The sequence below is a fragment of the Filicampus tigris genome, chromosome 13 (genome assembly GCF_054856515.1).
Source record: "Filicampus tigris isolate MCC_2025a chromosome 13, RoL_Ftig_1.0, whole genome shotgun sequence".
Taxonomy (NCBI): domain Eukaryota; kingdom Metazoa; phylum Chordata; class Actinopteri; order Syngnathiformes; family Syngnathidae; genus Filicampus; species Filicampus tigris.
This window is the reverse complement of record NC_141229.1, coordinates 21,782,189-21,854,277: the sequence shown is the minus strand read 5'-3', so window position 1 is coordinate 21,854,277 and position 72,089 is coordinate 21,782,189. Positions and strand designations below refer to the sequence as shown.

General features: G+C 42.7%; 4 protein-coding genes and 1 pseudogene across 5 annotated transcripts in view; 1 reads left to right on the top strand and 4 right to left on the bottom strand.

Annotated features, from left to right (window-relative positions):
* The first annotated feature begins 4,160 nt into the window (after positions 1–4,160).
* On the top strand, positions 4,161–4,817 carry LOC147137949 (uncharacterized; annotated as a pseudogene).
* A 257-nt stretch (positions 4,818–5,074) lies between these two features.
* LOC147137948 (uncharacterized) lies at positions 5,075–6,837 on the bottom strand (the record flags this gene model as incomplete). The annotated part of the gene is given in 3 exon segments (XM_086050060.1): positions 5,075–5,084; positions 6,008–6,339; positions 6,445–6,837. Coding segments are annotated over 3 exon segments (735 nt in total), but the record flags the coding sequence as incomplete, so codon positions are not given.
* LOC147137947 (uncharacterized) lies at positions 6,672–18,503 on the bottom strand. Its single transcript, XM_086049601.1, has 6 exons — positions 18,437–18,503; positions 17,254–17,469; positions 16,308–16,392; positions 14,624–14,695; positions 14,252–14,358; positions 6,672–6,964 (listed from the first exon to the last, which is right to left on the bottom strand). The coding sequence occupies exons 2-6, from the start codon at positions 17,376–17,378 to the stop codon at positions 6,847–6,849; spliced, it is 507 nt and encodes a 168-aa protein (XP_085905727.1). The 5' UTR covers positions 17,379–17,469; positions 18,437–18,503; the 3' UTR covers positions 6,672–6,846.
* Positions 18,504–22,455: 3,952 nt separating this feature from the next.
* On the bottom strand, positions 22,456–42,712 carry dapp1 (dual adaptor of phosphotyrosine and 3-phosphoinositides). The gene is made up of 9 exons (XM_086050269.1): positions 42,616–42,712; positions 39,353–39,475; positions 35,473–35,606; positions 30,320–30,450; positions 27,833–27,880; positions 27,669–27,731; positions 27,301–27,386; positions 24,449–24,536; positions 22,456–24,079 (listed from the first exon to the last, which is right to left on the bottom strand). The coding sequence occupies exons 1-9, from the start codon at positions 42,672–42,674 to the stop codon at positions 24,056–24,058; spliced, it is 756 nt and encodes a 251-aa protein (XP_085906395.1). The 5' UTR covers positions 42,675–42,712; the 3' UTR covers positions 22,456–24,055.
* A 25,888-nt stretch (positions 42,713–68,600) lies between these two features.
* Positions 68,601–72,089, bottom strand: part of atp10d (ATPase phospholipid transporting 10D) — a 52,161-nt gene continuing 48,672 nt past the window's right edge. The window contains exons 22-23 of one of the 2 annotated variants that reach the window (XM_086050267.1): positions 71,387–71,574; positions 68,601–69,203 (exon numbers count right to left, since the gene is read on the bottom strand). In XM_086050267.1, coding sequence (XP_085906393.1) covers positions 69,113–69,203; positions 71,387–71,574 — 279 coding nt within the window. In that variant the 3' untranslated portion in view covers positions 68,601–69,112. The remainder of the gene's footprint in view (positions 69,204–71,386; positions 71,575–72,089) is intronic. The other variant, XM_086050268.1, reaches the window with a different exon arrangement.

The window sequence follows — 72,089 nt, the reverse complement described above, 5'->3', positions numbered from 1 at the left end:
CTTTGAGGCGGTCATGTGCAAACACTCCATGTACTCGTCAGCGGTGAGCTCACATTTAGCCAGTAGCTGGGGCAAGGTGAGGCATGCTGTCTCAGGTTTATTCAGCAAACGCTGCACACGAACAAGCTTGGCGTTTGACAGTGCCTGCTTCTCCTTGTGATGATCTTGATTTTCTTCATCACAGACTTCAGGTCGAATGATCGTCGTCGTTTCGCACGGTTGTTTGGGAAAAACAAAACGGCAGTTTGCACCAAGTGTCTTGACACACGTTTTGGAGTGACTTTTCCTGTGCGTCTGAACTTCTGTGACCTTTTTGTACAGTTCGGGTTCGTTTTCCGGGTCAGGCAGCTCAGCCAAGATGTACAGAGACACAAAATCACAAATGTCTTGATCTGAGGTCTTCTCAAATACAGGGGCACCTTCGACCCATACCAGGCAGTGAATGTGAGGACTTCCTCTGTGCTGGAACTCCAATCGGTAGAAGTAGTCATCAACTTTACCAATTGGTTGTGCTGGAGACAGGATCAGATCTCTGAACAAAGCTTCCACACATATGTCAAACATGCGCATTGTTGTCACAGGATTGCTGCGTAGGATCTCACACTTGGTGGCCCAGTCGAGGTTAGCGATATTCACTTGCTCGCCTTGTTGTGCTTTAATGGCAGTGATGACCTCTTCCCAACGCATTTCTGCAACAGAAAATATGCAAAAGAATGTGGGTGTGCCCAGCTGTCGGATCATCGCATAAAGATCTTTGGTGGTTCTCTCCCAATAGGCAAGCGTGCCTCTCAACGGCGTCATGAAGCGGACTGCGTCTTTGCTGCGCACCAGTTTCTCAACTTCACGTTTTTCCTGCATTGTTAATTCTTCGCCATCTCTGGTAAAAAGGTTTACCTTTGCGCAGCTCTATTCTCATGCTTGATGTCGCCTGGTAGATTTTTGTCACAAACAAAGAACAAGTAGGTGGTCTCTCTGGCAAAACGTTCATCCACACAACACAGACGTGTTTTTAAATATTTGCTTGGTGTGAGTTTGATTTGTCTCTTTTCATCAAGGGTGTTTTTCCCAGTTGGAAACTGGACCGGAAAAGCCATAGCCTCGAGTTTGGGGGTCTTGAAAAAGCTTACTGGGTTATTTCTCTCAGCGGGAGCAACAGAGTAAATCCCCTCAGTAAAACTCATAATTTCCTCTGATACGTCATTTGGTTGGAGACATGATTCACGTATGATGCCACCGTTTGGTTCGATACCTTCTTCCACATTTTCAGCATGTTGTTGTTGCTGTCGTTTACCACGATCACCACTTTGCGAGTCACTGTTTTTTGCACAAAGCGCATCACTTTCAAATCTGTTTATCTCCATCAGATCTTCCTCATTATCAATCAATCAATCAATCAATCAATCAATCAATCAATCACATTTTATTTATATAGCACTTTTCATACATAAAAATGCAACTCAAAGTGCTTTAAAACATTCAAAGCAAAACATAGAATTATCTTCAATCAAAAGAAAAGATAAATTATTTAAAAGTTGTTGAAAGCCAAACTAAAAAGGTGTGTCTTGAGCTTCCTCTTAAAAATATCAACAGTCTCTGCAGACCTGACATCCTCTGGCAGGCTATTCCAAAGGTGAGGACCAAAACGGCTGAATGCAGCCTCGCCATGCAGTTTGGTCCTCACCCTTGGAATAAATAAAAGGCCCGCGCCAGAGGACCTCAGGATCCGCGAGGGCTGGTATGATAAAAGCAAATCAGATAAATAAGATGGCCCAAGACCATTAACACATTTATAAACTAATAAAAGTACTTTAAAATCGATCCTGAAACACACAGGGAGCCAATGCAGCAATTTCAAAACTGGCGTAATGTGCTCCCGCCCTCTGGTTCTCGTCAGCACCCGAGCGGCTGAATTCTGCAGTAGTTGCAGTGGTGAAATGCTCTTTTTCGGGAGGCCAGAGAGCAGGGCATTACAGTAATCTAAACGACAGGAAATAAAGGCATGCATCAGCACTTCCGTGTTAGCCTGAGAGAGAAACGGGCGGACTCTGGCGATATTCTTAAGGTGATAAAAACCAATCTTGGTTACATTTTTAATATGGGGAATAAAACTGAGCTCAGAGTCAAAAATGACGCCAAGGTTCTTCACACAGTGTGAGGGATTAAAAATGTGTAGTTTTGGTAAAAGCTTCTCTCTCTGACCTTCGGGACCGATAACTAAAACCTCAGTCTTGTCCTGATTGAGCTGTAGGAAATTATCTGCCATCCATGACTTGATATCTAAAATGCAATTTAAAAGGGTATCAATGGGTCCATTATAGTCACTTCCATTCATTTCGTCTTCATCAGAGCTGCTCTCATCATCGGTGAGTGTTGGGTCACAAAGGTCAGTGTTGTGGCGAATAGTTATGTCTCTGTACTGCGGATGAATTTGTTTCAATTTAGTCAGAGCACTCACAAGATTTGACCAAGTGACAGTTTGAAATACCTGAAGACCTTTGTAGCAAAGCCGTCTCTTTAGCTTCAATATAAACACTTGAGCCTTACTTCTCAGTCTCGGCAAGGCATTTCCTCTACTTCAAATGGCACGCACACAACATTTCCTCGAATGGCTCGTTGTTGACCCTTTGGAAGAGGGACAATTTTTGCAAACGAAATGCATTTTGAAATAAGGTGTCTTTCCAGAATGTTTAGACCACACAATTCAGTGGGAATATCTGCAAGTTGGAGATTGTTAGCCACAGCGAGTCCTGGCATTTTACCATCTTTGAGATGTTCATAGCACGTGTGACATATCCACTCTCTTTTTCTTTCCTCTGGTATTGTGAATGTTGGCTTACTTTCACGACTACAAACATGAACAAACTTTCCTGTGATGCAACTTGCTACAATCTGCTCGTTTTTCTTAAAAAAGCGATGCCGCAAAGGGCGTACTTGGTTCGGAAATAATGCTCCGTGGCAAACAGTGCAGACAAATGTCAGTCCCTGCTTGACTTGTGCTTTGAATAACTCAACAGCTTTCATGATTTCACAGTCATTTCTCTCTCTACATAGTCGGTAAATTTCTTTGTATTTTTCAGGTATTTTCATTGCAATGCACATTTAATTAGTCTTCTTAAACAAATCATATTTTTCTTTCATTGTCCGTCTCACGTTTTCCTTCCATTTTGATCGGAATGTATCATTTTCATAACGGTGTGTGACATATTTGCGCTGTCTCTAGCGAAGATGAACATCTTCACAATAGTGTCGGGTGATGTAGGATCGTTGTCTCCTACTAAAACTAATATCCTCACGATAGCATTGTGTAATGTAGGATCGTTGTCTCCTACTAAAACCAACATCCTCACGATAAGGTAGTGTACGACCGCTTTCTCGTCTTAACCCTTAGATGCATAAGTGGGTCAAAAATGACCCAGTGAGGTTGTTTTCTTTAAATATCTTTGTAATGAAAAATTGTTAGGATTTCATGTTCCAGGTATTCCTCGAAAAATATGTTTTTGATATAATGCCATTCACATTTTGAACTTACCTTTTATACACTTTAAGAAATTACAGTTTTTGTATTACTACCCCAAGCTTCCATAAGTGGGTCAAAAATGACCCGCATGCATTTTCTATGGAATCCAATGGGAACCATTGATTTTTATCAACTTTGGCTGTCAGAAATAAATTAACTGTGAACCACATAGACTATATCAAAAGTTTCACCCTTCAGGAGGATTGTTTCACACAGCAAGAGCTGAGATGTGAAAGTATTATCTTCATATAATATTGTGTGTTTCTTTCATGATTGTTATTATTTATCAAAATGACCCTACTTTATAACTAGATAACACTAACGAGCTAACTAAGATCTCTAACATTAGTATATGCATTGTGTTAACGTTTGTGTGTGTGCGTGTCATTCATGATTGTTGTATGAAAGAGTATGTTATGATTGTTTATCAAAATATTAGCCTACTTTATAACTAGTGTATATATAAAAACATTTTCTGGCGAGCTGAGAAAGCATGTGGTGCTGATGTATCATAACTAGCTAACACTAGAGTTAGCCAACATTAATATATGCAGTGTGTGATTGTGTGTGTGAGTATCTATTAATATAACCACATATTGATCTATTGGACACATTACTTTTATCTTTCCTTATCCAATGTGTCATGGCTGCTAGGTACAGAGCTGAAATTGTCTTACAGATGCTGGATGATGGAGGCCAGTAACGGGTTTGGACTCTTGAGTCTGAAATTTCTGATGATGAGGATCCAGACTATTGTCCAGGTGGAAGTGGAAATACAACTGAACAGAACCAATCTGATCCAGAAAATTTCTCTTGTGTCCTCTGAAGAATAAAGTGTCCAAATCATGTCCAACAGTATGAGTCGGAAGGGCTCTTACTAGAGCGAGTTACCTTCCACCCAGTGCAGACCACAGAGCCACAACACCCTCAGAAGTCAGTCAGAGCCTGCACAAGGGTTTAGCAGCACTGCCTCACCAAAAGATGCATGGGAGTTCTTTATCACTGATGATATAATACAAGTGGTGGTGAAGTGCACAAACTTGGACGGATGTAGATTAGCAACAGCTAGAGGAAAATAATGGAAAAATGACCTTGGAAAAAATGGAAGAAAGATGAATTCATGACCTTCAATGGATTGACCCTGCTTGCGGGAAGTGAGAAGAACTGGGATGTATCAGTCCGTGAGCTATTTGGGAGTTCTCTGCATATTCCCATGTCCATTGCCTTTATGTCTCTTGGAAGATTTGCAGACGTTCACCATACCTTGCGCTTGGATGATCAGAGGACCAGAGTCTTCTGACTGGAAACAGACCATATGGCAGCCTTCCTCAATGTATGGGACCTATTCCTGGTCAACTGGAAAAAGCGATTCATCCCCAGTGATTGTGTCAATGTGGATGACCAGCTTGTGCTATTCATGGTTTGGTGCAAGTTTCTACAGTACTTGCCAAGCAAGCCTGCCAAGTACGGCCTAAAGATCCTCTGGGTTTGTGATGCGCGCATCCCCTATGCAATAGATGGTATAGTTTACACGGGGAGAGAACCAGGGGAAGAAGTTCAGAAGAATCTGGGGGAAAACATCAGTTGAGTAGTAGATTTAGAAACGCAGGTCGCAACATCAAAAATGTTTAAAAGGTAAAAAAATCAAGATATTTCAAACATGAAATCATTCTTGTGTGGTCCTAAATATAATACTAAATACTATACAAGTCATTATCCTTAACCAAAATGACAAAAAATGGCATAAAAACACATTGATTCTAATATGGGTCATTTTTGACCCACTTATGGAAGAGTGTAGGGTCCAGTCACTCGTGCAGCTAAGGATTCAACTCATTGTCAGTCTGGTAGCGCTGCGTATCATATAATCACTGCCTTTCCTTTAACAGGTCATTATTAGTGTGGTAGCGACTTGCTGTCAACAACTTAGGTTTCGGCGGAAATTCACATCTTTTTGATAGCGACTCTTGGTATAAGACCTCTTATTTTGTCTAAACTCTTCATTTTGACAATATTTTTCCTTGTTTTTTCTGTTCTTACGTATTCGCTTAAATTCCTGTTTTGTAGTTCTCACTTCATTTTTAGCATTCATATTTTCTTGCGTTTTCATCCGTCTTAATAACTTTCTTCTCGATTTCTCAATTTTTGGCATGTCGCTGTTCAGTAGCACGTGGCGTCAACTCGCTCGCCTCGGAACATTCAAAGATCTAAGCAGCTTCTTTGCTTGAGTTACCTTCTTCGATGCTCGTCGTCACGGTAGGAAGCTCTGTCCGTGGCGCCATCTCATGGCCAACAGCAGGAACATCAACAGGTTGAAAACGAACAGGTATCAACTTGTATGGCTCATCACAATTGCTGCCCAGATTTGTGGAAGACTGAATCAACCTATCTATCAAGTCACCCAAACACGTGAAAAGCAACATGACAGCTGTGCCATTGGGAGCAGAAAGGCCATCGCATCCTCTGGAGTGGGGATCAAAAAAGCCGTACCTTCCTTGCTGGTCTCGGAAAACAGCAATGCACATTAAACGCATGATCAGAAGGGCAAAATTTACCTCTGATGTCAAACACTGAAGTCTGTCACGAAGGTTTAGAAATAGCATATCACCATGGAAGGAAGTAAACATCCCACACACTGATTGGCACTTTATTAATACATGCTGCTTTCTAAAACCACCCACAATTTCTGGAAGTTCATCAGTTGTCAAATAATCGTCCGCAAAGCGTCCTTCTGCTTTCAACGCAGCCACAGTACATGCATACAGTTAATTGCCATGGTTGAGAACAACATCCAGATGGGAGCTGGTCAGGTGATTTAACTCCTGCAGGAATGCCAGAAATGTAATAGAATTAGCCACACACTACCTGTTTCTGGAATCGCCATATCTTGGATGCTCTTGAGTGTGAGATGACAACACATACGTTACCGAAAGTTGCACAGGAGCCATTGGCTCCACAGGGTCATCAGTCACCAGCGAAGCACTCTGGCCCTTCATAGCTTCATGTGGATGCGTCCTCATGGAACGGATGTTTCCTGTATCATATTGCCCTGCAGGGCGTTCGTTTACATCATATAGCCACTCAGGGCGGGTTTTTTCATCATGTTGCCACTCTGGGCGAGTTTTTTCATCATCTTGCCACTCTGGGCGAGTTTTTTCATCAAGTTGCCCCTCTGGGCGAGAGTAATTGTTTGCATCAAAACGTGCAGCAGTGGCGCAGAAATTGTCAGAGCCGACAACAGCTGCCTGGGAGTGGCTGTTTTTAACACGCCGGTCCCATTGCAACTTTGCAGCCTGAGATCTCCTGCCGTTTTTTGGTATCGTCTATAATCAGGTAGGCGAAGGATAGAAGAAAGGAAGAGACAACAGGTAGAGCAGCAACAAGAGAGGGAATTGGGGCGTCAGCTGGTCTTCTCTGCAACCGAAGGGTTCGTCAGCCACTGGAGTTCTGCGCAAAAAGAATAACTATATTGGTATCTTATATTGGTAATTTTTCATGTTACAAGATGTCAGACATTAATGGTACATTTGATTTAATTTGATAGGGACATCACAAAAACATTGGACAAACTAAAAGCATCGTTTTAAGTGATTTAGCACAAGTCCTTATTCATGACACTTGTTCACAGAAGGCTTTACAAGGTAAATGAAATACAAGATGTATAAAACTCAAGAATATAAAATGCAGAAAAGAATATGGATAACTTAACTACGTAATCCTATCCATACATCAGCATCCACTGTAAAAACACATTGCAGTTTTTGCGTAAAGTGCTTCCACACATCCACTTAAAGGACTTTTGTTGTAAATGTAGTTGTGTTCTTGGAAAAAAATTAACTCAAAACCTGTACAGTAACCTTTGACACTTAAAACTGCATGGAACAGGCACTTTACAGTCACATGCACTTGTATAAAAACAAAATATAACATTAGATGTGGCCATAGTTTTCAAACTGGAAAACACTGGCTTGCAGGTCATTGTAGCTTTGCAATATGTATTGGCATAAAGGGATCTTGTCTGTAGGAATATGACAGGATTTCCTAAAAATGACAAAATCAAAATCCAAGGTCTGGTCCACTCTAACTTGAGAACACATCAACAATTTAAAATCTGATGGTGAAGTTTTAAGAAATACTTTGCCTTTACACAACTAGAGAATGGAATTCCTGGAGAAATTGCGTGTGAAGGCGAAGGAAGCTGTATGGAAACCTCAGAATGCGTTGAAATGAAGTTGAATGACCTTTGAAAAAAATCCGAAGGGAAACAAGAAAAGAGGAAGTAAGGAAAACAATGAAGGGAGGAAGTCAGGGAAAAAAATAAGGAAAACAAAGAATGATGGAATCAAAGGAAGGGAGGAAGCAAGGAACCAAGATAGCAAGGAAAACAAGCAACAAAGTAAGTATACAAAATGATAGGAAGGAAAGGATGAGGCAAAGAAATGAGGAAGAAAGGACACTAGGAAGCAAGGAAGGAAGGAAACAAGGAATTTCGGGAAGGACGGAACCTGAGAAATTGGGGTGTCCCAATATTTTTGAACAAAATGGCCACTTCATAAAGGACACTTGGGGATGAAAAATTGAGGTGTTCCAATACTTTTGAACAACATGGCCACTTCATTAGGGACACCTGGGAAAGAGAATTCTGGGTGTCCCAATACTTTTGAACAATATGGCTGATTCATTAGGGACACCTGGGGATGAAAAATCGGGGTGTCCCAATACTTTTGAACAACATGGCCGCTTCATTAGGCACACCTGGGGATGAAAATTCTGGGTGTCCCAATATTTTTGAACAAAATGGCTGCTTCATTAGGGACACCTGGGCATGAAAATTCTGAGTGTCCCAATACTTTTGAACAACATGACCGCTTCATTAGGGACACCTGGGGATGAGAAATAGGGGTGTCCCAATATTTTTGAACAACATGGAAGCTTTATTCGGGACACCTGGGGATGAAAACTTTGGGTGTTCCAAAACTTCAGGCCCAAGGTGACCGCCGCACTGGGGAGACCTCAGGGTGAGTATTTCTAGTCTAGCTAATGTCCCTGCCCAAGATGGCCACCGCACTGCACAAGGAGCAGCCATGGCATGAATTTTTGGAATAGTTTAAAGTTTGAACGGATTGAATCGGATGAAGTATATGGAAGTAGCGGCATGCCAAAGTTTTGGAGTGGCAAAAAAGGAGCAATATCATAGTAATACTAGAGAATGCAATTTCTGGAGGAATTGCATGTGAAGGCGAAGGAAGCTGAATGAAAACTACGGAATGTGTTGGAATGAAGTTGAATGTAGTTGAATGAAGTTGTATGAAAAGGAATGAATTGAAATGAAGTAGAAATAAGTGGGATGAAGTTGATCTGAATGAAGTTGAATGTAGTTGAATGAAGTTGAATGATACTGAATGAAGTTGAATGATACTTAATTAAGCTGAATGATGCTGAATTAAGTGGAATGAAATTGAATGAAAGGAGTGTATTGAAATGAAGTGGAATTAAGTGGAATGAAGTTGAATGATACTGAATGAAGTTGAATGATACCGAATAAAGTTGAATGGTACTGAATGAAGTTGAATGATGCTGAATGAAGTTCAATGACCTCTATGAAAAACTGTGGAATGCATTGAAACGATACTGAATGAAGTTGAATGAAGTTGAATGACCTTAAATCATAGAGAATAGCCTAGAATGAGGAGGACATCAATATTAAGAAGGGTAGAAAAGACTTCCTGTTCATTTTTTGGGTCATTTGGGTCACTTCCGGTCCATTTCCAGGTCATTTGGGTACCTTTTGGTCCTTTTGCGGGTCATTTGAACCACTTCCGGGTCATTTGGGTCACTTCAGGTCCATTTCCGGGTCATTTGGGCCACTTCCGGTCCATTTCCGGGTAAATTGGACTGTTTCAGGTCCATTTCTTCTGCTCCAATTCCTGGTCATTTCGACCAATAACGGTTCATTTTTTGGGTAATTTGGGTCACTTTCAGTCCATTTCCGGGTCATTTGGACCACTTCTGGTCCATTTCCTGGTCATTTGGACCACTTCCAGTTCATTTCCGGGTCATTTAGGTCACTTCTGGTCAATTTCCGGGTCATTTGGGCTACTTCTGGTTCATTTCCGGGTCATTTGGGTCACTTCGGGTCTATTTCCGGGTAATTTGGGTCACTTCCGGTCCATTTCCGGGGCATCTGGGTCACTTCCAGTCAATTTCCGGCTGATTTGGGTCACTTCCTGTTCATTTCCAGGTCGTTTGGGTTCACTTTGTGTTGAATATGGGTCACTTCCTGTTGATTTTGGATCCTCCCACAAGAAGGCCGCCACATTGGAGAGACCTCGGGGCGAGTATTCCCAGTCTACCTAATGTCCCTGACTAAGAGGGCCGGCGCACTGGGGAGACCTCGGGGTTAGTATCCCCAGTCTAGCTAATGTCCCTGATCAAGGTGGCCACCACACTCGGGAGACCTCGGGGTGAGTATCCCCAGTCTTGCTAATGTCCCTGATCAAGATGGCTGCCACACTTGGGAGACCTCGGGTTTAGTATCCCCAGTCTAGCTAATGTCCCTGCCCAAGATGGCCGCCGCACTGGGGAGACCTCTGGGTGAGTATCCCCAGTCTAGCTAATGTCCCTGCCCTAGATGGCTGCCGCACTGTGGAGACCTCGGGGTGAGTTTCCACAGTCCAGCTAATGTCCCTGTCTAAGATGGCCGCCGCATTGCGGAGACCTCGGGGTGAGTATCCCCAGTCTATCTAATGTCCCTGTCCAAGATGGCCGCCGCACTTTGGCGACCTCGGGGTGAGTATCCCCAGTCTTGCTAATGTCCCTGACCAAGATGGCCACCTGTCCAAGATGGCCGCCGCACTGGGGAGACCTTGGGGTTAGTATCCCCAGTCTAGCTAATGTCCCTGCCCAAGATGGCCGCCGCACTGGGGAGACCTCGGTTTAGTTGAATGAAGTTGAATGATACTGAATGAAGTTGAATGTTACTGAATTAAGTTGGATTATACTGAATTACGTGGAATGAAAATTTAATGAAAGGAATGTATTGAAATGAAGTAGAATTAAGTGGAATGAAGTTGAATGATACTGAATGAAGTTGAATGATACTGAATAAATTTGAATGATACTGAATGAAGTTGAATGATGCTGAATGAAGTTCAATGACCTCTATGAAAAACTGTGGAATGCATTGAAACAATACTGAATGAAGTTGGATGAAGTTGAATGACCTCAAATCTTAGAGAATAGCCTGGAATGAGGAGGACATCAATATTAAGAAGGGTAGAATAGACTTCCTGTTAATTTCTGGGTCATTTGGGTCACTTCCGGTCCATTTCCGGGTCATTTGGGTCACTTCCGGTCCATTTACGGGTAAATTGGACCATTTCTGGTCCATTTCCAGGTCATTTGGACCCCTTCTGCTCCAATTCATGGTCATTTGGACCACTTCTAGTTAATTTCCGGGTCATTTAGGTCACTTCCGGTCCATTTCCGTGTCATTTGGGTCACTTCCAGTCAATTTCAGAGTCATTTGGGCTACTTCTGGTTCATTTCCGGGTCACTTCGGGTCTATTTCCGGGTAATTTGGGTCACTTCATGTTCATTTCCGGGTCGTTTGGGTTCACTTCTTGTTGAATATGGGTCACTTCCTGTTGATTTTGGGTCCTCCCCCAAGAAGGCCGCCACATTGGAGAGACCTCGGGGTGAGTATCCCCAGTCTACCTAATGTCCCTGACCAAGAGGGCCGCCGCACTGGGGAGACCTCGGGGTGAGTATACCCAGTCTAGCTAATGTCAGTTCCCAAGATGGCCGCCGCACTGGGGAGACCTCAGGGTGAGTATCCCCAGTCTTGCTAATGTCCCTGACCAAGATGGCCGCCACACTGGGGAGACTTCGGGGTTAGTATCCCCAGTCTAGCCAATGTCCCTGCCCAAGATGGCCGCCTGCCCTAGATGGCTGCCGCACTGTGGAGACCTCGGGGTGAGTATTCCCAGTTTAGCTGAGTATCCCCAGTCTAGCTAATGTCCCTGCCCAAGATGGCTGCCGCGCTGGGGAGACCTCGGGGTGAGTATCCCCAGTCTAGCTAATGTCCCTGCCCAAGATGGCCGCCGCACTTTGGTGACCTCGGGGTGAGTATCCCCAGTGAAGCTAATGTCCCGGGCGGCACTGGTTAGCACGTCCGCCTCACAGTTCAGAGGTCGTGGGTTCGATCCCGGCTCCGGCCTCCCTGTGTGGAGTTTGCATGTTCTCCCCGTGCCTGCGTGGGTTTTCTCCGGGCACTCCGGTTTCCTCCCACATTCCAAAAACACGCATGGTAAGTTGATTGGATACTCTAAATTGCCCCTATGTGTGATTGTGAGTGCGGATGTTTGTCTCTGTCTCAACTGCGATTGGCTGGCAACCAATTCAGGGTGTCCCCCGCCTACTGCCCGAAGACAGCTGGGATAGGCTCCAGCACGCCCGCGACCCTTGTGAGGATAAGCAGTATGGATAATGAATGAATGAAGCTAATGTCCCTTCCCAAGATGGCCGCTGCACTGTGGAGACCTCGGGGTGAGTATCCCCAGTCTTGCTAATGTCCCTGACCAAGATGGCCGTCGCACTGCGGAGAGCTCGGGGTGAGTATCCCCAGTCTAGCTAATGTACCTACCCAAGATGGCCGCCTGTCCAAGATGGCCGCCGCACTGGGGAGACCTCGGGGTGAGTATCCCCAGTCTTGCTAATGTCCCTGACCAAGATGGCCGCCGCACTGGGGAGACCTCGGGGTGAGTATCCCCAGTCTTGCTAATGTCCCTGACCAAGATGGCCACGTGCCCAAGATGGCCGCCGCACTGTGGAGACCTCGGGGTGCGTTTCCACAGTCCAGCTAATGTCCCTGTCCAAGATGGCCGCCGCATTGCGGGGACCTCAGGGTGAGTATCCCCAGTCTATCTTATGTCCCTGTCCAAGATGGCCGCCGCACTTTGGCGACTTCGGGGTGAGTATCCCCAGTCAAGCTAATGTCCCTTCCCAAGATGGCCGCCGCACTGTGGAGACCTCGGGGTGAATATCCCCAGTCTTGCTAATGTCCCTGACCAAGATGGCCACCTGTCCAAGATGGCCGCCGCACTGCGGAGAGCTCGGGGTGAGTATCCCGAGTCTAGCTAATGTACCTGCCCAAAATGGCCGCCTGTCCAAGATGGCCGCCGCACTGCGGAGACCTCGGGGTGAGTATCCCCAGTCTTGCTAATGTCCCTGACCAAGAAGGTCGCATGTCCAAGATGGCCGCCGCACTGCGGAGACCACGGGGTGAGTATCCCCAGTCTAGCTAATGTTTCTGCCCAAGATGGCCGCTGCACTGGGGAGACCTCAGGGTGCGTATCCCCAGTCTATCTAATGTCCCTGCCCAAGATGGCCGGCGCACTGGGGAGACCTCGAGGTGAGCATCACGATCCAGCTAATGTCCCTGCCCAAGATGGCCGCGGCACAGGGGAGGCCTTGGGGTTACTATCCCCAGTCTAGCTAATGTCCCTGTCCAAGATGGCCGCCGCACTGGAGCTGGCTGAGGGGCGAGAATCATGGGTGTAGCTAATGTCCCTGCCCAAGATGGCCGCTGCACTGGGGAGACCTCGGGGTGAGTATCCCCATTCTAGCTAATATGCCTCCCCAAGATGCCTGCCGCACTGGGGAGACCTCGGGGTGAGTATCCCCAGTCTAGCTAATGTCCCTGCCCAAGATGTCCGCCGCACTTTTTGAGACCTAGGGGTGAGTATCCCAGTCTAGCTAATTTCCCTGCCCAAGTTGGTCGCCGCACTGGGGAGACCTCAGGGTGCGTATCGCCATTCTAGCTAATGTCGCTGCCCAAGATGGCCACTGCAATGGAGAGACCTCAGGGTGAGTATTCCCAGTCTAGTTTATGTCCTTGCCCAAGATGGCCGCTGCACTGGGGAGATCTTGGGGTGAGTATCCCCAGTCTAGCTAATGTCCCTGTCCAAGCTGGCCGCCGCCATGGGAAGACCTCGAGGTGAGTGTCCCCAGTCTATCTAATGTCCCTGCCCAAGATGGTCACTGCACTGGGGTGACCTCGGGGTGACTATCCCCATTCTAGCTCATGTCCCTGCCCAGGATGGCCGCCGCACTTTCTGAGACCTAGGGGTGAGTATCCCCAGTCTAGCTAATTCCCTGCCCAAGATGGTCGCCGCACTGGGGAGACCTCGGGGTGCGTATCGCCAGTCTAGCTAATGTCGCTGCCCAAGATGGCCGCCGCAATGGGGAGACCTCGGGGTGAGTGTCCCCATTCTAGCTAATGTGCCTGCCCAAGATGGCCGCCGCACTGGGGAGACCTCGGGGTTAGTATCCCTAGTCTAGCTTATGTCCCTGCCCAAGATGACCGCCGCACAGGGGAGACCTAAAATATGGAAGGAGATGCACGCCAAAAAAGTGGAGTAGAATAATAATAATAAACTGTAGTAATAACATGTGTGAAGGCCTTCACCTTCACACAATAAACTATAGAAATAACATATTTGTGAAGGCCTTTGCCTTCACACAATAATAAGTTTAAAGTGTAGGAATAACATATGTGTGAAGGCCGCATGTAACTGTCAACATTTAAATAAGTTTGACCCAATGATAAAATGATAAAATCGTGATCGTGCTTTTATTTTTAAAAAATTGTGAGCTGATATTTTTGCCAGATCGCCCACCCCTAGCCACACATACTTAACTTGGAATTCTAACATAAAGTTTTGCACTACTTACCCCATGGGATTCAACTTTCTGGAACCTGTCTTGTCAATTAATGATATATTGCCATCTTGAAGTTTCGTCTTCTCTTTTGTATGTCTCTGGACGTACATATGGTGTTCCTGGAAATAAACACATTGGGAAATCAATGTTGATTATCACCTGCTTTATCACTAATGACTTTGACATCATGAAGGTAAGACCCGTCTTCTTTACACCACTATCCTGAATGTAAACGTACTCTTCCTGGAAATAGAAATGTCCAATTAGGGGTTTGCCCAAACTCATTAAGCCCCACCCTTTAAAAACACCAAATAAAAAGAGAATTCACCTGCCCTGTCATATAGTGTCAAATTAGTGTCACTTTCCTCCTGCTTTTTCACTCACTGATGACGTTGACATCGTGAAAGTAAGAATTTTCGTCTTTCCGTCACTATCCTGGATGTAGATGTAATCTTCCTGTAAATAAACAAATCAGTGTCAATTTCCACCAGCTTTTTCCATTCACTGATGACTTTGACATCGTGAAGGTAAGAACTCTCGTCTTTCCTTCACTATCCAGAAATTTAATATTGCTATCGCTTTACTCTTTTGAGAAAAAGATACCGTGCCCACAGTGTGGAAAAATTTACTCCTCGCTTTCCCGCCACATGAAAGCTATCCATGCCTTAAAAATTAAAAGACCCAAAAACAAGGTGTCTCGTCATTAGCAAAAAAAGACTTCGGTATGGTCGGAAGTTGAGGTGCCCCATGGAGGGCTGCACATTGCAGAAGGAATATGTGATGCTGGATAAGCACCTCATCTGCACACGTAATAAAAACGATATGACACACTTTACACAATAACTTTGTGAAACAGTTTGTGTTCTTTCTTCCAATTTCATTCAATCATTTAATTTTCTTCCTACAGGGGCATTCTCTTTCCAAGCTCATTGGCCTACGCAAAGAAAAAGGCCATCAAGGAGCAATTACGAGACCTCTCCCAGGCCCCACGACCAGTTCCGGCTGGACAGACTGCTCAACGTTCTCCACCTCGTCCAACACCATCAACAGACGGCTCTACACCTGTCCCCCACTGCAGACCACCTCATCCAACAAAATCAACAGCCAGCTCTACCACTGCCCCCCACTTACCTGCATGTTGCTCCTCCAACTCCATCTGCCTTTCCAAACAGCTCAACCTCTTTCACCCACCTCAGACAACCGGCAGCTCTCATCAGTTCCTGCCACTTCCACCACGCCAGTGGCCCATAAGACGTCGGCTAAAGACAGCCTCACACACAGCTTAGGTGAGTATTACTGGTGTTTACAAGGAGAATATGAACATCCTTTTCTTGAGTTAAGATCGTACCACTATTTTTTATGTTTTTAGACTACCTGTTTGATTTGTGGCTGTGGCTGACTTACCTAAAACACGAATGACATTCAGATCAATCAAGTGCATTTTGGAGAAGTTGGCTGCGTGGAAGACAAGGTTAGGAGGACCAATTGTTTGACAAAGAATGGACTCCAAAAGACAAATGACAGGTGTGTGTCTATACAAACAGGTTAGAATGATTGTTTCACTTCAACTCTGAGATCAATGAGTAATTGATCCTATTTTTCTACAGCTAATCTGGTCAAACCTCAAAACATGTTAATGTTCATGAAGAGCGCAGAGAGAGAATTTGAGGGTGCCATCATGACCTCTCCAGACAACCCACGAATATGGACTACCTGGCCCGCATTGTTGGACTGCAGGTGGGTGTGATGGTCGTTATGTCAGGGCACAGGAAGTGCGTCTTCCAGGGCATCTATTTTACCAAAACATGGACGAGATTTAGTCTGCCAGGGGCCCCCACACGTCACAATATTCGCACGGCGGTAGCGACATGGGCGTGATACTTTCACCAATATTGCCATTTCCACACTAATAACATGAGTATAGAGATCCAATGATATGTGTGCCATTTGCCATTGTTGATAATGTTCACCTACTCGCTTATAGGCTGATCGCAGTCCCACCACTGACTTAACACGGGACATCAATAAAAGCATGCGTCATGACCCTAAAATGGCTCAAAGATCTTACATCATTGGTCCGGAGGCTACACTGGAGCAGGCACACAGAATACGGATGAAGATCCTGCAATCTTTCGTGGACTCTACCCTTCTGCCTGTGAGAAGATGAGGTAAATCTTTTAGATTGTGTAATGATAGCTCTTTATCCATTGCATATTCTTGACAGAGAGGAGAAAGAGGTGGAAAGACATAAGCAGGGGGAGGAGATGCAACGAAAGGAGGACAATCCGGTGGAGAGCCAAAAAGAGGGGGCCAACCGAGATGAAAACAATTTGGATGATCTTGCTGAAAGCAGGCTGCAGGTGTCCGGTGACACGCAAATAGAGATGTCTAGTGACACGCAAATAGAGATGTATGGTGACACAAATGGAGATGGGCCCCGGTGAAGGTGAAAAGATAGACCTGGGTGAACCATCCCAATACAATTTAGAAACATCTGACTCTGAAAAAACAACTAACTCAAGAACATTGTCTGAAAGCAGTTTGGTAGGGAGTGATAGTGATTCGGACTCTGTTTAACATTTTTTTTTACATCTATGTGTGTCCATACATTTATCATGTTGTTGTAGTTTATTTAAAAAAAAAACCACTTGTTTAAAAGTATTGTTCATTTTTCATCATGTTCTAGTTTGTTTAAAATAAAAAACTTATTTGAAAATAAAAACACAAACCTTTCCTCAAATGTCTTATTACCATGGATGGACAAAAGCAACATCCACTTCATGTTTTCAACTCGTTTGCATGTGTCTGTGGCATACGGATAGTATGCTAAAAGTTCAATTCCTGAAACGTGACCGTACTAGCCGAGCTACACTCAGTCGAGCTACACTCTGGGGTATGTGTTTGAGGGACTTAAAGCATGGAATTCTTATTCCTGGAATCTGATCAAACCTGGTCTTCACTGCTAGCCTTCCTCCCCTCAGCTAATGTCTCTGGCATGTTTTTGAGGGACTTACCGCTTGGACGATTTCTTCCTGGGAATTGATGTTACCAGCCCGTTTGCACTTAGCCGCGCTCCCCTCAGTTGAGCTACTCTTTGGGGCATGTGGACTTTGTGCTCGGTGCCCAATTCCTGGAACATGACCTTTATTTACATTTACTCCAATCCTTTGCCCTCTGTTAGACAACTGGGGTAGGTTTTTTTCAGGCATATGTCTTAGTCCCTGGAAGTTCTATAATTAATCATGTAAAGAAAATGAAAGAAGATACAGTCTCTGAGATTCCTAAATGACTTTTATTCTTTCATGTGTTCATCAAAATCGTTCACTTATTTTGCTTTTTTTTTTTTTTTTTCATCATGATGCGGATTCTATTCTATTATTCTTTTCTTCTTGATGTATTCTTCCTGTATCTCTTTATGGAAGAGTATTTTTACCATGGCAAGAAATTCTGGTGTAAATTTGAGTAATCTTTGTCTACCCTGAAAACATGAAAAGGTAAAAAGTTAAATGCTTTTATGTCTATTAAGTCATACTCTTGCCCTTCCCCTAATTCTACTTGCATGCGTGTTGATTCTTTCAGGAATTGGTGTTGCTTTGTAAGATGGTGTCTTTTTCTTCTTCCATGAAAGTTTCTTCACATACTTTACAGACTTGTTGACCTTTCTGCTCTCGATTTTTTCATTCAGTGTCTTCTTTATTTTCCTGGACTGAGGAGTTTCCTTGAAAGCTGTGTTTTTATCCAAAACCTCTATTATTCTTTTCTTCTTGATGTATTTTTCCTGTATCACTTTGTGGAAGAGTATTTTGACCATGGCAAGAAATTCTGGTGTAAATTTGAGTAATCTTTGTCGACCCTGAAAACATGAAAAGGTCAAAAGTTAAATGTTTTTATGTCTATTAAGTCATACTCTTGCCCTTCCCCTAATTCTACTTGCATGTGTGTTGATTCTTTCAGGAAATGGTGTTGCTTTGTAAGATGGTGTCTTTTCCTTCTTCCATGAAAGTTTCTTCACATACTTTACAGACTTGTTGACCTTTCTGCTCTGGATTTTTTCATTCAGTTTCCTCTTTATTTTCCTGGACTGAGGAGTGTGCTTGGTATCTCCAAAGTTACAGTATATTATATTTTTGGGGTACTAAGAAGTATTGCATGTCACAAAATGACACTTACTGAACTACTTCCAGGAATTCTACTCACCACGTTCAGGCGGCGGACCTTATGTGTTAGGGATAAGACACTGTCCAGGATCTGTTCCTCGGATCAGTGATGTCCATCTATACAACAACATACAAAAACACAAGACATTATTATGGATCATCATTTCCAAAATCGCAACATGGATTTCCTGGATATCACCTTGCTTTCTCCAGTGTTTCTTCTCCCTTTTACCGGACTGGGGACTGTGGGTGGTATTACCAGCCACTCTTGAAACTTTCTGTCCATCTCCCACACTAATGGCCCAGGGATATTTTGTTACCCTGGTAAATTCTTCGGGTGGAAACAAAAGGCGGAACCACTTTACCAGGGTAAAGTTAAAGGTTCCTCCAAAGGGTCTTGCGGTGGAAAAGGAGCTATTCTTCTCAGACCTATTGACCTTTTTGCGTTGGACTTTTTCCTTCATTTTCTTCTTCCTTTTCCCAGACTGGGGAGTGTGGGTGATATCACAGTAGGTTGTATTTTTGGATGGATTAAGAGGCTTTGCATTTCCACTTTTCCAGGAATTCTACTCACCACGTTCTGAAATATAAGACATGGCTATGGATCATAGAAACTTCCACAATAGCGACATGGACTTCCTGGATCTCACCCGGTTCCTCCAATGTGCTCACAACAGGAATTCTAATCCCCACATTCGGGCGGACCTCTTGTGTTAGGGAAAAGACAGATTGTTCCAGGATCTCTTCCTCATGATCTCTGTCAGTGAATTCCACCTATACAACAACAGTGGCTGTTGTCACGGCTCAGCTTCAGAAAACAGGTCAGCTATGGTTGGTCGTTACCTGAGCCCTGAGCAGTTGTGATGTAATTTTCTGTTGACTGAAGTGACAAAATGGTTGCGCCCAGAGATGGCTTAAAACGGGTGGATTAACTCTTATTCCACACCAATGCAATTTTTATCATAATGCCATGTTTCAACTAATGGGCTTGCATAGAACATATTGTTGAAAAAATATGTTTGGGTTGACTTCCTCTTTAAGACGTTTCTCACATATTTGTAGACAGGCACCGTTGCGCTTATGTATACTTACCTTTAACCCATTAAGGTCGGAAGCGCATATCCACGTTTCTACCACTAAAGCCGGGAGTGCTGTTGCGTGTTTCTCCCTTGAAATCTGAGAGAGCATATTCGTCATTTTCTTTTTTAAATCCAATTCTTGGTCTCCTAGCCAATAAAATGCATCGGAATATGCACGTGACAGTGTTGTGACTCCTTGGAGGATGTCGGTAATGTCTGCCAGTAATGGTGGATGCCGTCGAAGGGAAAAAGATGACGCGCTTGTGGATTTTGAACCAGTGGAACCAGTCAAACGTGATATATGGTTAAGATTAATGTTTGTAGACGATGATATTGACATCTTTATAACAGAATAGAGGATGGTATATTTACCACTTGATTTAAAAAAAAAAAAAATAGCGCTTCTCTTGCACTGATAAAAAAATTAAGTTATTTTACATCTTCGATTGAAACAGTAACGATTAATACATTCGGGCCAGTTTAAAAAGCCACATATCTAAGCTTTCAATTTCTTTTGGAATCATGTTTCTATCTGCTAAAGGGGCTGAGATATTTTCTAGGTGTTGAATTTCTGTGAAACCTTCAGGTTTTCGAGGGTGATTCCAAAGACAACCTTAGATTTTAAAGAGATGTTTAGCCAGGCGCTTTAGGCCTTAATGGGTCAAGACAGAGTTGGATGGTGTGTATGTTTGAAAAACAATGGTATCAAGTTGTTTTTGACGCTAAAAAAATCACAGTACGGTACTGGTACCAGTACCCCGTGCAACACTATTCTCAATACAAATTCATTACAATACAAATTGATTCTTCGCTATCTATGCAGGAGAAGGGGGTGCTCCCAGTGTCAAATGCTGTGGTTAAGTTAATAAAGCAGCACAAGACTTTCCGTTAACTAAAGCCTCTAAGATGACATTTGCAACTGAGATTCCGTCTGAAATTGTACTGGATCCTTGTCAGAAGCCATATTGAGTGGGATTTAAAATAGAGTTAGTAATTAAGAAATGTTTTAGTTGCTCATTTATAAAAGACTCCAACAATTTAGCCAAGACAGCCTGAAGTTTGCGCGATAATTGTCTAAAACCAAAGGATCCACAGTTTTTAAAAGTTGGAAGACAAATACACATTCCATAACTTTGGAATAGAAACACTGTATATACTGAGATTGAAGATGGAGGAGCTAGTGCCAGCAATCACGTTTCCCACAGTTTTAAGGGAAATACGGCTCAATCTGGTTTGGACCAACAGACTTTTTACAGTCCAGTTTCGTAATCCAGAGGCAGATATTGAAGTAAAGTTACAATTATTCAGATTTGCATTAAACAATTCAGTGAAGGTGATTATACTATTTGTGGGATTGGCTGAAACTAAGTAGCTGTTCCTGCATTAATGAAGTGCTTGTTGAAAATATCTACTACACTTTATTTACCCCTAACCCATGGCTTGTTTTAAGAAATTCATGGATAGTGGGGGATGGGACATCACCTGAAGAGGATTTAATTGCTTTCCAAACTTTTTTTAGAGTCACTTTTCATTTATTAAATTGAAATAATGCTAATGTTTTGTACTTAATATTATCCATCCATTATCTAAACCGCTTGTCCTCACAAGGGTCACGGGGAGTGCTGGAGCCTATCCCAGCAGTCTTCGGGTAGTAGGCGGGGGACACCCTGAATCGGTTGCCAGCCAACCGCAGGGCACACAGAGACAAACAAACATCAGCACTCACAATTGCAACTAGGGGCAATTTAGAGTGTCCAATTAACCTACCAAGCATGTTTTTGTAATGTGGGAGGAAACCGGAGTACCCGGAGAAAACCCACGCAAGCACGGGGAGAACATGCAAACTCCACACAGGGTGGCCGGAGCCGGGATCGAACCCATGACCTCTGAACTGTGAGGCGGACGTGCTAACCAGTCGATCACCGTGCCGCCCCTACTTAATATTAGTCTTTGTTTATTAAAACCCTATAATTTAACCAACATGTATATATTTTTTTTGGGGGGTGGTGTTTTATGCCACGTGACATCATCTCGACCGTGGACGGTGGAGTTTGCATGACTCCAGTCTTCCTTGCTGAAGCCTTTTTCTTGTTTTGACGCATAAGCGTCCTTGGGTGTCATGACAGGCTCTATATCACTGGTGTCAAACTCAAGGCCTGGGGGTCAGATTCGGCCCGCGACATCATTTTATGTGGCCTGCGAAGGCAAATCATGTGTTGACTTGACATGTTTCTTTGAAATTGTCTTCACGGTGAACACAACATATTGTCGCTGTCATGTAGAAAACACTCCATTATTTTACATTTTCTTATTTTTACATGTTTCGTGTTTCCCCGTTACAGACATCAAATTTATGTAAAAATTTAAAAAAAGTTTCCAAAATGGAGATGTGTTTTTCACAGGACAGCGACGGTATGAGATATTATGAGCATTTGTTACCAAGCCCTCCTTTAAAATTAAAAAAATCTGAGCAAACTATTTACTGGCTTCTGGTTTCAAAACTTGTTATCCATCAATTTGTGTGTATATGTGAAAATATAACTGACTGACCGACTGACCACATAAAAATGTATGATCACAATGTATGATCACATTTTTATGGGATGACAGTCGGAACGGCCCTCCAAGGGACACCAAAACAATGATGTGGCCCGTGACAAAAATTAGTTCCACACCCCTGCTCTATATGAATCTCATTTATTATTATTCCTAAAGAAAAACAGAGAAACTGAAGTGAATTGTTTACTTATTCTCTTATAGTGAGCACATGAAGAGGCTTTTAACTGATATTTTCAGTGGGCATAAAGTGAAGATGTCCACATGTAATTTTGTTGACGATTGATTGCAGTTTTTGGACATTTAAGTGACCCAAGTCAAGTGTTTTAGAATTCTCATTTTTCTTTTGAAGGAGTTGATGTACAATTACAGGTCAAAATGCTCAACATGTCGAGGCAGAGGAAATGCCAAAATCAATAACTCATCATTTCACACCGGTATTCTTTATTTTGCCCTCACATAATACAGATAAAACACAAACAGTACCGCACACTTACCATCATAAATGTATCTTAAAGGCCCACATTAAAGTACAACTATCGACTTGTTGATTTAGTGTCGGGACTGGAAGGCGGCCGCTGCACTGGTGCCGCCGCGACGGGACTGGAAGGCGGCAGCAGGGCACTCACCTCCGAGATGTGACTGGAAGGCGGCCACAGGGCACGCGCCGCCACGATGGGACTGGAAGGCGGCCGCAGGGCACTCGCCGCCACGATGGGACTGGAAGGCGGCCATAGGGCACTCTCCGCCACGATGGGACTGGAAGGCGGCGCAGGGCACTCGCCGTCCACGATGGGACCAGAAGGCGGCCGCAGGGCACTCACCGCCACGATGGGACTGGAAGGCGGCCGCAGGGCACTCGCCTCCACGACGGGACTGGAAGGCGGCCGCAAGACGTGCGCCACAAGAACGGGAACGAAGGGCGGCCGCAGGACGGGCCCAGCCAAAATGGGGGGCGGCCGCAGGCCGGGCAACGCTGGAACGGGAACGGAGGGTGGGAGCAGGACGGGCGCCGCCGGAACAGGAACGGAGGGTGGCCGAAGGACGGGCGCCACCGGAACGGGAACAGGCTTGGGTGAAGGCTGCGGGGCTCGCGCCGTCGGAACAGGAACAGGCTTGTGTGAAAGCCATGGGGCTCGCGCCACCGGGACCGGAACAGGCTCGGGTGAAGGCTGCGGAGTTCGCACCGCCGGAACGGGAACAGGCTCGGGTGACGGCTGTGGGACTGGCGCCGCCGGAACGGGAACAGGCTTCGGTGCCAGCTGTGGGGCTCACGCCGCTGGAATGGGAACAGGCTCGGGTGATGGCCGCAAGGTAGACGCCGCCGGAAAGGGAACAGATTCGGGTGGATTGAGTGGCTGGAGGAGATGAGACCATCTTGCAGCCATGAGTTTGAGTTCAAGTGTCCGAAGAGTTTCCCTCATGTATGCAAGGGTCATGGTGTTAAGAACCAGCTTCTCACCGCGAAAACAAAAGGCAGGTGGTGATGCCTGTCCTGCTAGGTCCATTTTGTGGTTGGTTCGTTCTGTCAGGTTATTGTGGAGGAGGACCCAAATGCAGGGGGCAAAATCAGAGTGTATATCAAGTACTTAAAGAAAAAAGAAAAAGGCTAGCAAGGTACTGTGACAACAAAAATATTTAAGTCCAATAAACAACAAGGACCAACACAAACTAAACAAACACTAAGCCTTGGACCGGACATGGCTTTGACAAGACAAACGAACCAAAAAGGACTGAAAGAAGGCGGGGAACTATGGAAAAACATGAAACTGAAGTCAAAAAACAAACTCAAAAGACAGACCATTACATTTAGTGCCATAACATGAGATACCTACTTTTTTGTTAAAGGATTCTTATATGATTTTAGACCTATCATCGTTAAGCAAAATCAATGAATGTCATGAAGGCATTTTTTGAATGACATATTCTCACAAAATATGACACAACGGCATCATAGTCAGTGTAATGAAGGAACAGTGTCTCTCCTTCAATTTGGAGTGTTCTCCAGTGATGTTCCAATCCGTTCATTGACCTTTCTGTGCCTGGGACTGGAGAAAAAGTGAAATCAAATGTACCTTTTGAGGGATAGTGTTTAATAAAGCAACATGTTCAAAAAGATGTAGTTTGAACTGCACAAGGGACAATATTTGCCAGACATGACTTTAAATGATTGTGCTGATCATAGCGCAAATGCTCCATCAGACACTAGAACTTCCTTAAACTTATTCATGAACTATGTTGTAACTTCCCCTGCAATTCAACAGATGCTCATAAAATGCAGTAGGATTTTTTAATCTATGTGTATTGGTCTGAGAACTGCACCAATGTAGGAGAGGCCTTCCAGTAGTTTGACTTGTAGTTTAAATGTAATGCTTCCTAGCAGCATCGTGTGTAACATGAGACATAGAAAAGCTCACCAATTTCCATCTGAGAATCTTGATCCACTCATCTGCCTCCACACCAGTCTTTGCACAGAGATAAAATGTTCTCTCGGGAAACACGAGACTGTGGAGGCAACATATATTTGGTTTAAGTACAAAGTACAGGTCATAATTTGCAACTGAAAGAATATGACAAGATATCCATGGCACATAGTTGGAATCAGTTGAAGAAGTTGCTTTGTTCACATCTGCAGGTCACAATTTCCACCCATTGTTCTTGAAATTAAACGGATATTTTTCTGTCTGGCTAGAAAAATCCACCCACTGCTAATGCTGTTTAGGGTCCTACAAAGCAAAAAGTGTCTACCCTGCGGTACTTACCAGACATTCACAGGCTCATACACTGCCTATTCCAAATTATTTGGCATATGCTGTTGTTAATTTTCCAAAACAGTTAATGTGAATCACTGTGGAAATGTATTTTTTCAACACTCAGCTTCTATTAAAAAATCTAAATTGGGATTTTGTTAGAACAAAACCTGTGCATTTATTGTTTATTATTACGTTTTTATTATTATTATTGTTATTATTATTATTGTTATTACGCATTTATTAAAAAAATCTAGATACAAGTTTCTGCAACTTGCTGCTATAGAGCCTTCCTGTAGCAATTCATTGATTCCATAGATGCAACACATTATACTTTTTATACATACAGTAAAAAAAAGAGAAATATATATATATATATATATATATATATATATATATATATATATATGCACTGCCGTCCTCACTTTAGATGTCAAAAAGGTTTTGTGGCTTGTTTTTTGTTTTTCTGCAATAGATGACTGAAATGGCTCCTTGAGTATGTATGGTTGCCAACCCTGTACCTGTCAACCGCGGGGTGTATTGAATCCTATGAAAATTGTAATTTGCCCTTACATATCCATATATAATCTTACACATTATTTTAGAATGGCTGCTGTCACGTAAAACGGAAACCAGCCATGTATGCCGTACATGTTTGTAAAGGTGTTTCCACCTGTATAAATTACGCCAAAAGTGTACAACTTGACAGGTATGCAACACCTGCTCTAAAACAAATAGTGATTTTGAAATGATTCAAATTACTAAAATCACTCATTACTATGCACAATCGTTTAAAAAAAGTCGTAGATATTCCAAAACAAATTCTATTTCAGCCATCAATTGAACTTCTAAGTCGACCGATAGTTTCCGCTTGTATATCATTGCAGTATGTAAGACTTGCCTCTCAGAGTTGCTGAGACGTAGTAGTAGTAGTAGAACTCTACTTTATTACTGCTACCACTCTAGACTAGTAGCGTACGCACCAGAGATGGGCACTTTACCCTTTTTTGCCGGTCATCCTCCGTCCACGACTTCAGTACCCTTCCAGTCCTTGTCCCTTCGTCCTTATTCATAAAAATAATCATTCTCCAACCCCTTTCGTCCTTGTCCTTTTAAAGCGCTTCCGTCCTTAGATTACGTCAGTCCCTCCCCCAACGCCCACCAATAATAAAAAAACATCTGTGCACTCATAAGCATTATTTAAAGCTCATTAGCTGGCTAATTTCCTATGCACATCCACTTACTGGCTGGGAGTATCGTGAGTGAATTGTGGATTTGTTTACAACTGTTTAACCAAGACAGCATTTAGCTGCCAACACAAGACCGTCATGATGTGATGAAGATTATAATGATGATGCGGACTGCAGCAAGCCAGTGGACATCATGAGAATATTTAAGATTGCATAATAACGCATTACTAGCGCGTTTTATGAGGTGTCGGCCAAGTGCAAGTGGGTTGTGTGGCCCATCACTGGGCCACACCAATTTTGCAATCTGGGTTGGGATGGCCCAAATGAATAGGATATGATGGAGTGATGTTTTGTGAGGGAAATAAAGGGGAGTGAGATGGTAAGGACGCTTTAGAGTGCCTGAATGTATCCCAATGACTTCCGCAAAAATATTTAGCGTTTCTCACTGACCTGCCATGGTAAAAAGAGAAGCTATTGAAGCTATGGCTGCTATGTGTATAATGGAACAAAAAAACATGGTGTGGGCACCATTATTCCCTTAGCCTGGAAGCAAACCTGAGCAAACAGACAGCGAAATTAACCAATCAGCGAACAGCGGGCCTGATGGCGAAAAAAAAAAAATCTTCTTTTGAAATAAATGGTTCCAGTGCTGTCAGATGCTAGGGTTTCTCTCTAAAAAGAGTTTTGTTAAAAATAATCCAATCTGGGTCAAAATGGACCGAACCACTACTTTCTGTTTTCTGCAAAAACAAGCCCCAAAATTGGTTATTTTGTACAAAACAAACCCCTATAATTGGTCTGTTTTGTACAAAAGAAACCAAAGGTGGGTCAAAATGACCCAATTAGTGGATTGGTCCGTTTTTTACCCAAATTGGGTTATTTCTGACCTAAGTCTTTTTAGTGTGTATGTGTTTCTGGTCATTTAACACCGAGGTTAATGCTGAACGAAACAAACTTTCGTCTTTCCCACACACCATTTTGAATGTAATGAGGAAGGGCTTGCCACTGTAGAGTTACAGTGGCAAGCCCATGACAAGGATACGTTGCAGCAAGAAAACAAATTTCATTGGTTAGTTCGTTTTGAACCGAGGTCCAGTCACAGTGGAAGGCTTGGTCTCCAGATCCACTTTCTTGGTGGGTGTGGCTTGCCAAGCTATCATTCCCTGACCTCAACCCCTTTGAGAACCTGAAGAGCATCCTTAAAGGGAAAAGCTGCAAGGGTAGACAGTATTATTTCTTCAGCAACTAAGGTAAGAAAATAAGATACAGACAGAAACTATCCATGGACTTACCCACTCAAGAATTACCACGGCAAAGTTAATCTCTTACCAGAAACAGTTGATTCTTTCTTGAGAGTAGTCAAACTGGACTGCAGAGCATGCCTTCAGGTCCAGGGTTCGAATGGGCTCCTCATACTACAAAAAATAAACAATCAAGTGTCGACCGTGCTGTAGGTGTAGGCTTGCAGACCATTTAATGAAGTAGAATTAGGACTGGGCGATATGGCTGAAAAGTGTATCACAATATATAATGACAATTCACAGCACACAGAATGCCGGGGTTGGGGTTTTCTTACTGATTTTTTTTTCTATTGAACATTTTCTTGAAGGCATTTCAGATTGATGCTGATCATGTGTCTATTGTGATACATATTGATACTGAATTATTGCCCAGCCCTAAGTAGAATGTAAACTAACCATCTGGTCTTTAAAGTACTTCAGTTCATTTCTGCTTAGTGTGAACCATCTTTGCTTCCAGTTCTGCAAACCAAGCATTCGTTCATGTGAAATAACATTACTCCACTACCCATGAAACATTTACACTTCATTGGACATGGCTAGACTTTGTCTGCTGCCCATACCTTCACAATTGCTCCTTGTTTCAGTAGATAGCCTTCCTTCGTACCAAGCTGGAAAGACAACAATTGGCTTTTAAAAGCAAAACTTAGGTCACAACTTTGCTCTTCAGTCATTATTTTTTTCCTTTAAAATTAAACAGCCTCATCGTGTTTGGTATTTTAAAGAGTCTGTTTGTTCTGTAGTCCTTCCAATCGCTTGTAGTTTCAAGGAGTCATGCCACTTTTTGTATCGACAATTTTTGGGCAATAATATTAACAAATATTCCCTACACATTACAATTAATGTCAAGTGAAAATGGAGCTTCAAAAGTAAAAATGACTTGAGAGAATGGGAGAAATGCAGCAAAAGAACAAGAAGCTCCTAGACAAACTGAGCTAAGTCACATGCCTCCTGGAACTAGCACATGACAGGCTACTGGAATTTTAATTGCTGCAAAATACACTGTGTTCACATAACATGATAGGCCCTCCAGGATTTCGTGAGCATGTTTTGTGATTGTTGTGGTCTTAAATGCCTGATTTCGCGGGCGATTTTCCTAAAAGTTGCAATAAAAGTTGTCATTTTTATTTATTTTTTGCTCAAAACCTCATTTGTTCACAATTACGCAAACTTTTTCTACAAATTTTAAATGGGTTTTTACAAAAGATGTTCGAAAAAGCAACAAATAATTACAAATGTGTATATTCTATATTGAAAAAGGATATTTAGTCACATCTCTCAGCATCTGGAGTTGAATCAAATATGACGGAAACAGTCTTTTTCTCATGGTGGCTCCTCAGTGCTGCTTCTGTCTGGTAGACTGCAGCTATTTTTTATTTTTTGGAAGCTGATGATAAGCCAGAATGGTTCCACCATTGACGACTCTGTCTCAGGGATCTTCTCATAGCTGGGTGGTCACTAACAGACAGTGGGATGTTGATAGTTTCACATATCTGACAAAAAAGTGAAGACTTTTCACACTCTTAAGACTTTTTCCCCCAAATGTGTGGCTTATAAAATGTAATATCACATCATCAGTCTGTACTGTGAAACAACTACAGGTGGGCAATACATCAAATTTTCAAAACAATTTGTGAATGTTGCAAGGAGCATGTGAAAACATGTAATAGTACATTTCCAATCATTTTTAATGTGACTATAACAAAGTAACATTTTGTACAAAAGGGAATTAGTGATACTTCACTTGAAAATTTTGCACATATTCCAAATTTGTCTGATGATTCAACTTCAATTGACAAATTTTGATTTACGTCAGCACATTGCCCAAATCTAGGCTCAACACACGTTATTCACATACACATTTTATATAACTAAGTTTCTCACCTTAATTTCTTCTGCTCCCATACCTGTCAACTGGTACGTTTTCCCCGTATTTTATACGTTTTTTGATCATTTGAAATTGTGTACGCTGTATAACATTTTTTGTACGGGGAAAAAAATAATAAAACTTGTTTTTGTTAGACCGATCTCGTCTTGCCCATTTCCGCTCTAATCCGGAGCGTCCGTTAGCGATTCCGACTGCAACCTTCGGCCGACTTTCACGAGCAAAGTCCCCCCCGTTGAGCACTAAAGACTGTGTAAGATTCTATATAGAAATATCAGTTCCATTTCCCCCACCTCTCCCGCTGAGCGATAAATACTGTCGAAGATTAAAAATAGATACTGTGTAAGATTATACAGATATGTACAGATATGTATACAGAAATGTATGGGCAAATTACAACTTTTGTAAGATTCAGCACAGCCCGGGGTTGACAGGTATGTGCTCCCGACAGACTTCGAGTCCATTGCCTCTGTGAGCATTTGTAGAGAGTGCATGTTTCTTTCAAAACTTTTCACGTTTAATTGGAACGATACAGTCGTGAAGTGCTCGTCAATGGATGACTTTCGTTTATAATCTATTATTACATTGCATTTAGGACAAAGGTTTACTTTTGTGCAGAAGGTGCGGATATTGGTTTGCGTGGTCCTGTGCCTTGTTTTTAGTTGGTAAATACTTAGCATTTTCTGTGCTCTCTGCCGTCAACATTCCTCATCGTCTGAAACAGGATGTGACGTAGAGATTTTCTTCGTGACTTAAGATACCGCTGCTATTTCCAGTATGGCGCCCGCGGAGGCATTTCAGGCAAAATAACCCCCAAACGTACGTGAAATTGTCATTTTTAAAACTTAGTTGTTGCGGGAAAGTTGTGGTGTTTAAACAAAGTTTTGGGAAAGTGCGATTTCGAAGGGTTTTCTTGATTTTGCATTCATAGTTGCGATCACAACTTCGCGAAATCCTGGAGCGTCTAACATGAGATCATCTTCTATTGTACTGCTGAATGCTGTGCAGAATACTCGTTTACAGTATGTGGCCATCGGGGAGAATGTTTATGTGCCTTTGTGCTTCTGCTTTGGATAGCAACAGACCTTTCTTTTAATCAACATAACAGCCAGGTTGTCACGAAGGTAATCATTACTTATCATATCAGAGGTTTTGAGTGTCGTACTGAGGGAGCATTTGCCACAAGATCATTTTCTGTGCGCCCAATCTGTAGAGCTGTGTGAACCCGCACAGATTCATAGATGGATGGCTCTTCCACTCTCCATGGGTACGGATACTTGAGTACAATGAGAGTTCCTAAAACACGGGGAGATTATGAGAAAGAACAGCATCCATGTGTTACGAACCCTCCTCGAGATGGCAAGGAGGAGGAGTCTAACATAGGTGTGAGAGTTTGGAAGGGGTAAATGAAAAGTGCACACACGAAAAAAACTAGCCAGTGAAACACCACACAAAACTAAACTACAATAACAAAGAAATTTGGTGATCACCCCGAATACCAACTGCCCTAGAGCACACACGAAAAAACCTGGACAGTGAAACACCACTCTAAACTAAACTAAACTAAACTAAACTACAATAACAAAGAAATTGGGTGATCACCCCAAATACCAACTGCCCTAGTGCACACACGAATGAATAATGGTTGACTGAGTGGATGGTCGAATTTATGGCGAAAACGAATGGTTAATGTGGCTACGCAAAAGGATAAATGAAGGTTATTGTGAAGAAGGTGCACTAACAAAAGACAGTGGTTCACAAACACAAAATACAAGGGACTGACTGCATCACTCACAGCCAGCCTCGAATACCAGCAACCCAGTCCCTCTTAAACTGATTGTTGTTCTCACACCTGAAGCAATAAACCTGATTGGTCACTCTCCCCCGCACTGATTGGCTGGCATCAAAAGCCACCAATCAGGAAGAGGCAGGGGGAGAGCTCCCGCACACACCTTAATGGCCATGACTCAACGTGGGCCGTAACACGTCAAAAAGAATGATCAATTAAACTATGTCTCTATTTACTTCTGATTGTGATGACCAACAGGAGCTAAGTTCAAATAGCAATTCCTTTGAAAACATGAATGTTAATAATGAAACATTGATTTTGTGCCCGAAACCAGAAGAACATTATTGAATAGTCATGCAATAATCACATCTTCTGAGCTCATGTTTACGCAAGTACTCAACTTGCATTGCTTTTACTTAATAATTATGAGCACTTAGCATAGTGGTCTGAGACAGTTGTAGTTGTTAGTGATTCTGTTTGTTCCCTATACTCGTGTTGCAAATGAAGACGAATGACTGAGAATATATTCATAGATGCATATTCATATATTCACATTCGGATCGGGAAATCAGAGATGCTGAAAGGGAAGTCAAGTCCAAAATTTTCTTTACAATAATGTTATATGTGCACCCAGTAGTTTAAACGTATTGTGATTAATATTGCATTTGTGGAATGTGAATTAAGCAGTAAAATCCACCTGTTTTTATCCATCTCACAGGGCGGCCATTTTGTCACTTCTGTCGACTGAAAATGACATCACAGTTCCAAAGGGATCCGGTAACGGCCAATCACGGCTCACCTGTTTTCTGGGTCTGGTCTTGTGAGGTTTGCAAGCCGAGCCCTTATGCTACATTCAGACCGAACGTGAAATATCTCGATGCTTGTCTTGCATGTTTGTTCATGCGTGTTACGATGCCGGGGTTGCTTCATGCGGACTTGAAGCCGGCTGTGCTGTATACCTCTCAGTCCCACAGACTGCAATGAGCGTCCTACATTGTTCTTGTTTTACCACACTGTGTGTGTGTGTGGGGGGGGGGGGGGGGGGGGCGTGTGTGTATATCTTGCTTTTGTTCTGCGCATAGGTGTGATGTTGTAAGAACGTTCTCGACACGGATTGGCTGTCGCCACCAAAAGTTCACTTTGGCCTATCACGGCCTCCGCCCTCCGTTCACGACCTCCGTCCATCCTCGTCCGTCCGTCCTTATTCATAAAAATTATTATCCTCCGACCCCGTCCGTACTCGTCCTTTTAAAGCACTTCCCTCCTTACATTCCATCGAACCGCCCTCCGCCGCCCTCCCAAAAAAAGAAAAAAAAACTGTGCACTCATAAACATTATTTAAAGATCATTATATGGCTAATTTCCTGTGCACATCCACTTACCGGCTGGGAATATCGTGAGTGGATTGAATTGTTTAAACTGTTTAACCAAGAGAGCTTTTAGCTGCAACACAAGCCCGTCATGAGGTGATGAAGATGATGATGATTATGTCAACTGGAGCCAGCCAGGGGATATCAGGAGAATATTTAAGATTGAGTAATAACGCAATACTATTGCATTTTATTGACATTTGCATATAGTGCTACCAGACTTATTGGTACAACCCTATGCCACACACTGTGGCATTTTCACCATAGAAACAGAAAAAAACTGGAAAATACCACAGAAAAAAATCAATGTGTTCGAGTTAGGCCCGCCTAGCAAGTGGCAACGCAAGATGGCCGCCAGTGGCTTCACTCTTTGCTATGGAGAGTAATTGACAGTCAATTCATATAAGTCTGTGCCATAGGTGTGTCATTTTCAGTCGACAACAAGTGGTAGCCAGGCAAAATATCCACAGATGAGATGGATAAAAATGGGTGGATTTTTTTGCTTCCTCCAGGAGTTCCCTCACAAGCCGGGTAGGGCACCGGGTGGTGCGTACTGCTGGGACTGGTTGCTCCCTTATGTATCAGTTGCCAGGTCCGTCAGTCCGTCATTGATGGACACCCGTTTTGCTGACGTTAGACGATAGACGGACTAAGCATGGACAGAAATGGGTACTCGTCCATCAGTGTAATTGTCACTAACTGGGTCAAGTGCCAACAGACCTCAGTCCGTCAATGACTGACGCCGTTTTGCTGACGAGGGACGGAAACACGCCCCGCTTGTCTCACTGGCTCACAAGAATAGACTGCATTCTATATATGTCGGGTCGCTGATGGTGTAGAGGTTCACTCGCCTGAGTTGTGAGGGGGCAGCGTGGGATCGGATCCCACTCAGTGACTGTGTCGTGTGTGTGCCCTGTGACTGGCTGGCGACCAGTTCAGGATGTAGTCCGCCTTTCGCCCATAGTCAGCTGGGATAGGCTCCAGCACCTCCCCGTGACCCTCTACAGCAATGGTGTCACACTCAAGGCCCGGGGGCCAGATCTGGCCCGTGACATCATTTTATGTGAAGATTTCTTTGTTACCAATCACCCTTCTTAAAACTATTTACTGGCTTCTGATTTCAAAAATAGTTCTCATCAATTTGTTGTGTTTGTAATGTGATAATATAAGGCGATCGTTCATGTATATTTCATAGTCATAACGGCCCTCCAAGGGAAACCATAACTATGCTGTGGCCCACGACACCCCTGCTCTACAGGATAAGCGGTGTAGAAGATGACATGACACATGATTATATATGTACACTAGGTGGCTGTGTGCACCAAAGAGATAATCATGAGTTAGTCAGGCTGGGAAGGCAACAACTAATGCGCAAAGAGTAAAGTACCTTTGAATAAACAATTGTTAATTTGTTATAGTTCTGTTTTTAATTTTAGAAAGAGTAGTGTTAGGAGGTTGTGAAATGGTATTTTGCAGCCCCACACAACATTTCAGAAGGTGGCAGTAATGCAACAAAGGTTGTTTGCCAACCGCTAAAAGACACAAGAAGAAGACGTCAAAGAAAAAGCATTCGCATCTTTATTTCGGCATTTTAAACCAAGAAGCATTTTAAACCGCCAGGGTTGTACTGAACCTTTGGCAATAATGCGACATGGGATTGTGATTAAGGAAAGCAAAACTAGAAAGTAAAACTTTCAAGTGTTAAGGTGGCAGTAGGCTCCCACTTAACAGTTCAAGTTTGGCAAATAAATGTAGGGTATGTGAAATGTGTGTGTAAAGCTGTTTGAACATACAAACAAACTGACACCATACGATGTAGATAGTGCACTCCATTTACCATTTTAATCAAATCGGTTGAGATAATGGATCGATGATTTTTCATCCGTTCATTATTTTTATTTTTTTTCCGATTTGACAGACTGACAGACGTTTGACGTTTATTGACGGATCAGATGATTGAAGTGCGGTGAAAATAACCTGACCGACTGGCGATTACAATTTGGTTTGGCTTGAAAAAATGACGGATGACAAAATGGGTGCCCACATTGCTAAGGATTACGAATGACAGACCGGCAAACTTTAGTAAAATGCTACCTCTGTCAGTGGCTATGCAGTTGCTGTGCAGTTTCTGTGGTCCTGTATTATTATATATTATATTCTGTCATGTAGGTCTGATGTTTTACAGTATATAAGATCAGGTTACTCAATGACACGTCAGAATGTCAGCTTTCTTCCATGTCTTCTGCATCCAGCCATGCTCTCTGTTGCTAATTTGTATTTTGGTTTTCGATTAGACTTTTGCTTCTTTTTACTTCTGTCATGTCTGGTTGTGGGTCCAAATTCGACTCCTCATGTGGCAGCTTAATTCATATCCCACAAACTCAATATTAATCAGAATACCGTGTTTAGGCTCTAGTGGGGACACACAAAACATTATTGTGAAGAAAAATTTCTGATTTTACTTTTGGATGGGTGCAGTCCGCTGATAGTGTAGTGGTACACACGCCTGAGTTGTGTGCGGGCAGCGTGGGATCGATTCCCGCTCAGTGACAGTGTCTATGTGTGCCCTGCGACTGGCTGGCGACCAGTTCGGGGTGTAATCTGCCTTCGCCCATTGACGGCTGGGATAGGCTCCAGCAACTCCCCGCGACCCTATATAGGATAAGCGGTTTAGAAGATGACATGACATGACTTTTGGATGGAATTTCTCCTTGATGGCAACAAATCTACCCTCTCTAAAATCTGTACCTGCTTCATTCAGATCAGTCACTCATCTATTTCCCTCCCCTCCAGATTGAGTGTGGGTGTCATCCTCTATAGAACTTTTTCATTCTAGTCACACATCTCTCTACCTGCCTATCTTTACCTTCGCTACATCTCCAACTTCAATGCATTCCTCTGACGGAACAATACTGCTACTCATAGGAGCCCGCGAAAAGATTTATAAAGAAATTCATGTTTTCAACTTCCCTGACTTCCAGCACAGCAATGCAAAATGCATTTATTGCAGTTAGTTGCATTTCTTGTTTGTTCATTGATGTGGAATACAGCTAGCTACTGTATGTGCTGACTGTCAAACTAATGTGTCATTTCATTTTAAAACCTTACTGATCATGTAGTGACTTATTAGAGGATGTGCTTAATCTGTGCTTGTTGTACCTGTTTCGCTGCCCACCAGCGGCTGATTGGCGAAGTGGTTAATGAAGTCTTGAAGGGTTGCAAATGTGTTAAACCCAAACACATAGCCATTGTCTTTGCGTGTCACATGAAAATGCTTGACTGAATCCTTTGCCCTGCAGGTTGGATTGGAAACATTAAATGCGGAATTTTCACAAAATTAATCTGACACAAAATGTCTTTCATAAGTGACTTTTGAGAGTCAGCATTGGAAAAAGGTCATCTTTTTATAGCTTTCTGAATGCTGTAGATCTGTCTTGGTTGACATGTCTCCTCAACAATGTGTGGAAGTCAGGAACGGTACCTGTGGATTGGCAGACTGGGGTGTTGGTTGACCCTTTTTCAGAAGGACGACGGATGTGTGCCAACTATAGGGGGATCACAATCCTCAGCCTCCCTGGGAAAATCTATGTAAGATTACTGGAGGGAAGACTCCAGCCATTAGTTGAACATTAGATATGGTGGGTGCAATGTGGTTTTCGTCCAGGTCATGGAACACTACACTAGGGATGTAACGATAATGGCCTCCTTGGATGAGTCAGACGTGCAGCAAGTTTCTTTCATTGCAGTTCCACAGCTAAACGACTCAGTCTTCCGGACAAAAGCTAATTATTGATGTAGTTACAAGTTGAAATAGCTCCTTTGACATGGTCGAACGCTAGCTTGAACAACAACAAGCAGTTGCTCTTTTGTGATGAACTAAGAAACAAGGCACTTGAAGTAGATACGTTTGACAGCTCTGATACAGCAAATTCAGAGGATCTTGTCAAGCTACTCTCGGCCATCAAAAAAGCGACAGTTGTCCTCTGTGATGAATCTCAACCTCCCAATCTCTCATTTCACCATTGAAGCAAATGATACAGGACATTAGGGCTGAACGATTTTAGGAAAAAAATTGTATTGCGATTTTTCTGATATATATTGCGATTTCGATTCATATTGCGATTTTCTTCAAATGAAGCTTCAGTGCATTTACAACATACAACACTTATAAATATGACAGAAAATGACATCATCACCAACAAAAACTCTTACTTTAATAATGCAAGTACACTAAAGAGGTTTTGTGAGGAAAGCCATCCTTTTTCAAGATTTTTAAAAGGGCAAGACCTACTGTACAACTTGCCATCATGTATAAATATTCAATTATACAATACTGCACTATTCATTCTTTGAAAATGTGCATTTTCATGTAAACATGCTGCTCTATTTAACAAATAGTCCCTTTGCAAATATGAACTAAACAAAAATAATTATTAGACCTATTACTGTGTAGATCTCAAAACTCAGTACTCTGTGGTACAAAATAGTACAAATATAAGCAAATAACATTGTTGATACTAAAAGTATTTATACTTTTGACATCGATCCCTTCGTCATGGCTGACATCACCCGTTAGCATCTTCCGGTATTCGAGCGTGTGCAAAATTGCTGATGTAGCGGTCGTCTTATTTTATGTCTAGATACGTATTAATTGTGATACACATTTTCTGTTCATAGCTGCTGGCTCTCTGGACGAAACGCGGTTCTCTGTGAAAAGTCCACTGTACACCTTAAGCACTTATTTTGGGTCTTTCCCGAATCCCGACTCTGCAATTAGCATGCTTAGCGACTTCTCGTTCGTCTCCTTGGTGAAAGCGCAACTTATTTGTAGGGTAGTTTATTTGTCACCATGGAGGAAAGGATCAGCATCACGTACCTCCTTGCTGCTGCTGCTGCGCACGGACTTACATAAGATATAAATAAAGTCCGCGATGCTGCGGAGCAAGCAAGGTAGCTTAGCGGCTAGCACTGCCAAGCAGCCGCGAAACACATAACTTTCGGGAGTATGAGTTGGGCGCAACGTTATTTTTTTTATTTTTTATTTATGCCAGCGCCACTTAGCCACTGATTAGTCTGGTGACTGGTCCATTGTAGCATGCCGCTGATTGATGAGCACGGGGGATAACAGCCCTTTGGAAAAACCGCAGGTTTGACAATCTTGAAATCGCATTGTCTGAGATCGCAATTTCAGTTCTGAAACGATAAATCATTCAGCCCTACAGGACACTATTCCTCCAAATGCCCATGACTCAGTTGCCATTGCCCTGATGAAGACCGCAAAACCTGTCTGAAAGATACCATGGAGAAGAGGAAAGTTTCCTGCAGGAGAGCAGTGCTTTGGAACCCCGTTTTCAGACCTTAACAGCGCCTATGCAGCAGTGACAGAGATGCTAAATTTTGTAAAAAAGAAACTGAATAAAATTATAATTATGTTTGTTTTTGTGTGTTTCTTGTATCTCTAGTGTGTTTCTTATATATTTACAGTTAGGACCAAGATGTGCTCGCAGATGGATGCAGACCAGCAGCTCTGGATGAAAGTGAGGGCTTCATTCTCCCTGTGAAAAGCATGTCCTGGAGGATTTTCTAGGTAGTTCTTTCAACTTGACTGTCAAAGAACTTACAAGTGGATTACAAGCAGAGCTGGAGTCTTACGGTAAAGAACCCGTGGTTTGTCTGTCATTATGTCCTCGGAAGTGATGGAGGTATGATGCAGGGAAGTACCCTCTTCTTTCCTTAGCAGACATATCTGTCCATACCAGCTATCCAGTGCAAGGTGAAAGGGTATTCTAAACAGCAGGGGAAATTGTAAATGCCAAGAGGTCTCTTCTTCTCCCTTCTAATTTTGTCTTATTGATCTTTCTGAAGAAAAAAACTAAAAATAAACCAAAGTGTCTTTTTTATTTAGGGGTATCTTACCTGGTTATTTTATTTGACTGGTTTGCAAGATTGTTCCAGCTGACTATTTTGTATTTACATTGAACATGTATATTTGTTCCTATGCAGTTGAACCTACTTGAACTTGTTTGCACAGGGAATCACATCAAGTGATTTGACATTCCCAATGTATTTACAGTTGTTTAAGATTTAACTTGAACGTTTCACCTAAAAAGTTAAATCTGTTTAAGGCAGCCATTACCGGTTGGTTTATTGTTACTGACTTGACTTTTGTGCTTTTGAATCACCAAGTGATTTTCTACAACATCGTGAGGTTCATATCGTGATAATATTGTATAGTGATGTATGGATATCGTTACATCCCTAGACTACACCCTGGTCAGTTTATTGGAGGGTGCATCGGAGTTTGCTCAACCAAAGGCATCTGGCCATCTGATCCATGTACAAGCAGAGGAAAGGCTTGCATCACATTGCCGGCAGTAAGTCACACTTGTACATAGATGTTGGACTCCGCCAAGTCTGACCTTGTTCTTCTCATAGACAGGATTTGTTGGTACAGCCAAGGTGCAGGGGGTTTCCACTTCAGTGAAGTTAAAATCTCCATACAGCTATTTGCAGATGCGGTCCAATGGCTTCATTGACGTGTGAGCTTCAGCATTTACTCAGTGGTTCAGAGCCAAGTGTGTTATTGGCTGAAATGTGGTTCCTTCTACAGGGTGGCTGGGATCACCCTTAGTTATAGGGTGAGGTGGTCAGTCATTTGAGAGAGACTGAGACTAAAGCCACTGCTCCTCCACATTGACAGGAGTCGGTTGAGGTAGCTTAAGCCGATGTATGGATGCCTTTCCAGTGAGGTGTTTATGCATGTACAACCAAGAGGAAGCCTCATAGCACACTTAGCACATGCTGGACTATATCTTACAGCTGGCTTGGGAACACCTTAGGTTTCCCTAGGTGGAGCTAGAGGAGATGGCAAGAGAATTCTGACCTTCCCTAATATGACTGCTCTGCCTGCAACTTGAACCCGGGTAAGCAAAGGAAAGTGAATGAGGGAAGGTAATATTTTAAAATAGTTGCGCCCTTTCAAGTATACACAAAAGCCTGTTTGTTTTTATCTAATTGCACATATTGTACAAAAACTGACCTTACAGACAAGGCAAAACAGTCTGGCCCCTCATTACTGTTTCTCAGGAGGTAACTTCCATCATTTCCATTGGACAAGAGGAGAGCTTCAGCAGCATGACGGGATAGATCATAGTGGTACCATCTACAATAAAAGATCAGTTAGAGGTCCATGAAGAGATATTACAGGTTGTATACAAGTCTCAAAATAGCTTTCTTCTTTGAAGAGTAGCTTTGCTAATGAATTACTTCATTTTTTTTAAAAATACCACAGACCTCAAGCAAGGATTTTATTAAACAATAAAAATATGACACTATAACAAATTAACAATTGTTTTTCATTTTTATGTAACCAACACTTTTTATTTCTTTAAATTCTCATTGTGTAGAGCAGAAACTGTAGTTTCTTGTCCAGAAATATTTTATAAGACAAATACTGAGCTGCCTTTAGTTTGAATTTGAAGAGTTCACTTTTTTTTTTTCTTTTGTGTAATCCATTGTTTTACTGCCACCTTTTGGTCGTTGAACTTCATTTTAATAAGCTTGTGACGCTGCTTTATTGCAACTCAGTTCGGTATACCCATAGATGATAAAGAGCACACCGGCAGGCCTGATCCTGGCCAAAGGCAAACCAGTTTCCATTGTGGGGAAACGTGACACAACATGGCTCCTCTTATTAACTATGTGTACTGTATTGAGTAACATTACGTTTTGCTTACTAAGCATTCTGTTTAGCTTGCCTTGTAGCTGTCTTGTTTTGGTTCCCGCATGGTCTGAAAAGTCTGAAAGCATTACATTTATGAATTTGGTCATAATACTTAGACAAGTCTTGAAAAAGCCTTGACTTTTGATATCTGGCTCTTAAATCTTATGCTGTAGTTCGGCCTGCCACTATAATTACTATATCTACTTAGAAGAGGTGGGCATTCCGTCAGACTGATGGACCGGTCCATCAGTTCGCCATTAACGGGCGGCCGTTTTGCTGACGTTACATGATAATCGTGAAACTTAAAAAATAAATAAATAAATAAACATTTTAAACGAGTGGTAACGCAAGATGGCCGCCGGTGGCTTCACTTCTCACAATGGAGAGTAAGTGGCATTGATAGTCTATTCATATATAAGTCTGTACCAGCAGTGGAAGCTAGGCAAAATGTCCACTCCCTGAGAAGGTTAAAAACGGGTGGATTTTGCTGCTTCCACCGGGAGTTCCCTCACAAGTCAGGTAGGGCACTTTTTTTTTTCTGATGTCAATGTTTTTTTTACATTTTACAATCAGTAAAGCTTAGTTGGTTTTAAAATAAAATCCAATAAAAACGGCATTCTTCAGCGGCAGTTACCTGAGAGTCATTTTAAAGTACTGTGTCAACAAACCCTGACAAACAGCAGAAAGAGGGGAAAACCGTTCTTCTGAAAATTACTTTCTTCACCATTTTGAAGGTAATTTAGAATATTATTTCAGTTGTAGTTTCATGGCATTTTTACATACCTATCCAGAAAAGTTCTATATAAAAACTAATTTGTCGTAGTAACAGTAGTCATGCAGTAGTCATGGTAGTTCCCGGGGGTTTCACCAAGGCTTGCCAACCGTCCCTTGAAAAAAAGAATCGTCCCGCATTTAGGAACATAAGTACACGTCCCGTATTGAGTTGGAAAGGGATAATGTCCCATAATATCGTCAGAATAAAAAATAATCTGTAAAATGTCAATGGAATTAATTATATGACATTTTATGGTAAAGGTCCTAGGCCCGCCCCTGCTTTGTGACCAATGAGCTGACAGCACATTCGTGCATATCAAGATACAGAATACACTTATTTAATTGGTCGAGGTAATGTCGCTTGCCAAAGTAGGAAGTCATTAAAGCAGCATGACAAATTTGTTGTCCACCACGCAACGCCAGAGATAGATATGGTTATGTAAAGAATTATTTGTTTTTTAACCCTCCGATCAAGGTTAATATGTGAATATGCAATGAATGTCAACACTGTATGGACAAACAACATATAATTTTGGGGTGGAATAAACAAGTACAATTGATTGACAAGACATGTACGTTAAATAGATGAATAATACATAAAAGTAATAAATTGATTAATAATACATAAAGAATACACATACAGCCTTATATTTATTACAACTTCAAACATATATGCATACTTTTTACTGTACAGGCAGTCGATATACTACACTTTAACTATGAATATAGTAAAAAAAAAAAAAGTAAAACATTGCTTTCATTATTTTTCTGTTTTATGAAGAGTAAGTGGACAAATATGTGAAAATGTTCTACTGAACTGATTAAAGGGGAGCTAATTTCGAGCCTCAACTATGACATGTCTTTCTCAGCTTTTGACTAGTAGTCAAAGACGTTTCTGACAAGGCCTAAAGCTCGTTGCCCTTGGCAACACATAGTGGAAATTCTGATTGGATGAAAATACAACCAAAATTATAGATTAATAAATGTATTATACTATATATAAATTAATTGCAAATATCAATACTTTATCTTGAGGATCGATACTTAAAATTGAGGACTCTGGATCAGAATATCGATATTTTGGTGTCGATACGCCCATCCCTAATTGAAGGCAGTCAGGTCAGCCGTTCCTGCCGATGAGGTGTCCCTTATTTATTTTTTAGGGAGTTGGCAACCCTAGTTGCACCCAAGGAGGATGTAAGTGTCGCAGTGCAAAAACTGAGGGTGTTGAAAAAGTGGGAGCCTTTCTGAATCACTTTTATTAAAAAAAAAAAAAAAGTTGCGGGCTGTGTCAAATGTTAGTTTTAGTATGTCATGGGCCGCAAATAGCTCATTGGCTGTAGTTTAGACACCTCTGCTTAAACTCAGCCACAATTCAAAATATAGTAGCAAAATCTGTAATTTCTCTCTCCATGGACCAAACGTGTCTGGGATGAGGTGAAATTAATTTCAGTGTAAAAATTCTAACAATTGTAAAGAATGCTTTGGTAAAGAGTTTTCAGTGGAAATAGTAAGTAAATCTGACACTCAAAATGCTCTTGAAAAAGATGCAATAGCAATTAAATCAATAGCCTAACAAAACACAGTCTAGTGATAAACACCACCAGGCTACAGCTGTTACGCAACGCAGGCCAATAACAATACATAAGCATTGTAAATGTCACGAACAAACATTTCCTTGTAGATAGTCCAATGAGCGAACATTTTGAAAAAAAACAAAACAGTGCTATTGTCTTCAAAGAGGTTAGTAGTTAATTATGCTTTTGTGTGATGGCTGCAGAGTTAATGATACCAGGCAGTCTTACCCCAAATTTCCTAGCTCATCATACATATCCTGAGAAGATACATGACCGGAAAAACTCATCTTGCCAAAAAGGATCCACTCGCTGCAACAGTCGCTGCTCATGACCTACTATTTTGAAGCAATGAGCTAAGCAGAAGTGAAAGCGGAGAAGAGAGGCACGCCTAACAGGAAATACATTTTAAATCTGAGTCTACCCAGAGTTGAAACAAAACAGCCCAATGTGTCCATCTATTTACAACATACATACCGTTAGAGAAACTCATTTGCTGGACATTTCCCTTTAGCCTGAGGAAGTAGAATCATTCATGTACGGTAATTGTGCAGAACCTGGACAAGGCAGTTGCAAAGTACTCTAGTATCCATGCTTTTATCTCCAGTAGACTTGATTATTGTAACGGTCTTCTTACTGGTCTCCCTCAAAAGAGCATCAAAAAGCTGCAGCTCATTCAGCACACTGCAGTTTGGATTCTGATCACAACAAAGAGATTGGAACATATTATTCCAGTCTTTAAGGCTTTACACTGGCACCAAATTATCTGTAGAATAGATTTTAAAATTCTGCTACTCATCAAATCACTAAATAGTTTTGGTCCTGAATACATGAATCCAGTGTTTCTCAATCTTTATTGAGCCAAGGCACATATTTCATTTCGGAAAACATTTTTCACGGCACACAACTTTATAAAATGATTCACAAAAAGTGGACATACAGGTCAATTACAGTGGGTACAGAAAGTATTCAGACCCCTTGAAATGTCCATTGTGTCATTGCAGCCATTTGCCAAAATCAAAAGGTTTTTTTTATTTCTCATTAATGTACACTCAGCACCCCACCTTGACAGAAAAAAATCTGAAATGTTTGCATATTTATTAAAAAATAAAAAATGAAATATATTGTCATAAGTATTCAGACCCTGACACATTTTATTGAGTAGAAGCACCCTTTTGAGCTAGTACAGCCATGAGTCTTCTTGGTATACAAGTTTTTCAAACCTGGATTTGGGGATCCCCTGCCAGTCTTCCTTGCAGATCCTCTCCAGTTCTGTCAGTTTGGATGGTGAACGGTGGTGGACAGCCATTTTCGGGTCCCTCCAGAGATGCTCAATCTGCCATAAAGCCAGACTGGTGGAGGTCTGCAGTGATAGTTGACTGGAGCTCAGCCACAGTGATGTTTGGGTTCTTCTTTTACTTCTCTCACCAAGACTCTTGTCCCACGATTGCTCATTTTGGCTCGACGGCCAGGTCTAGGAAGAGTTGTGGTTGTCCGAAACATCTTCCATTTGAGGATTATGGAGGCCACTGTGCTCTTAGCAACCTTGAGTGCTGCAGAAATTCTTTTGTAACCATGGCCAGATCTGTTCCGTGCCACACTTCTGTCTATGATCATCTACCTTACTTTGATCTTCCATCCATCCATCCATTATCTGTACCGCTTCTCCTCACAAGGGTCGCGGGGCGTGCTGGAGCCTATCCCAGCTGTCTTTGGGCAGTAGGCGGGGGACACCCTGAACTGGTTGCCAGCCAATCGCAGGGCACACAGAGACAAACATCCGCACTCACAATCACACCTAGGGGCAATTTAGAGTATCCAATCAACTTACCATGCATGTTTTTGGAATGTGGGAGGAAACCGGAGTGCCCGGAGAAAACCCACGCAGGCACGGGGAGAACATGCAAACTCCACACAGGGAGGCCGGAGCCGGGATCGAACCCACGACCTCTGAACTGTGAGGCGGACGTGCTAACCAGTCGGCCACCGTGCCGCCGTTACTTTGATCTTATAATTCTCATTTTCTCTGGCATGCACTGTGAGCTGTAAGGTCTTATGTAGACCTTTCCCAATCAAGTCCAGTCAGTTTAATTAAACGCAGCCGGACTCCCAATAAAGGAGCAGAACCATCTCGAAGAGGATCAGAAGGATATAATAGACAGCATATGAGTTAAATATGAAGGTCGCTGCAATGGGTCTGAATACTTATCACCATATGATATTTCAATTTTTCTTTTTTCATATATTTGCAAAAATGTCTACGTTACTGTTTTTTTCTGTCAAGATGGGGTGCTGAGTGAACAATTAATGAGAAATAAAATGAACATTTTGATTTTGGCAAATGGCTGCAATGACAGAGAAAGTGAACAATTTCAAGGGGTCTGAATACTTTCCGTACTCACTGTATGTGTGCTGAATATGTGAAGATTTGTTGTTGAAATTGTTCTTAAAAAACTTTATGCAATTGTTACGACTGTTAAGGTGCTTCAGGAGATTAACAGAAGCTAGTGTCTTTTACAAACTTCGGGTTTAACCCTCATGACGTATTTGTCCATTTTTTGGCTCTTTGATGTCTTTCAAGTGTTCACATCAAAGAAAAAGCATAGAAAAAAAAAACACTCTACGGAGAAAAACGTCCTGGCATTCAGCATGAAACATCGAGAACCGGAAGTGGTAGAGGGAGCTAAAAGGAAGCCCAGGATAATTCTGGACTATAATAAATGCAAGGGTGCGGTTGATCACCTCAACCAGGTAAGCACAAGTCTTACCTTTTATCAAAGCTTTAAATAGAACGTAAAAGATGTCTTGTCCTCTGATGTATGTTTTGTTTTTGCAGGCATGTGGCACGTACTCGACCGGACGGCGGTCAATGAGGCCCCTGCGTTTTTGTTTTTTTTTCACATGTTGGACGTCTCGTTTCAACGGATTTATTTTATCTGCAAATGTGAGCCCAGGATGGAAACAAACAAAAGAAGACTTTTTGAAAGACGTTGGACTGGCACTCATTGCGCCCGAAATTGAGCGCAGAGGGCGGCGTGCTCAAACTGAGGGTTCCCAGTAGGAGGAGGCCACAAGGGGGCCCTCAGAGGAAGCAATGTGGCTTTTGCAAAAAGCCAATAAGACTTTCAAACTTTTGTGCAAAATGTGGCATGGCTGTCTGCCACCAGCACATGAGAGCATTGTGTTGCAATTGTGGAGGAAAAAAATAAATAAATAAATAAATAAATAAAGTTCATTGTTCTTGTTCCTGTTTTGTATTTGTTCTTGTTGTTGTACTAGTTTGTTCAGTAGTTGTTGGTTGTTTAATTCATATAAATTCTGTTAATTCAAATGTTTTCATAGTAGGGTTGTTACTTTGACCTTTTCAAGGTTCTAATTACCTTGTATAACATTTTCCACTCTGATATACACACGATATACAATATAGGACATATGTCAAGTTACGGTCATAACACTATGGTACTTTTGTTGTTCATTAATGGACTTTAAAAAAATGACAAAAAAAACTATATTTGTATTGATAGCTAAGGCCCCCCTGAATATTTTGAGTGGTGGTAAGTAAAAAAAATAAAAATAAAAAAAAAATCTGAAATTACTTTGTTCTAACATCTCATAAGCAGAGTCATTTTGAGACAAATGGCCTCTTATGGGGCATTTTATGTAAAACTGACATTGTCAAAAATAGGGATATTAAAAAAACAACTTTTTTTATGACTTATTGACTTATTGAGAGCTCTAATTAGGCCATATGAAATATTCCAAATTGATTTTTTGGGGGGATATATACTAGTGTTGTTCCGATACTGATACTGGTATCGGCAAGTACCCCGATTTTGCATTAAAATGCTGGTATCGGCATCAGCGAGTACGAACAAATAAAGCGCCGATGCTGGTGATTGATACTGGTATCATTCTTTGAATGCAGCGCGCATTTTTGAGAGCCGCACACCGGAGAGAAACAGAAGCGCCTTATCCAAATGCACATGCATGTTAATATCTAGCCCATGTTGCAATCCCACCAGCACAAAGAGGTATGGAAATAGGATGATTATTCAACACAAGTATTCTGTGTGTGTCTGTTACAACATAGGGCTGTGTAATTAATCAAAATTCAGTTACATTTTTGATTATTACACTCCACGATTACAAAATTGGCATAATCTTAAAAAAATCGATTATTAATACTAATTTTGAGTTGTTTTGAGGCATGCGCTCACGAGTTACTCCGCTGCGCCGCCCTCTCCAAGCTAGCTAACTAGCGAGCTAGCCAGCCATCCAGCCCGTACCCCGCACCCGGCATGTCACACTGTACGCGCTCCTACTCAACGTTTGAACAAAGTAACAGACCTAAAAATGGCACACGAACCGCCACAGGAACGACATGTAAACAAAAAAGGCAAGTCGAAATCACTAATTTGCTTACATTTTGGTTTCGCCGTGGAAGACGGTGAGCAAAGACGTATAAAGTGCAAGTTGTCTCTGCACCCACCAGCAACGCGACGAATCTAATCAACCATCGTTTGGTTTACGATGATGTTATGATACACCAAAGCAAGAAAACACCGAGTCAGATTTAGCGTCGTGCGCAACGTTGAAACACTGTACGCAGCAACCCCCACCCATCAACATCAGAGAGACACAAAAAGATAACAGAATCTATTGCCCGGACAAGCCTTCCAAATGTCAACTCCACTTCGCAATTGGCACGAGGATTTATTTTAAATAAGATATCTTATGCAAATATATACTACTTTTACTAGCACAAAAATAGAAACCATGCTAAACATTATTATTGTGACTTAAGTTACATTTCTTGTGTAGTCTATAATATAAAGTCAAAATTTGTGTGTTTATTTTTGTTTCAAATTGCTTCAAACATATTATGGGTCATTATATTGTAATACCATTTATATATGGCCTACTGTAACTTAGAAGTATTGTATAGATTACTAGTATGTAACAGTCAACATTTAAATTAGTTTGACCCAATCAGCATATTAAATTTATAATTTATCAGGAGCAAATTACTTAAATATTACTTTAAAAACAAAACAAAAAAGGCTCCAGAAAAAGGTCTAAATGTATGGATGAATAGCATACCTGTTGTTCTGCCAAAAATGGCATTTTACTCCAAGCAGTTCATTACTTTGGCAATTTATAAGTGCATAGCAAGTTAACTCCAATGCTCTGTTTGTTTATACAAAGAAACCATATTTAATTTATATATTTGCACTTTTTAAATTAAAAAAAAAATAATTTAATCAATATTGTTAGGTCCAAAACGAACTTAAATTATTATAGTGTTTCAAAGAATTTTGTAGGTCCGCTGATAGTGTAGTGGTACACACGCCTGAGTTGTGTGCGGGCAGCGTGGGATCGATTCCCGCTCAGTGACAGTGTCTATGTGTGCCCTGCGACTGGCTGGCGACCAGTTCGGGGTGTGGTCTGCCTTCGCCCATTGACGGCTGGGATAGGCTCCAGCAACTCCCCGCGACCCTATGTAGGATAAGAGGTTTGGAAGATGACATGACATGACAAAGAATTTTGTCTTATATTTTATATATATATATATATATATATATATATATATATATATATATATATATATATATATATTTTTTTTTTTTTTTTTTTTTACATGTTTAAACCTGTTCTTGATTTGTAGCAAAAAATAATCGTTAGAATAATCGTGATTTCAATTATTACGAAAATAATTGTGATTAATATGTTTTTAATAATCGAGCAGGCCTATTACAACAAATACTTCACAAGTGATGATTTAAATATGAATAATTTTACATTCAAGTGAGTATGCAATTCTTTAGAATTACAAGAAAAATAGTGCTTATATTTTGATCTTTCAAATGGCAATGCATCGGTGCAGTAACAGAATAAACAGAGTAAACAGAATGTTAAGATCACACATGGGATACAGCAGTTAGTTTTGCTATTAGCATACCACAGCTGTTATTGTCCAAAGAAGGCATCAATAAAATAAAAAAATAAAAAACTATATATGTACGCGTAGTGGTTGGAAGTGAAAAAACATTCAGAAATGACCAAGTTATAACACCTCAAAAGCAGAGCCATTTTTGGACAAAATAACTTACAAAGGGTATTTTATGTACAACTGCCATTGTCAAAAATAGGGACATTCCCCAAAAAATCTTTAGTTATGAATTGACTTATTCGAAGCTCTAATTAGGCCATATGAAATATTCAAATTTGATTTTTTTTGGGGGGGGGGGGGGATATTCAGCATAGTTAGTTTTGCTATTAGCATACCACAGCTGTTATTGTTCATAGAGGGCATTAAAAAAATATATATATGTACGCGTAGCTCTGATCCCCCTGAACATTTTGAGTGGTTGGAAGTGAAAAAACAATCAGAAATAACAAAGTTTTAACACCACAAATGCAGAGCCAATTTTTGGACAAATAAATTATTGTGTTGCAGTACATTTTTACGCCCCAAGGGTTAAGTACATTTTATGTGCACTTATGTTAAAATGTAGATATACACTTGGCTTATTGAGGGGGATATGTTGTGTCTTGATCCTGCCGCTAGGGGTACTATGGAGATGAGTATCGAGATGAATAGCAGAGAGAGAACGAAGGAGAGATATTCGAAGAAGGCAGAATACAATGATAATGCATCTTGGCTGAAGGATATGATTGCAGGTGCTGTTCATAAATAAATCCAAATTAACACCTATACCAGGCTGCTTCCTGCTTAAAGGGACACTTGGATGAGCTCGAAATTGGTGCTTATATAATCGGTTTGCATGTAAAAATGACATCAGGACTAAAATGCCCCCCCACCCCACCCCCCAAAAGACTCTGTAGTGATTTAAGGCCTTTTTTGTGATCAGATTTACGGCAAATTGGCCCGCCCCCTTTTGGAGCTCGGCTTGTTATTTTTTCGGTCTCAGCTGTCTACGTCACAGGAGGGAGGCAAGCGTGGTAATATTGCTCGCTTTGTCAGTTCTGTTGTCTAAAACAGCGACCGACCGCCACCAAAATGCAAATGCACATTACTACTCTTGTCCATTTGTCCACCTGTGAAGGTATAAAAGTGTTCTGCACAATAGTTTAGATTTATTAACATAAAACATGATCTCATCATGATCACAAAATCCAAAATACCATGGCGATCTTTTTTCCACTTACACAGGCTGAAGCGGACAACAGCACACGAACCCTGACTGGTTATATTTCTGACATTTAGCTAGTCGTGTCAACTCTCAGGTGGCAGACGGCAGCGGGCAGCCATCAGGCGGGCATGGCTCTCCCCCCGCGTTAGCACAACAGCATTAGCTCCTTACTGTACGTCCAGCCTGCGTCTTCATGCCGTGGCGTCTCCTCCCAAGCAGTCGTGTGCATTGTCCGACACGGCGTGAACTTCAGATAAAGACCTCATCGAACACCGGGGTTGTCTTGAACGTGCGCATCGCGGAGCGGCATGTGCTTTTAGTCAGGGCCGCTGTGGGAGCGTCAATGTTCAGCGAACAAAAACTTCCAGCAAGGAGGCCGACTCCACAGCCGAGTGTGGCCGCATTTAAACGCACCATTTCCAAATTGGACTGCGTGTTAAAGTTCGAAAAACTGTCGCCATTTCTCATCCAAACAAATGTGCACGTCTACTCATTCCCACTTCAGTCTCTGTAAATATCCTGACTGGTGTTTAATGCCTCGGCTGTCCGAACCTTGATCAGCAAAGAAGCAGTGTGCGCTAGTGCCAGTATCAATCTATATAGCTCTACTCACTTCTACATTGCCTCAGTCTCCTATAAATCAGAAACGGAGAAGTTAATCCTTTTGATATGTTGAAGTGGTCATTAGTAGGGATGTCCACATAAATATCGGTGCCAATTGATCACTGTTTTTGGATGTTATGCAATGAAAGCACAATGATTTCCAATGAAGAGTTTGTAATCGGTCCCTTCAGTGACTCCGACCGAACATGAAGAGAACGGTAGAGGGCGTGGCCATTTTCCTTCCGGAAGCGTTATTTGTGGAGTCACTTATTTAATCATTTCTCCAAAATGAATTGATAGAATAGAAAATAACGCTTTTCATTTTCTTGATCAATGAAATATATATTGAACTTGTCAGTGAAAACATGGCCATCCCGACCCAAGTATCCCTTTAAGTATTTTTCCATCACAGAGGAAGGCAGCAAAAATCATTCCTTTCAATCAAAAACAATAAAGAACCATTTCAGGGCAAAATAGCAGACCGGTGTTTGTGATCAAGCTGTGCTATCAAATTTTAGACCCATTTCCAAGCTGCCTTTTATGTCTAAAATTCTGGAAAAAATGGTGCACTCATGCTAAGATGGTGCTAAGATCTTACTTGGATAAACACAATGTCATGGAAGTTTTCCAGTCAGGCTTCAAGAAGATGCATAGCAGAGACAGCCCTGCTACGTGTTTTTAATGAGATCCTCCTGGCAAATGACACTGGAGACCACATATGTCTCGTTTTGTTGGATTTGACTGCAGCTTTCGATACGGTAGACCACAATATTCCTTTGACTCACTTGCAACATCAAGTGGGCATTAGTGTATGCGCTCTAGAGTGGTTTAGATCCTATCTAGCTGGCAGGACTTTTTCTGTTAGCCTAGGTACCTCTGAGTCCCGCTCTGCCGATCTATCATATGGTGTTCTTCCACTGCTACCCGGACGACTGTCAAATCTATATCCTGCTAAGCAAAAAAGAGGCTTTCTCCTTAAGACCACTTTTGTCCTGCCTAAAAGACATCAAAGGCTGGATGTCACTACATTTCCTAAATTTCAACGAAAAGAAAACAGAAGTTATGGTATTCGGTCCCAGTGGCTCGTCTCCATCCCACCCTGTTGACCTGGGGCCCCTGGCTTCATATCTAAAGCCAACAGTCTTAAAATTGGGTTTCAAAATGGACTGTAATCTTAAATTGGACCAGCAAATCAACGCTGTTGTAAAGTTGAGCTTCTTTCGCCTTAGACAACTGGCTAAGGTAAAGCCCCTCCTTTCCCATCAGCACCTAGAAACATCATCCATGCCTTTGTTACATCTCGGCTAGATTACTGCAATGCACTGTATTTTGGAGTCAGCCAGTCCTCCCTCAAACGTCTCCAGTTGGTCCAAAATCCTGCTGCACGCCTACTAACTGGAGCTCGGAAGATCAAGCACACAACACCAATTCTGGCCTTCCTTCACTGGCTCCCAGTGCATTTCAGTGTCCAATTTAAGATTCTCCTATTTGTCTTTAAATCATTAAATGGCCTTGCCCCGGCGTACCTCTCTGAGCTCCTCCAATCCTATGCACCTTCCCGCAGCCTCAGGTCTGCGGACCAGGTGCTGCTTGAAGTGCCGAGGACCAAGGAGAGCCTCAGAGGGGATCGAGCCTTTTCTGTTGCTGGTCCTTCCCTCTGGAATGACCTCCCATTGGTTGTTAGGCAAGGCCCCTCTCTGTCCATTTTTAAAACCCGGTTGAAGACACATTTCTTTTCTCTGGCTTTTCATCAGACCTGACATTTTCATCTCTTTTCCGGTGTCAATTGTATATAGTGTTTTATGTCAATCTATTGGCTTTATTTATTTATATTTTTATTTATATTTTATATATTATTTATATCTATATTTATGAATACATGTATCACAGCCTTTTATTGTTTTTGTTCTAATTATTGTATTGTTTGTAAAGTTCTTTGTTCCAGCTCTAGCTGTTATGAAATGCGCTATATAAATAAAATAGTATTGTATTGTATTGTAAAGGGCGGCACGGTGGTCGACTGGTTAGCACGTCCGCCTCACAGTTCAGAGGTCGTGGATTCGATCCCGGCTCCGGCCTTACTGTGTGGAGTTTGCATGTTCTCCCCGTGCCTGCGTGGGTTTTCTCCGGGCACTCCGGTTTCCTCCCACATTCCAAAAACATGCATGGTAAGTTGATTGGATACTCTAAATTGGCCCTAGGTGTGATTGTGAGTGCGGATGTTTGTCTCTGTGTGCCCTGCGACTGGCTGGCAACCAGTTCAGGGTGTCCCCCGCCTACTGCCCAAAGACAGCTGGGATAGGCTCCAGCACGCCCCGCGACCCTTGTGAGGAGAAGCGGTACAGATAATGGATGGATGGATGGATGTATTGTAAAGATTTACTGCGCATGCGTAACTGAACTGACGTTGTGCAGACTGTTACAGTAGACAGTTTGTGCTGGTAGTCACGGAAGCAAAACAGCTTTGACCGTGCTCATAGTTTAAGTACATGTTATCCACCTTCTGTACTGAATGACATTGCTCACTTTGTTTGATTACAAAACCTTCAACAAGAAGACAAAAAAGGTTCTTTGAGTCTGTGTGAGTAATTGAATGAAATTCAAAATCATGGATAAGAAGATGTGCTGCTATGGAGAAGTCAGAACTACCTTTGACTACCAACATTGAAGCTAATGGTAAAACAGAATTTCTGCCATTACAAATAGTCCAAAGCTGGCTAGAAGAAAACGCCGCTAACTGAAGAAAATAACTGAAAAGGCTAAACAACAAAGTCCGATACAGAAGAGTATGGAGTTAACATCAATTAGCATGCGACATCGATGACCGCAATACATCACGCATTCTGCTTAACGTGGACCTAAAGCGGACCAATCGTCACAAATAAACTCAAGAACGAGCCGTGATTGTCAATTGCCGCTATCATAAACATATATTAATGAACAAAGCAGTATGGATAATGGATGGATGGAAGGGCAGGGCAACATGCTCGTCAGTGAGATCGAGTCAGAGGGAGGAGCTCGGAGTTCAAGCCGCAAGAAGGTGATCACGCCTGACAAATTCAATGAGACAAAGTCAGAAGGAGGTGCAATATCCCTTTCAAGCCTTAAGAGGGAGCTCACGCCTTACTGACTAAAAGAAAAAATAAAAGACCTTGTTGATGCACGGACAGAAAAGCTGAGACAGTTAAATAAATCTTGTAAAATAAAACCAGCAATACACAATGAAGAGGAAAACGTGCCTGATATAAAAGTCGTCCAAAAGGAACTAAAAGAATATGAAAAACTGTTTGCTGAATTCAATCAAGTTAACTATGAATTGCATAGCTCAAGCACCCCCAAATTCAACCCAAGCACCCCCCAAAATTATAACATTTTTAAAACTCTTTTTTCCTTAATAAATAACAGGATATGCTTAAATATGATGAAAAACACTAGATAAAAAATAAAACAAAACAAAAATGTGAACAACGCAATAGCGAAAATACTCCCCTGCTTCGAAATGGTTCAGTCCACTTGATTCCCAGCACCGCTCTCGCCCCCCTCCTAGCTCCTCCTTCGCTCGGCTCGTTTCACGGAGTCTGTGGAGGCTCCGGTGTATTACGGTGAGAGTATGTTATACAGTGGTTATGTTGAACAACTATTTTACCACCGAATACCATTACTTTTTTATCATCAACAGATATTAGTCCTCATTTTAGCTGCATTGAATCAAATGTAACAATGATCAGCCTAGTTTAATTGTTGCGTGTGTAAGCTATGTGTGTGGTTTAGGGTTGCCAACTGTCCCATATTAGCCAGGACGTCACGAATTTTGCGCTAATTTGGTTTGTCCCATATTTAGATGTCCCGCATATTGACTATCAACTCTTGCAAATACAGAAAACTGCAATCTACCGATCCTGTAATATAAGATACTTTTAGTAAAGCTTTGGATGGCGATCGATTGTCAATAACGACGGACACAGACTAGTTGGAAGCTCAATGTCTTTTATTTGTATACTTGCTCGAACATAAATTGCTGGTTCTTAAAGAGTGATAGCACATTACAGCGATCCTAATGGAGACTCTCGGTACTACACATGATAGATCCAAGATCAGATAAAGCCTCAATCTCAGAACAAGCGGCAATCACTTCACCTGTCATGTAAGGATTTCTCTCTGGCTGCGCAAAATGACATAAGACTGCCTGAGTCAGTCAAAAGCAGCCAGAAATATCAATGGAAAAAATCAATTTGGTGAGTCACACTCCTCTTTTACATGTCAGATTTCTTACACCCGTTTTTTTGATGAAAAGAGCCAAATTGTGGTTTTGTATGAGGTTTCATATGATGTGAGTGTTTTTATTATTATTTTTATGTGAACGTGATTTAAGAATTAACGTGAAAATTAGAAAATCCCTTTAAGTGAAATTAAAAAAATCTTTAAAAAGTTGAACCAGCCAGACACTGGGTGCTCAGCACCCCCAAAGCTCTGTACCTAAAATCGCCCCGGTTTCAAACCTTGTGAAATAAAAGATCAAGAATGCTGGATTAAAACTAAGGAAATGGCATGGAATTGGAATTTATAAGTATAATGGAATCATGGATTCAGGCTGCAAAAATCGATGAAGTGACTGCTGAAGATAATGTGTCAAACACTGAATTATTCAAGGCGACGTCTAGAACATCAAAGGCTGTTTCCACTGCATCTTCAGCACGAACGAAAGAGGAAGCCAAACAAGCCACATTGATGGCACAAGCAGCAGCTCTTGAAGAAAGACGAGCATTAGAAATAGAAGAGGCATGTCTGAAAGCTAAACGGGAACAGTTGGAATTCAAAGCAGCTTTTTAGCTGCTTCCAATGCAAAACTCAAGGTGTAGCAAAAGTGTAAAGAGCAAAATAAAACGTTTGTCATAAGGATGTCTCACCAAGCAAAGGATGAACCATTAGGTGAACATGGATTTATATATAACCCACATACCCAGGCTTGGCTTGGCCATGCCACTTGGTGCTATCCCCAAGCAAAGAGATCTAACCCAGCCGCTGAAATATAAAAAGGAACCAAATAATGACCAACGACCACAACATGAAAGTCCACAAAGTAAGGATAAAGCAGCAAATGTATATCAGCTCATACAACGACAGACAAACAATACTGAAATGCTCGCTAAGAATCAAGAATCCCACTTACCACAAAAGGAAGTGCCAGTGTTCAGTGGAGAACCGTTAAGAGTTCAGATCGTTTATAAGAGCCTTTAATTATGTTGTTGATGCTTGATCCGAAAGCTACACAGATAAACTGTATTTTTTAGAACAGTATAACAGAGGTGTGCCTCGGGACATCGTGAAGAGTGGCCAACATATGGTTGCCTGGCGCGGTTACGAAAAGGCGGTAAGGCTGCTTCATAACAAGTATGGAGACCCGCAGAAAATCACCACAGCCTTAATAAACAAGGCTTGCAATTGGCCAGTAATAAAAACAGAAGGAAATGCTTTGACTGAGTTCTCAGTGTTTCTGATAAACTGTTTTAATGTTATGGAAGATGTGGCTTATATGGAAGAAACGGACAATCCAACAATGTTCTCTGAAGCATACCAGTGTGCAACATTTTGTAAAGCAAGACAAAGGAAAAGAGAAGACAGGTGAAGTTGTTCAGAAGAGATCAACTACAGAGAAAATGGAGCCAGTGCAGAGCCTCCCCAACACGAAGTGACAAGCGGCTGCACTGTGGCCGGAGATTATTGCACCCTCGCTATTGTGCCCATCAAAGTTAAGAATAAAAAGGGCAACAAAGTTGAGGTGGAGGTGTATGCATTCATGGGCCTGAGCTCCAATGCAACATTTTGTACAGAAACACTGGCAGAGCGGCTGAATGTCCAGGGGAGAAGGACGAAGCTACTTTTAAGCACCATTGACGCAAAGAAGCGAGTGGAAAGCTATATTCTTACTGACTTGGAGGTCAGTGGGTTGGAAGAGAATAACTTCATTGAACTGTCCAAAGTGTTCACACAGAGGAGCATCCCAGTCTCCACAAAGAATGTTCCACAACAAAAAGACATCGACAAATGGCCATACCTAAGCGAAGTCAGGTTACCCCGTATTAACGCCTAAATAGAACTCCTCATAGGAGCAAGAGCTACAGAAGCCATAAAGTAATCCATAGACAAGCCAGCGGACCATATGCAGTCAAAACTGCACTTGGTTGGATTCTGAACGGTCCACTGGAGAAGCCTACCAACACCACAGTAGACAGTAATGAACATTCAGTGAACAGAGTTGCTGTGGACAACGAGAATATAGGACAACTGCATCTTCAATAACCACGACTTTCCAGAGCGGAAGTGCGACGACAAGTCAGAAATGTCACAAGAGGATCACTGTTTTATGGAATTCGTGTCAGGCTCTGCTTTCCACATGGATGGACATTACATCTACCGCTGAAGATAGCAAATGTCCAAATGCCAAACAACCCAAGTGCTGTCGTGCAACATGCATGAAACCTCAAAACTAAATTGAAGAATCCTGAACTTTACGCTGAGTACACCAGCTTCTTGAGCGAAATGGTGAACGCAGGATACGCAATGAAAGTACCACAAACACAGCTGTGCCGCCAGGATGGCCGAGTATGGTACCTTCCTCACCACAGGGTACTCCACCCGCAGAAGAAAAAGCTCCGTGTGGTTTTTGACTGCGCGGCCAGCTATCAAGGAGTCTCATTATCTCACCTCATATGAAACCTCATACGAAACCACAATTTGGCTCTTTTCATCAAAAAAATGGGTGAAAGAAATCTGAAATGTAAAAGAGGAGTGTGACTCACCAAATTTATTTTTTCCATTGATATTTCTGGCTGCTTTTGACTGACTCAGGCAGTCTTATGTCATTTTGCGCAGCCAGAGAGAAGTCCTTACATGACAGGTGGAGTGATTGCAAGTGTACAAGTAAAAGACATTGAGCTTCCAAGCAGTCTGTGTCCGTCGTTATTGACAATCGATCGCCATCGAAAGCTTTACTAAAAGCATCTGATATTACAGGATCGGAAGATTGCAGTTTTCTGTATTTGCAAGAGTTGATAGTCAATATACGGGACATTTACGGTCCTGTATGGGACAAACCAAATTAGCCCAAAATTCGTGACGTCCCGGCTAATATGGGACAGTTGGCAACCCTAAACCACACACATAGCTTACACACACGCAACAATTAAACTAGGCTGATCATTGTTACATTCGATTCAATGCAGTTAAAATGAGGACTAATATCTGCTGATGATAACAACGAACTTCTACAAAGACCAGACTTAAACACCTTGATCGGAGTGTTGACTGGCTTAAGAAACGAGCCAATTGCCATGATGGCTGATATTGAAAAGATATACTACCAAGTGCGTGTTCTTGAAGAAGACACCGACCTCATGCGTTTCCTGTGGTGGCCTGAGGGAGACCTCACCCAGGATGTCGCTGAGTACAAGATGATCATACACCTCTTCGGCGCAACCTCTTCGCCGAGCTGTACCACGTTCGCTATACAAAGGACAGCACACGAGAACCGGCACCAGGTTCCCCCTGACGTTGTGGATACAGTCCTCAAAAACTTTTACATAGACTGTTTAAAGTCAGTCGCCACCGAAACCCAAAAACTATCAATCGACCTGAGAACGGAGGTTTTCGCTTGACAAAATGGGCAAGTAATAGTTGCAAACTGCTTGCATCTGTTCCAGAAAGCGAGAGAGCAAATGAACTGAAAGACTTGGACCTGAACCATGATGATCTTCCTGTGGAAAGATCCTTAGGAGTGTTGTGGTGCATTGAATCAGATTTGTTCAAATTCAGAATCAATGTAAAGTGGTGTCAAAGTCAAATGGACAGAGGGCCAAATAAAACATTTTGCGACAAGCCGAGGGCTGGACTGATAGAATGTTGAAATTGTTTAAAATGTCCAGACTGGATCGGGTCCTTCGCGCCTGCTGCTGATCTAACGCTTTATATTTCTGTAATATATTTCTTTGGCTCTATGTTTGTCACCCCCCTGGCTGTTGTGCTTATATGTTCAGAGTTACTAAATAAAAAATAAAATAAAGTACATTACTGCTACTTTTGCGAGGCGGCTCGTACGTCACTTCCGCTTACGACCCGAGAAGAAGCTGCTGCCCGTCATAGATCAGTGGAACGTTTGCATTTCTCCTGCCAAACTGGAAACAATCTTCTGGTTGACTCGGGCTGCAAGATTGTATGAACTGTTCATAATGTGAAGTAAAACGGAGAGGATCATGTGATTGGTATGATGTCTCCAGCTGACTATTTTAGAGTGGCAAGATATGGATGTAGGTGCTCCTGTCAGAGAACACAGGCCCGTATTCCACTTGACACGCCTATTTACTGTGGTCTGCAACAACACAGACATAGAATAACCTAGCAACATCATCCAATACATACCCATTAGTTAACAATATGCCTAAACATTACAATTCACTGTATTAAGCAATTAAACAGCCTAACAATACATACAGTAACAATACACATCTACACGTTTCATCAGTAGAATAGTAAAAGTAATAGTAATAGTCGAAATAACTAACTAGTGTTCATCAACGTGACATCACTCACGAGAATATATCTAGGCTATTATGTAAAGTTGTTACCTAAATGATTAAACTCACCTTTTAACATTTACACACAACAACAAACGTGGTGAAACACGGGGAATCTGCAACTACTGCGTTTGCTGGCACGAACAAACTACTAGCTAGCTGTGTCGAAGGAGGAGAAAGAAAAGAAACCACGTCTCTCGCTATCGACACTTAGCGCTCGAGGAGCGTTCAATGCCTGCTCACAGTGTGGGACATCTCAGTACTTCATCGAAACTCAATGAAAATACAAAATGCCAATAATTACTAATAATAAAACGTGAGATTTCTAACATGAAGTATTTCTTAATAAAGTGTGTTTTACTCCGAATAACGTTTCACCAGAATCCGATTCTGAAAGCCACGAAAGGTGACGTGAAGTCTTGAGTTGGCATGTAGACGACCGAAGGACGATCCTCGCAAAAGTAGCGGTAATGTTCGTTATAACAACAGCCAGGGGGTGGCAAACATGGATGCAAAGAAATATGTTACAGAAATAGTGTAACGAATTGGGTTATCTGTGTTGTGGTCCAAGTTGGGTTGTTTCCGAGGTTGATGAATACATCGTGCAGCTCGCTTGATGGGAGGGCATGGGAGCTACAGTAGCGGAGGACAAAGGGGAGAGAATGACTGAACGGTTGTTGTACTGTATTAGCGTCGGCTGCGGCCCACAGTAGCCGGTTGGACTAATAAAATGTGATAATTAAACTACGTCTATGTTCGACTTCCGGCGCCGCGCGAGTGGCAGCCCGCTACAGTAGCTCCGGCTCATCGGTGAGCCTTTTCGTGTGTTTTTGTTCTTTAATATTACTCTACCTCATACCTTTTTCGTATAATTGATAGTCGTAACTTGCGTAGCAATGGACACCCAAACTGCGGTATTCTTGCTGCTGCTGATGGCTATTTTTTGCGCGATCGTGTCCGGCGACTTGGCTCGGAGCCGAGCCCCCATTGTTTACAGCCGGAATCAGCTGTTAGCACTCCGTGCTAACCATGCGCCGGCTCCCGGGGCGAGACCCGATATCCCCCGTGAGCTGAGGAGGAAGAGACGGGGATCTCATGCGGGGGTTAAACGCAGGGAAAGGAGGAGACGATACCATCCCGTCCTCCCGTCTGTTATCATGGGGAATGTTAGATCGCTCCCCAACAAGATGGACGAGCTAGCGGCGCTTACCCGGCACGAGAGGGACTTCCGGGAGGCTAGCCTGATGCTATTCACGGAGTCGTGGCTAACAACGCTAACACCGAACGCGGTCGTAGAATTGGACGGCTTCCAAATCATACGCGCGGACAGGACGCTGGAGAGTGGAAAGAGGAAAGGAGGAGGGCTGGCTGTGTTTGTGAACGATAGATGGTGTAATCCTGGGCACATCACGATTAAGGAGCAGCTTTGCAGCAGGGATATTGAGCTGCTAGCTGTTGGCATGAGGCCATTCTACATCCCGCGAGAGTTTAGTCACGTGATCGCGGTGACTGTCTACGTCCCACCAGCTGCCAGCAGCGACACAGCCTGTGATGTCTTGACTGCAGCAGTGAGCAGGCTACAAACACAGCACCCAAATGCCCTGGTACTCATCTCCGGTGACTTCAATCATGCCTCCCCTTCCTCCTCTCTGCCTTCATTCACACAGTATGTCACCTGCCACACCAGAGACAATAAAACACTGGACCTTTTCTATGCCAACACCAAGGAGGCATACACATCACTGCCCCTCCCCCCGCTGGGCAAAGCTGATCACAACCTGGTGGCTCTCCAGTCTGTGTACAAACCTCTGGTCCGCAGGCAGCCAGCTGTGACCCGCACGGTTCAGAGATGGTCTGGAGAGGCCGAGGAGGCCTTAAAGGACTGCTTCAGCACAACTGTGTGGGAAGTATTCAGCGATGCTCACGGGGAAGACATTAGTAGTCTAACGGACACTGTTACAGACTATATAAATTTCTGCATGGAGAACACCATACCCACCAGGACAGTAAGGTGTTTCTCCAACAACAAACCCTGGATCACACCAGACATAAAAGCTCTCCTGAAGGAGAAGAGGAGGGCTTTTGCGTCAGGCAACATAGAGGAGCGGAGGACTGTGCAGCGCCAGCTGAGGAGGAGGATCAGAGAGGGGAAAAGGTCCTACAGGAAGAGGATGGAGGAGCAGCTGCTGCAGAATAACGCCAGGGGAGTCTGGAGGGGCCTGAAGACCATCTCAGGCCACGGACAACCCAAGACCCGGACTGGGGGGGACCTGCAGTGGGCAAATGAGCTAAATCTCTTTTTCAATAGGTTCGATCAGATGCCTGCCTCCACTCCGTCTCTCCTGCTGCAGTCTCCACCTACTCCTCCTGCTGGGCGTGTCACCCCCTCCCCTCTTTTCTCCACAGTCTCCAGCTCCCAGCTACACCAGATAGCCACCACTCCTTCCTGTCCAGCCTTGGCCCTCACAACATCTCAGGTGAGGAACCAGCTGAAGAAGATGAAGGCGAGGAAGGCAGCGGGTCCAGATGGCATCAGCCCCCAGCTCCTCAAATCCTGCGCAGACCAGCTGTGTGGAATTGTCCAGCACATGTTCAACCTGAGCCTGAAGCTGGGCAGGGTCCCCCAGCTATGGAAAACATCCTGCCTGGTCCCGGTGCCAAAGACCCCCCACCCGAAGGAGCTCAACAGCTTCAGACCGGTGGCGCTGACGTCTCACCTGATGAAGACCCTGGAGAGACTGGTCCTTGTCCACCTGCGCCCCCTGGTGAGCTCCTCAATGGACCCACTCCAGTTCGCATACCAGCCTGGCATCAGTGTGGATGATGCCATCATCTACCTCCTCCACACTTCACTCTCCCACCTGGAGAAGGCGGGGAGCACTGTGAGGATCATGTTCTTTGATTTCTCCAGTGCTTTCAACACCATCCAGCCCACCCTACTGGGAGACAAGCTGGAGCGGGCGGGGGTGGCGCACCACCTCACCACATGGATCCAGGACTACCTCACAAACCGGCCACAGTATGTGAGGACACAGGACTGTGTGTCTGACGTGCTCCTCTGCAGCACGGGGGCCCCACAGGGAACTGTCTTGGCTCCCTTCCTGTTCACCCTCTACACCTCGGACTTCAACTACAACACCCCTACCTGTCACCTGCAGAAGTTCTCTGACGACTCTGCGATTGTCGGCCTCATCACAGGCGGAGATGATCGGGAGTACAGAGAACTTACTCAGGGTTTTGTGGACTGGTGCCAGCAGAACCGCCTCCTGATCAATGCGGGGAAATCCAAAGAAATGGTGGTGGATTTCGGTAGGCGCCAGCACTCTTCACCTGCACCAGTGAACATCCGGGGAACAGATGTTGAGAGAGTCTCAACTTACAAGTACCTGGGTGTTCATCTGAACAATAAACTGGACTGGTGCGACAACACAGACGCCCTCTATAGGAAGAGTCAGAGCAGACTCTTCCTACTCAGGAGACTGAGGTCTTTTGGGGTTCAGGGGACACTCCTCAGGAACTTTTATGACTCGGTGGTTGCATCGGTCATCTTCCAGGGAGTGGTCACCTGGGCAGGCGGCGTCTCGGCCCGGGACAAGAAGCGGCTGGACAAACTGGTCAAGAGGGCCGGCTCTGTCCTGGGCTGCTCCCTGGCCTCTGTGGACTCGGTGGGGGACAGGAGGATGTTGGCCAAGCTGTCATCAATGCTGGGCAACCCGGACCACCCCCTCCAGGGCACCCTAACAGCACTCCACAGCACCTTCAGTGACAGACTGTTACACCCTCGCTGTGCAAAGGAGAGATTCCGCCGTTCCTTCTTGCCTGCTGCTGTCAGACTCTTTAACAAGAACATTGTGTAGTCTCTACAAACTGGCGGTCATTAGTGCAATTGTGCAGTCCTGCACCTGAGCTCGTATCGTGCAATACCCAATATTCCCCACTACTGTAATACCGTGCAATACTCAACATTCCCCACTACTGTTAGTCTAGTTTTATTTTTATCCAATGCTGTTCCTTACATTTCACTACAGCACTGCAGCACTGTCACTTAGAGTATTTTTTCCTCTGTACTATGTACAGGCCGAAATGAGTGTTCCTCATATTTTTTATGTAGATGTAGGTTGGTGTGTATACACATGTGTATATACACATGTTACTGCGTATATCTACATAGGTTTGATTCTAAATGTTTGCCGTCAATGTTATACATTAATGGCCACATGATGCCGCCGCCCCTGTGTGACCTATATCTTTGCTACTGTAACAATGAAAATTTCCCCACTGTGGGATCAATAAAGGCATTCTTATTCTTATTCTTATTGGAAGACGCTCCAATAGATTTTAAAGCGTGACGTCATCAGCAGGCGCGAAGGACCCGATCACTTCTGCTACCCTCACCAGCTTGCTGCTGGCTGGATCTAATAATAAAGCGATCCCAGGGGCCGTAGAAAACCTTCTCGCTCGCGGGCCGGATGTGGCCCGCGGGCCTTGACTTTGACATATGTGATGTAAAGGAGGAATCCTCTCAGTCACAAGCTCAATCTTCAATCGACTTGGCTTCATTGCTACAGTCGTCCTCCCTGCCAAGATGATCATGCAACAGCTGTGCAAGGAAGGGCTTTCGTGGGACGTTGAAATTCCAGAACAGCTATCACAAAAGTGGAACACGTGGCTTCACCAACACTAAGATATGAGATTAGCCAGATGTGTACGACCAGTGGACTTCACGCTAGTCATCGAAGCCCAACTTCATCACTTCTTTGATGCATCCTAGAATGGATATGGAACAGCCTCGTACCTCAGCTTAACTAGCGAAGATGGACTGTTCCACTGCGCATTCATGATGGGAAGATCACGTGTAGCCCCAACAAAGCAAACAACCATTCCACGTATGGAATTGACAGCATCTGTTGTGTCTGGCCACACAGACAAGATGTTAAGACAAAAGCTCCAAATGGATTTACGTGATTCAACATTCTGGACTGACAGCACAAGTGTTGAAATATATAGAGAATGAAGCCCTTCGCCTCAAGAAGCTACAAAACCGCACCAATGGAGGTATGTCAATACTACAGTGAACCCATCCAATTGTGCGTCCAAAGGGCTAATAACCTCCATCAAGTTTCTGAACAACTCGAGCTCGTTTAATGGTCCAGCCTTTCTACGAGAACCAGAAAGTCAATGGCCGTACAGACCTGACCAAGTAAAAAACGAAGAAGATGACAGTGAGGTGAGGCACGTACATCTCACACATGCAGTTGAAGACAAAGAAACTGTGAACAAGTTGATTAACCACTATTCGAGCTGGTACAGGTTGAAGCGGGCCGTCGCTTGGATTCTCAATATAATCAAATACACTCAAAGTCAATGGTTCCCCAAAGAGCTGGTCATGCTGCTGAAAGGAAGCAACCTAAAGAGGAGCAGCCATCTAATAAAGCTTGACCCTGTGATTCAGGACGGAGTTATGAGGGTTGGAGGAGGACTGTGTGCATCTACCATGCCAGAGCATATGAAGCACCCAATCATCATCCCAAAAGACTCACACATCACCACACTGATCCTGAGAGACATTCACGAAAATATTGGACACTGTGGATGGAACTTATGCTCTCAAAATTACGACAAAGGTATTGGATACCTTCAGCAAACTCAATAGTGAGGGGGCTCTTATCAAAATGCATGGTTTGCAGAAAAATAAAAGGTGAAGCTTTTCAACAAAAAAATGGCAAACCTTCCTCCAGACAGAATAGTTCCTGACAAACCCCCTTTCTCAAACGTAGGGGTGGACTATTTCTACCCGTTCGATGTGAAACAGGGCCGCAGCCATGTGAAGAGGTATGGCGTTGTTTTCACTTGTCTCACTACGCGAGCGATGCACATCGAAGTTGCTCATTCTTTGGACACTGATTCCTGTGAATGCAATCCGTCGTTTCCTGTGCAGAAGAGGACACGTAGAAGTTATGCGCTCAGACAATGGGACTAACTTTGTAGCCGCTAAGCGTGAGCTAAGAGATTCTATTCCGCAATGGAATCAATCAAAGATCCAAGACGCACTAATGCAAAGAGGAATTCAATGGGTTTTTTAACCCACCTGCCGCCTCCCATTTCGGGGGGGTTTGGGAAAGACAAATCTGTTCCATAAGAAAAGTGATGAGGTCTGTGCTCAAGGAACAAACCATCAACGATGAGTGTCTTCAGACATTGCTATGTGAAGTGGAATACATACTGAATGATAAACCGCTCAGAACAATAACCAACGATCCACTGCACACGATTACTACTGATGAAGAAACAGCCTGTGATGCCACCTGGAGTGTTAAAAAAAGAGGACTCATTCACGCAGAAGATGGAAGCAGATTCAATACCTAGCGAATTTATTCTGCAAGCGATGGGTGCGTGAGTACCTTCTGCTCTTGCAAGAACGTCAAAAGTGGATGCAGCTCAAGACAAACCTGTCTACTGGAGACATTGTCATGATAATGGATGAATCAGCGCCCGACAAACACCCTGGAAAGACCTATTGGCAAGTTATGTCTGATTTGTGAGGTGGACAGTTAAAGACCGTTAATTTGTTGTGTTAGACTATACGTCACTGTATAACATTTGCTTATTCATAGTGCAATAATTATGGATGGTGATTTCCTATGAGCGAATTTAGCTCTCATTTGTTCATTGAATAATTTTAAGCCTGCTAGTCTTCCAATTAGGGAAGACATTAGGGAAATGTGAGAGCCAATCCTTTGAAGTAGTATCTCAACTCTGTCATCATAAAGATTTACTGCGCATGTATAACTGAACTGACGATGTGACGTTGTGCAGCCTGTTACAGTAGACAGTTTGTGCTGGTAGTCACGGAAGCAAAACAGCTGAGCTGGGAACTTGATCCTTTTTTGCCGGTCCGGCTGCGACGCTTAACCCTTGACCTGGGCACCCTTCCGTCCTCGACCCGCGCCCTTATTCATAAACCCAAAAAATAAATAAATAAAAAACGTGCATGACGCCTCCGCGGGAGAGATGCTAACGGCAGAGGTTTATTTAAAGATGATTAGATGATGATTGTGAGCCCCGGGGTTGGTTTTGTCGTATTGTATAATTATTTTGGTCCAACAGACAGCATGAAGTCGCAGTCAACAAGTTACTTATTTATTTTACACACTTCCCTTCCTTCACACTTCCCGGCCTTCAAAATAAAAGCATACCTGCAAACTACTACACAGTAGGTTTGCTAACGCGTATTTCCAGAAGTAGGGAAGACGCCAGAAGTGCATGAACTCCACCTTGATATGACAGCGTCATCCTTGAGTGATGCAGGCAGCTTAACAATACTCGTGGACACAAGTTGTTTTGAAACAGTTACGTTCCAAGTCGGGGGGCGTCGCTTCAAAAAGACAGCGACAACAATGGATATCGTGCCTGCGATAACCATAAAGTGACACAGATGACTATACGATGCATTTAATTATATTGCGAAAACGATCTGGAAGGTGGCTGCAAAGGGGAAAGGTGGGTGAGTAACTTCTTTACACACACATACGTGACATAACACCCATGCCGCTGCCAAACTAGTTTGCTTTCCAGCAGCAACTAGCTGCGTGGTGCATCCTCATCGCAACATGTGACATAATGGACCGATCAGAGCAGCAACAATTCCTGATGTGTGCGTGGCATGTGTTGCAGACCTCTCACCAACAGCACAATGCGTCGCGCCGACGCGGGAGTATAAAGAAGCCTAAAAAGAAGCCTTTTACCGAGTAGGCTGATATGAAATATGGCCGCCTCGCGACCACGTCACACGCATGAGGGCCGATTAGTGGGCCAGACTAAAATCAACATCCGGCCATGCTTAGTCGAGCCCTTTTTAAAAATTTGTCAGCCCCCACCTCCCGCCCCAAAAATGGGCATCCAGCCGGGCCGGAGGGTCCGACCGGGACAGACTGTCCAGCTCTGCAAAACAGCTTTGACTGTGCTCATAGTTTAAGTACGTTATCCACCTTCTGTACTGAATGACATTGCCCACTTTGTTGGATTACAAAACCTTCAATACAAGAAAACAAAAAAGGTTCTTTGAGTCTGTGTGAATAATTGAATGAAATTCAAAATCATGGATGAGATGTGCTGCTATGGACGAGTCAGAACTACCTTTGACCACCAACATTGAAGCTAATGGTAAAACAGAATTTCTGCCATTACAATGGGCAAGGTTTGTTAATGTTTTGGGCAATTAAGAAATATGGACTTGACAGCGCCACCTTGGGAATTTCACCTAAGGAAAAATCAAGCGACACAGTAAGGCACTCAGGTTTGTTTTACAGAGAGAGCATGAGGTGTAATTCGAATAAATCTACAATTGTTTCTATTTAAACAAAATCAATCATTTAAAAATGAAATCGTAAAAAAAAAAAAAAAAACACACAGCAGGGCAGGAGCTTACCGGTGGCGTGCAATGGGGCACTCAAGTAGTAAGATTCCCAAAGCAAGAAACACTCCAACTTGGTGACACACCACACACACGGTAATCTTTTATAAGTCCACACGACACAGCAAACGGAGCCTAGCTCTCCGCAAGAGTGCACAATCTGTTCGACTATGACGTGTTCTTTCTTTCTTTATTTTTTGGGGGGTGGTCGACGGAAGCTCGTTTAAAATGATAGAAGGAACGAGCGATAGGCGATTACTATTTGGTCCGGCCGGACAAAATGGCCGATAAACGGACAGCGGAAGGGTACCCGGCCTGTTGGCAGAAGGCGATAAACGGACCGCAAATTTTTAGTCAAATGCCCTGCTCTGTCAACAAACATGTATATAAAATTATATAATATTATTATGTATATAAAAGTGCCACAGTTACTGCACTTACTCAGATGGCCGTTCATTTGTTGCAGGAAATTGAAGGTAAAATCTTGGTTGGAACAATAGTCTTAGATTTGATTGCAGACCACGTCTCACACCTTGTCGAGTTTCGTTGCGCTTGCCTTGGTGCATTTTCACTTTGGCATGCCTCTTTTTGTGGTGGGTGCCCTATTTCAGTTTGTGTTTATACAGTGGCTCATCAAGGCGACTTGGAGGGTCGGTCTTGTAAGGTCATTGTTGGCCTTTTCCCACAGCCACAAGTCCCTCAACATTGTCAGATGCAGCTTTTTCCTCCGTGTGTGGTTTTGTGGTCCAGGACTCTGCTGCTGCCATTATAAGATCCATCCATTACCCGGAGAAAACCCACAGAGGCATAGAGAGAACATGCAAACGTCACACAGGAAGGCTGGAGCCCAGAATCGAACCCACAACATCTGCACTGTGAGGGGGATGTGCAAACCAGTAGGCCAGCGTGCCGCCTCATCATAAAAACACGAAGAGAAAATGCATTCAATGAGTGTCTGCCTTTGAACAGAACGTGAACAGTGTACATGCACAACTGAAATAAGCCATAAATGTTTTGCGCCAGTTCAGAGATCTTTGCCTGAAGTGGTAGTATGCAGTGCAGTGTTCTGGTCAAGTTTGTTCAACGTCCCAATTTCATTGGAATTGGGTTTGTACTTGGCATACAACATCAACCTTTATTACTTGATAAAAGGTTACACATGGACATTTACTCACAGTTTTTCAGGTTTTCCATGTAAACGACAGTTTGTTCATGTACTTAACATACAGACGTCCACTAATGCTAAGAAAACAAGTAATAACCAGAGTTTTGTGGGTATTCCATCCCACGGACGGAACCGTCCATTCGTCCGGCCCGAACGGACGCCCATTTTGGGGACGGAGGACGAGAATTTTTTTTTAGAAAGAACGGACTTAGCAAGGATGGAAGTGGGTTTTCATCCCTTTAATCGTCCCTACCTGGGTCAAGTACCGACGGACATGTTGGGTTCTTTTACAAAGAAAGACCACTGTTCGATACCATGGAGCCGGATTTATTAACTGCACAACACTTTTCATGTACGTTCCCTGTAGTAACATTGTACTCACAGGCATAGTCTGCTTTCTCGTGGTTCAACACATGTAATACCATGGATTACGCCATAGGACGCCCATTTCACTGATGACGGAAGGGTTCCCAGGTCACGGACAGAGGACGGATAGGCAAAATAGGGTAATGTGCCCATCTCTGCTAACTGACAGTCTTACCTAACGGACTGACCATTATAATTCGGTTCAATAATAACAGTAGTAACATCAACTACTCCTGGAAAGCTCATACCCAGGAAAAGAAAAACTGGAGCATATGAGGCAGAATGAATGGTACCACTGTCTTCAGTGCGAAAAAGTGATCTAGAAAATATTTGTCATTCTTTATGTTTTTGATGCAGACCAGTGTTATCGATTTTGTGCTGGGCTCCAGGCGGGGTGGCCATCACACTCTGGCTGCCTCTTAGCCACAGAGAGGTTTAAGTTTGAGTGCTGCATTCATCAGTGGTACTTCTCAGATTCTGCGTCCCTGTGAGATGTTTGTATCAGAGCAGGTAAGTGCATGGTGTTGTGAAGTGCCCGGAACAAAAGTCTGCAAAGGAAGCAAAATGCAAAAGATAGTGACAATGTTAGCGCTGGCATGAATAATAAAAGCACACCGACTTGAGAGCTAAAATTATTCATTTGATACTGTTTAGAGTCAAGCACTGTTGGTTGGTGCTAATGCACATTTCAAAGTGTTTGCTGAATGTCAAACAAACAAATCAAAAATACATTTCTGCAGTGTTTGGAAAAAAAAGAAAATTATTTCTAAAACTGCAAACTCCAAAGCAACATATACCCTTCCTCTTTTGTCCTTTTGATCTTTGATGAAAAATAAGTGCCAGTGCATAAATACAAATAACATCATGTATTTATTTCAGCATTCTGTTAAATTAGGCCTCTTTGACACACAATTAGATAGATGACTTTAGCTTGGCCATTTTGTCGCTGTGACCTTTCTCCTTGCTTGGCATTTATCTATGGCACTCTTGGCACCCATGCTACCGTAACTTGCAAACTACAAACGCACCAGATTAAAAGCCACAACAGCTAAATTTAGCCATAAGAACACATTGGCTGCTTTCTATTAACCCATTAAGGCCTAAAGCGCCTGGCTCAACAGCTCCCCAAAACTTAAGGGCTACTATAGAATCACCCTCTTAAACCTGAAGTTCTCCCAGACATTCAACACCTACAAAATAATTTATATATCAGCCCCTGTAGCCGATAGAAACATAATTCAAAAATAATTTGAGATCTTATATATGTAGCTTTCACACAGGCCAGAGTTTATTATTTACTGTTTCAATCGAAGATGTAAAAATTTGTCAGTGCGAGAAGTACTATTTTTAATTTTAAAAAATGGAGTGGTAATCTTCTATTCTGTTCCAAAAACTTCAATATTGTCATTGTCTACAAACATATGTCTTAACCATATATCATGTTCGACTGGTTCAAAGTCCACAACCGCGTCGTCTATATCGCTGCCGTTACTGCCGTTACTTATTTCAGACCTCCCGTAATCGACGGTGTCCGCCATTAGCCTACGGCTCGAAATAATTCCGAGACATGCTGCGCGCTATCGCGACACCGTCACGTCTATATTCTAATGCATTAAATTGTCTTAGAGAGTGAGAATTGGATTAAAAAAAAGAAACAGATGTATCCACTCTCCCAGCTTTAAAGGTTGAAAGACCTCCCGTGGAGGTTCTAGTGGGAGAAATGCGGCCCGCCCTTAATGGGTTAATAGCCGCGGATCTCCATGTTGTAACAAAGCAAAGAAAGAGGTTACGGATGGATTTGTTAAAAACTTTTATTTACCGTACACACCGGTAGACACTTCTCCCCTACTACATTACTACATATCGATATTCAGAGGTGGGCATTTTACTAAAGTTTGCCGGTCCGTCATCCGTCAGCAGACTGGGTACCCATCCGTCAATTTGTCTATTTTTCAACCCGAACTAAACTGTAATCGTCTGTCGGTCAGTCCCTCAGGTTATTTTAACCGCGCTTCAGTCAGTAAATGTCAAAAGTCCGCCGTGAGTTTGTGACGAAACTACCTGTAAAACTATTGACACCTTGGAGCTCGACGGTAAAAATTCATAAATAATCCACGTCTTATTTAAAGCCGCAGGGTTCAAAGCATGGGGAAAAAAAGTAGCGGCTTATAGTCCAGAAAATACGTTAGTTGAATCCAGTTAAGACTGTGAAGTCACACAGGCTAGGAAAAGTCACCCTCCTACTTTGGCGTGGCAAGATAGTAAAAGTACAATCAACTATTTAGGCTAGACTAGACTTTCTTCAGAATCAGTCAGAAAAAGCTTCCACGGCCGCATGTCGATCTTTCTGGAATTTCTTAAATTGTCCAACTGAGAATATGCAGTCTCTTGGTAATCAATGTTAGTATAAGTGAGCATTAAAGATAAATGGACTGGCAAAAGTTCACCCAAGTACTTTTCAATCTTTCATCCACTACGCACGCACAGTGGAGGTGAAGGGTTTGGGAGCTGCCAATGGATCCCCCTTCTATCCCAATAAACTGAGTCAACCGATGTGAAATATCTGGTTTGAATCACAGTGATGCTTACCTTTTGACCATTTGTTTTATTTTTACATTTTTATTTTTGTCAGTTGTTGTAATTCAATTTATTCCTGAAATAAAGGTATTATCATGCAACAACTTTTTAAAGGAGAGAAAGAAAAAGCAAAGGAAGTATTTTGTGTTTATACCTGGGTATCAGTGCTGTTATAGTAGTGAGCGCACAGATGATGTAAAAGAGAGGATGGGACATTTGCAACATCTCTACACCGACAGGGTTGGTAGGGGGACTGCAGGTCAGACAGCAAACGCTAAAGAGCAGCACGAAACCAAAGTACGACCCGGCACTGACCACTAACACAAAAACATGAATCCATGTCTGCAAAACAACACAAAGGATAAGACAGGTTCTTCACTTAGCTCTCACAGAATGAGAAATGTACACAATGACCACAGTTTATGGCTTTCTAGAAAATCATTTATTAATGAAAATCATGTGCAAGGCTTGAAATAATTTTTTTTTCTATTTGTGGAGCAGTTTTGCAAATCAATGACTTATTTTGAGGTGCGACTCTAACTTTGTGGATCAATTTTTTTTTACCGCAGTTCGATCCCAAGAACTGAAGCAAGGGATTTAACAATAAAAGTATGTCAATATAATGAAAGTTTTTTTTTTTTTTTTTTTAAAGGGAATCAGCATTTTTATTTCTTAAATTCACATTGTTTATAGCAGCAAACTTTATTTTCTTGTCTAGAAGCAAAGCTACATTGATTACAGCTCTGCTGTAAATGTAATTTTGAGAACATTTATTGTGCAGACCTCAAAAGTTAAAACTCAGGACTCTATTGTGAAATCAAAACAAATAACATCACTGATAAATTCAAAATATTTCA

What these genes read in the sequence shown, in the direction of transcription:
- LOC147137947 (XM_086049601.1), bottom strand. Translation starts at nt 17,378, where the DNA reads ATGTTCCAGGAATTGGGCACCGAGCACAAAGTCCACATGCCCCAAAGA. An exon ending in GTAGCCTCCGGACCAATGAT is followed by an intron (nt 14,696 to 16,307) that starts GTAAGATCTTTG and finishes GTTTATTTACAG; the next exon opens with GAAGATTACATCTACATCCA. An exon ending in TCACGATGTCAACGTCATCA is followed by an intron (nt 14,359 to 14,623) that starts GTGAGTGAAAAA and finishes GTTTATTTCCAG; the next exon opens with GAACACCATATGTACGTCCA.
- dapp1 (XM_086050269.1), bottom strand. Translation starts at nt 42,674, where the DNA reads ATGAGTTTTTCCGGTCATGTATCTTCTCAGGATATGTATGATGAGCTA. An exon ending in TTGTGGCAAATGCTCCCTCA is followed by an intron (nt 27,881 to 30,319) that starts GTACGACACTCA and finishes TTGTCTTTCCAG; the next exon opens with CTTGGTACGAAGGAAGGCTA. An exon ending in GAAAGAATCAACTGTTTCTG is followed by an intron (nt 24,537 to 27,300) that starts GTAAGAGATTAA and finishes TTGCCTCCACAG; the next exon opens with TCTCGTGTTTCCCGAGAGAA.